Source organism: Dermacentor andersoni, chromosome 1, assembly GCF_023375885.2.
Source record: "Dermacentor andersoni chromosome 1, qqDerAnde1_hic_scaffold, whole genome shotgun sequence".
Taxonomy (NCBI): Eukaryota; Metazoa; Arthropoda; class Arachnida; order Ixodida; family Ixodidae; genus Dermacentor; species Dermacentor andersoni.
Genome location: NC_092814.1, coordinates 28,221,771 through 28,293,859, shown reverse-complemented (window position 1 = coordinate 28,293,859; position 72,089 = coordinate 28,221,771).

The following is a 72,089-nucleotide window of genomic DNA, read 5'->3' as shown; positions in this document are numbered from 1 at the left end:
TGCGTGCATGATGTGCAGCTATAATGTGTAGAACATATACTTCAGCGTGTAACTTACAGATTGGTGGCTTTATGATGAGGCATTCACGAAATACTGCGTTCTGCCGAATATTTCTGCGGTTTGATACCTCGACGTGACGAAACGCAGCGTCCTTGTGCTGGAATGTTGATACACATTAAAGAAATTAACCTCGCGGCCTCTATGGCGCATCTATTGCAGCTCTTGGCGTATAATCTTGCCATCTAATTGCATTTACTCCGTTTCTTGGAACTCTATACGGACTGCAGTGTTGGGGTTTTTCTGTGGAATCCTTACAGGCGCCGTCTCGAAATGAGGTTTTCGCTGCGCTCAATTGCCACTGAAATTCGAGCCCGTTTTTCTGCTGCGCGTTCTCGAGTCGGCGACAGTTACTGGCGTCATCAGTCGGAAAGACATGCGCATATTTACCCAATCTTGGCTCCCGACGCCCTCCATGCTTTGCCTTTCAAAAGCCCTTTGCCGCAAGTCTCTGTGTGTTCTTGAAGCGGGGTTCCGCCGCGGATGAGTGCGCGTGCAGTTTAAGCAGCGCGAGCGTGGAGGCATTGCATGCGCTCGGCCTAATTGTCGAAGCTTGTATTTCCTGGCCCAGCGATGTTTACACGGCGTAGTAACCGCTCGTCGCCGGAGGCGGGTCGGCCGTGAGCAAGCCCGTCTTTCACGCCGCTCGTCGCGCTTCTCATTAGCAGCTCCTCTCTTTCTTTGTTCTGCTGTAATCTCGTTCGTAATAAGTGCACCAGCGCTTTCAAGGAGCCGCCCATCCGCGGCCTTCTTTGGCCTGCGCTTTCCTCACATATTGGCGAAATAAGTGCTGAGTTCGCATTCCAGGCTTGGAGCGACTTTCGTGCTAAGAATTTCCACTCGCCCTCTCAAGTCCGCGGGCATCTAAAGAGGAGCTTTGATAGCGGAAACGGGAAAGCACGAGATATCCGGAGCGTCAGTTCCTTCCGCAAGCGTAGTGCATCGAGTAAAACTAATTGGTACAGAAAGCTTGATGTATTATAAATGGAGCAATGGCCAATATTTTGTTATGTAAAGGGTAGCTCCGGCGTTTTTTTTTTACCATATTCGGATATTGTAATCTTAAAATGGAATTCACACTTTTTTCACCGGTAGGTTGGTTCAGTTTGCTTAGAAATTATCAATAATTTTGAATAACCAATAAGCGAGATACCGAAACCGAAACGGGTAGCTGCTTCGTGTGACATCACGATGAGTCGATGACGTGAGATCATACACTACCATAATGCGATCACGCAGAACGCGTGCTCAACGTGCAGTACACATGGCGCTAACGCTAAAGAAGCGAAGCTGATATCTCCTGACGACACACGGAGCTTTTACAGATCTTCGGAAGTAGACAGCGGCGATTTCAGCGATGGTTTCTGCGACAGTGGAGGTGTAGTCTCTGACATCACGAACACAGAGTGGCCAGTAAAAAGTCATGAGTCGGGAACACGCAACCAATCTTTAAATTTGATTTTCAGGTAAACTAAATGACTTGCAGCCATGTTGTTTGGCACAGACTGTCAGCATGGAAAAGAGAACGTATATTCAAAATTTTATCAAGATCAGTGGACATCGAAAAATCGCCCGAGTTCTCCTTTAGGGTTTGACTTCGCGGAAAGCGGGAAAAGCGGATGGTACACGGACGCATTTATTCTGCGCATAGTGCTGGGCATGGGGTTGCAGTCCAACCAGTGGGCCACACACACCCTTACACTCATCAAAACCAGTGTCAATGAGTCATCACGCATGATCTCCCTCGTAACATCCAAGAACAGATGCATGAAAGAAAGGGACACCCTCTGACTGGTCAGAAGCCTGGTGGTGAACAGAATCACATACAGCCGGCCCTACGACCATCTCACACAGTACAAGACGAAGCAGGCCGACACAATTTTGAGGATGACTCTCAAGACCGCTCTCCGCCTGCCGATGAGTACACCGACTAGAAAATTATTGGCTCTAGGGTTGCACAACGCCCTCAGCGAACTGACAAAAGCCCTTTACGTCTCGCAACGACAAAGACTTGCACGGACTCGCACGGGCTGGCAGGTCCTACAAAGCCTGGGGTTCCCAGCTATAACAACACGAACCCAAGAAACCTGCTTGATACCTCGTCACGTCTAGGACAGGTTTCACGTTGCCCCGAAACCACGCAACACGGACTCTATAACCTACGCTCCGGCAGGAGCAGAGCGAGGGCCCACTACATGGAGAAAGCGTTCAGGTTCAATACCACGGCCCGTTTTACGGACGCCGCGATGTATTGGGCGAACAACAAGGGCGCAGTGGCAGTGGCATGCGACCACCGAGGCCACGTTACCACTGCTGCATCGATCCGCCCCTGCGCGATTACGGAAGCCGAAGAGCTGGCCATCGCGTTAGCCATCCGCGAGGGCTTACACGCAAACCAACCACTGACGATCGTCACGGATTCTCAGCAGGCCTGCCGCAACTTCCTACAGGGAAGAATTGGAAGACCTGCCGCACAAGTACTAGCCCAAATACTCAAGGAAAACCCTGAGGACTTCACCACCCAAACCATCATGTGGATACCGGGCCACACTGGTATCACGGGCCTCCTGCCGGCCGACAGAGCAGCTTGAGGATTCGTACATAACCGAGCACTCATCACGCCGGCTGCAGAAGACCCGGGCCCTGTCGACCTCGAGTATTCAGCCATCGTGAACTACCACAGAGGGCGTTGCTTGCGATATCCACCACCCCATCGATATCTAAAGACAGAGGATGCCGCTGCCTGACGCAGCCTCCAGACAGGCACTTACACGAACCTACACATATTACATCGTATACAACCTACAGCCTACAGGGACGAATGCCCGTGGGGTGGGGCCACACCAACCCTATGCCACATTACGTGGGAGTGCACACTACACAACACAGGACACCCCGACACGAACACCACGAGGGAGCAATGGGAGGCACTGCTGTCCAGCTCGGCCCTCAATGACCAGGTCAAGCTGATACAGAGAGCTGAGAAGATGGCCAGAACCAGCGGAGCCCTGGACTAGGGGCCCCGACCATCAGTGGTTTTTTCTGATTATTCTTTTAATAAAGTTTATCTGTCTATCTATCTGCGCATAATTGGGGCGCCGGAACTATGAGCGCAATATACTAGAGGTTATTCTGGCGCTGCAATCATTGAGCCACCATGGGAATGATGGGAAGTACATGGATTTGTCTGAGCTACGTTCTTGTGGATTCGTTTATTATGCTTTATATGCCTTCATTGTCGTAAATTTCAGAGCAGTCTTTACTTTTCGATGTGCAGAAGACGCTGCGAACGCGCACAATCGCTACTAATTAAACGGTTCAGCTTGTCGAGGTAGCCAAATCGAAAGGCGCGAAGCACCTTATCGCGGCTTGCCCGCGATAAATTCATAAGGGCGTTTCGCATCGCTTGTCGATGCATGCGTCCGTGGCGTAATGGTTTCAACATCAGGCGTGTGTGCTAGAAGTCGTGTGCTCGAATCCTGTCATCGGATAATTTTAAGAATGCTTATGTAATTGTTTATTACGCAGTACGTCGTTGAAAATGACGAGTTTACAAAGTCACGTAGCCGCTTGAAGGAAGAAGTTTTGGCTAAACCGTGTACTTCCCATGCTGGCCCAAGCGCTCTCATTGCAGCTCCCGTGGACACTAGCGCCAGAGTTCTCTCTAGTAATTATTAAGATAGATAAGACTGCACCGCCGCGATCGGCATTTTATTTCGTTTAACTGCAAGGTAAGCGTAGGCCAAATCATCGTAAATAATGCCAGTAAGTAATGTGGCTGCTGCCCAAGCTCGTCGCGGAATTTGGCCTCTTGCGCTAATTAATCCATTCTGTAGCTTGTGATACCCGTCTGCTCGATATTCCTCTTCTCATACCACTTGATCGCCGTGAACTCGGGAACGAGCTCGTCCTGATGCTCCTCAGATCGCGCAAAGTGGCCTTGAAGACCCTACCTATAAGAAAAATAACGTTAAACTGTTTGGCAGGATCCTCGTGTAGCGTACCTACGAGGGTGAATCAGAAAGTATTTGCCACTGTTATTTCTTTAGCCGAATTACGGGTGTAAAATCGAAGTCAGCATATCCATAGCCCCTATATCCATATCCATAGCCCGGCCTTATCTGCCGGCAGTTCTGCGGCAAGGCGCTGCTGTCAGTTGTTGAAGATGGCGGTTGTGCTTCACACGCATGGAGGAAGGAAAAAGATAGGAGGGAGCATAGGAGGGAACGCTCCGTGAAGCCACAATGGTGGCCCAACACGTCACCTCTTGCATTGAGATCACGGAGCAAATTCGAGATTTGCCGAGGCGTTTGGTTACCGGTAGTTTTTATTAGGTGCGCGCTCGGCCGGCAGCTGCTAGGTGCTCAGATAATGGAGGAACGAAAATGCTCAAATGGAGTATCTCTGGTCACATTTTTCTCTGAATGCTTGTTCCGCTTCGGTCGTTTCCTGCAAGGCATGTGTTCTGCACTTTGGGCGAGTTGTGAGAAGTTCACGATCCAACGTCAGCGCATTTAGGCTACAGGTTATATACTTTGGCCGAAGTAAACTGACCGTTGCGAGCGATAATAAGCGATATGTATTCGTTAAATTTTTGACCCATGCCTTGCCCGTGTGTACTTTGCCCTGTTATGCAAGCATTATTGATTTGCATTGTCGCTGGATCAGTGGCATCTTATCTATGAGGGTTTGCATGCATTGCGGGAGCGGAGTCATCCTTGCAGGCCGAACGCGGTGGAGCCAATTGCCTCAGATGACGCTGACTCCCGCAAGAAACGGTGGATTGCATTTGCTACGTGCGTGCTATGCTGGTTTCTCGTGAAACGCGGTGCATTGTCAATTTATATGCTCTCCCAAGAAAAGTAGCAGCAACTGCAAACAGCGCTTGTTCCAGCTTTTGGTGTTTGAGACCGATATGCGGCGGGGTCATGCGGTCTCCGCTATGTTCCCAAGCACTGACCCTGCTTCGAACACTGCGTACTGCGAACACGAACAAGCGGTAGGACATCGGACGCATACGATCTTATTACAAAAAATTATGGGGCTTTACGTGCCAAAACCACGATCTCATTATGAGGCACACCACAGTGGACTCCGGCATAATTTGGGCCACCCGGAGTTTTTAACGTGCACCTAAATCTAAGTACACGGGTGCTTACGCGTTTCGCTCCCGTCGGAATGTGGCCGCCGTGGTCGGGATTTGATCTCGCGATTTCGTGCTTGGCCGCCCAACACCATAGCCACTAAGCAACCACGGCGGATAAAACATAACATGTATCGGCGAACGAAAGAGAAAGGTGCGCTCCAACTCATGAACTAAGCTTTACTTTACCCCTCACACGAGAATCGAACAGTTTACGAAACAGTTTTTAGCCTCCCTTTATAAGTGAAGAATATGCGTGCTTAGCTTCTGAAATGACAACAGACATTACCATGCAATTTACTGTAACACGAATCGCAGCGCACACTTACCGCAATAGCAGTCAGCAGTGTAGCAACGCCGCGCACCTTTCGGAGAGGCCTGCAACATTTGCCTTGAACTTCCGGCACGCAATTGAGAGGCTTTCTCTCGGATGCGGCTCGCCGAACGGACACGCATAGCGCAACACCGCGATTCGATGCCGCAATCCAGAAACTTGAGCGCGTCATTAAGAGGAAGCTTTAGCTTGGGTGCTCTTATCTAAATACACGTAAAAGGAGAGTTCGTTTTTTTTTGGCAACGACTGCACCAAATTTGACGAGGTTTGTTGTATTTAAAAGAAAAACTTAAAATCTAGTGACTGTTGCTTTCACCTTTTCGATTTATAGTGTCAATGTTTTATTAAAAATTGGCAAAATTTGAAAATTGTCAGGAAAGAAAGCTATCAAGTTTACAACTCTAACTCAGCAGTGAAAAATAATAACCCAATTCTGTGAATTGCATCTAATAGTACATCTAAAGCGGACAAAATTGATATGTTACACATGAATGTCAAAAAATTTTGTAATATGGAAATACAGCTTTTGCGGAATGCTTGTACACAACGTAACAAATTCACGTAAGATATAAATTGACATGTCGAATTTGTCCGCTTTGAATGATCTAATGGATGCCGTTTACAAAACCGCGATATCTATTCTTGATGCAGAGCTATGAATTTGTAAACTTCGTGCTTGTATTTATTTCAAGCTATCAAATTTTTGAAAATCTTTTTAATAAAATTCAGGCCCTAAATCGAAATATCGCTATCAACGTTCACTAGAATTCAAGTTTCTCTCTCAAATACAAGAAATTTCATTAAAATTGGTTCAGGGGTTATTTCAGAAAAGTGGTTTTGCGTTTTACATGTATTTGAATAAGCCGCGTCGGAGTTGGGCCCGAGCTAAAGCTTCCTCTTAAGCGAGAGTGCCGCGGTGGTAGCCACGTTTTTGTTTATTTGAAGATCTTCAAATTGTTTCGAATGTGTATTAAAAAAAAAGATCAACCGGGAGTACTAAAACCTACCGCGCGCTCTGAGGTTTTTTTCACGTGTTGGGCCGTCACAACGGATTCAATCGCATTGCGGCATGCTCCCTCCTATTGTTTCCTTCCTCCATGTTCACACGTCCACGGCGTATGAGCAACGAAGTGTGATTCGCCTTCTATGGAGCAAGGAACGAGCACCTATAGAAATCGACAGGGAAATGCAGCCCACATATGGTGAGAGGTGTCTCGCTTCCAGAAGTGTGAGGTGGTGGTGTTGTGAGGTAGCAAAAGGCCGTGAAGACTTGCATGGGAATGGCGGTGGTTCCACGGTCAGCCGGGCGAATTTTACAGCAGGGGTATTTCAAATTTAGTGTTGCGATCGGACAAATGCCTGAACCGGTGTGGGGACTATGTGGAAAAATAGCGTAAGGTACGTAGAATAGTGCATATATGTGTAATTACCGGTATGTACCTTATATTGGCTAATTAATAATAAAGAGTTTCTGATTCGTCCTCATATATTGTTCAAATGGGTTTGGAACGTGTGTCGGCTCCTACGTTTACCTTAATATCACCGCAGTGAAGCAAGAATGTAATTCAAACGCCCACATCATTTGAGGTTTCTTTTGACTCGCCTCTACGTTTTCGCTTAGAATTTTGTTGCGGCTAATACCTTACTGCATCATTGCTGGCGCGGACGTGCGCGGCTTCTAATTCACATTTTCGCTTTACTTCTCCAAATCGTGAAAATAGGAGGACAGTCGCATTAGAAGCGCTAGCGGCGGCTGCAAGATCCGTATTTTCTCACTTCAACATTGTTTATATTTCAACTGTAAACACCATGCACATGCTCAATATACTTAAATATACACATAGGACAAAGTTTATTATATTTTTCAAAGAGAAGGAGGTAGCCAAATAAAAATTATTTCTAAATGTATGTATAGCCTATGCATAGACAACGAATATGTTGCTGTAGGTTCACCTCGTTTCAAACTGGTCTGCGTACTTTTTTTGACCCTGCAAAAAAATAAAGCCTGCAGGCTTCAGTGACGCCTTGAGCTGAGTCTTTTATCAACAGCGTGCGAAATGCACGTGAATGATATGTGTATCATAATTGCTTCTAGTTCCAGTAAGCAATGCTAACGACTCATGAAAAAAAAACGCTTCTAATAATTTACAGCATTAATTAGGGCTGGAAACATGATCAGTTGCGCGCAGCGGTCATAAATATATACAGAGTGTCCCAATTAACTATCATGCACCCAGATTAAAAAAGGAAACGCAATTGCGTTACTCGAAGAAAGCCCAGTGCATATTGTTTCCGGTAAATAGGAGTAGCTGCCAGTAATTTTTTTTATTACTGAGATTTAATAGGGTGATTGTAATAAATTATCCGACTCGAGAAGTACTATCCTAATTATCAAAGTGTAAATGAAGCATTTGGAGGCACAGCCAAGCGACATCTAATTGCGGCATTTTCAGCGACATACTAATTACGTGCAAATTTTTTTCTACCGTTAAGCTCCGCGAAATATGAAAATACCACGTGCCTGCGCTCCCACCCGCATCAGTGCCCTCGAACAGGCTCTGAGTTATCCAGAACGAAATAAAGGAAATAACAAAAAAAAATGTGGTCGAACTAGTGCCTTATCTGCCGCGCCTCGGCCGAATAACACGTCGCATTGGGTGTTAGTTGGAAACAAGCTGCGATAGCTGTTGTCTTAGCGTAGGTAAAGTACACGAATGGTCTTTTACTTTTTATTTTTGCCACGAAGTCTATTACGACAAAAGCTAACTGACAACGCCAATTACGCCCACTGCAGGGCAGAGGCCTCTCCCATACTTCTCCAACTACCCCGGTCATGTACTAATTGTGGCCATGTTGTCCCTGCAAACGTCTTAATGTCATCCGCCCACCTAACCTTCTGCCGCCCCCTACTACGTTTCCCTTCCCTTGGAATCCAGTCCGTAACCCTTAATGACCATCGGTTATCTTCCCTCCTCATTACATGTCCGGCCCATGCCCATTTCTTTTTCTTGATTTCAACTAAGATGTCATTTACCCGCGTTTGTTCCCTCACCCAATCTGCTCTTTTCTTATCCCTTAACGTTACACCTATCATTCTTCTTTCCATGGCTCGTTGCGTCGTCCTCAATTTCAGCAGAACCCTTTTCGTAAGCCTCCAGGTTTCTGCCCCGTAGGTGAGTACTGGTAAGACACAGCTGTTATACACTTTCCTCTTGAGGGATAGTGGCAACCTGCTGTTCATGATTTGAGAATGCCTGCCAAACGCACCCCAGCCCATTCTTATTCTTCTGGTTATTTCAGCCTCATGATCCGGATCCGTGGTCACTACCTACCCTAAGTAGATGTATTCCCTTACCACTTCCAGTGCCTCGCTACCTATCGTAAACTGCTGTTCTCTTCCGAGACTGTTAAACATTACTTTAGTTTTCTGTAGATTAATTTTCAGACCCACCCTTCTGCTTTGCCTCTCCAGGTCAGTGAGCATGCATTGCAATTGGTCTCCTGAGTTACTAAGCAAGGCAATATCATCAGCGAATCGCAAGTTGCTAAGGTATGCTCCAGCAACTTTTATCCCCAATTCTTCCCACTCCAGGTCTCTGAATACCTCCTGTAAACATGCTGTGAATAGCATTGGAGATATCGTATCTCCCTGTCTGACGCCTTTCTTTATTGGGATTTTGTTGCTTTCTTTGTGGAGGATTACGGTGGCTGTGGAACCGCTATAGATAGCTTCCAGTATCTTTACATATGGCTCATCTACACCCTGATTCCGTAGTGCCTCCATGACTGCTGAGGTTTCGACTGAATCAAATGCTTTTTCGTAGTCAATGAAGGCTATATATAAGGGCTGGTTATATTCCGCACATTTCTCTATCACCTGATTGATAGCGTGAATATGGTCTATTGTTGAGTAGCCTTTACGGAATCCTGCCTGGTCCTTTGGTTGACAGAAGTCTAAGGTATTCCTGATTCTATTTGCGATTACCTTAGTAAATACTTTGTAGGCAACGGACAGTAAGCTGATCGGTCTATAATTTTTCAAGTCTTTGGCGTCCCCTTTCTTATGGATTAGGATTATGTTAGCGTTCTTCCAAGATTCCGGTACGTTCGAGGTCATGAGGCATTGTGTATATAGGGTGGCCAACCTTTCTAGGACAGTGTTCCCACCATCCTTCAACAAATCTGCTGTTACCTGATCCTCCCCAGTTGCCTTCCCCCTTTGCATAGCTCAGAAGGCGTTCTTTACCTCTTCCGGTGTTACTTGTGGGATTTCAAGTTCCTCTAGACTATTCTCTCTCACCTTATCGTCGTGGGTGTTACTGGTACTGTATAAATCTCTATAAAACTCTTCAGCCACTTGAACTATCTCATCCATATTAGTAACGATATTGCCGGCTTTGTCTTTTAACGCACACATCTGATTCTTGCCTATTCCTAGTTTCTTCTTTACTGCTTTTAGGCTTCCTCCGTTCCTGAGAGCCTGTTCAATTCTATCCATATTATAGTTCCTTATGTCCGCTATCTTACGCTTGTTGATTAACTTAGAAAGTTCTGCCAGTTCTATTCTAGCTGTAGGGTTAGAGGCTTTCATACATTGGCGTTTCTTGATCAGATCTTTCGTCTCCTGCGATAGCTTACTGGTTTCCTGTTTAACGGCGTTACCACCGACTTCTATTGCGCACTTCTTAATGATGCCCATAAGATTGTCGTTCATTGCTTCAACACTATGGTCCTCTTCCTGGGTTAAAGCCGAATACCTGTTCTGTAGCTTGATCCGGAATTCCTCTAGTTTCCCTCTTACCGCTAACTCATTGATTGGTTTCTTATGTACCAGTTTCTTCCGTTCCCTCCTCAAGTCAAGGCTAATTCGAGTTCTTACCATCCTATGGTCACTGCAGCGCACCTTGCCGAGCACGTCTACATCTTTTATGATGCCAGGGTTCGCGCAGAGCATAAAGTCGATTTCATTTCTAGTCTCACCATTCGGGCTCCTCCACGTCCACTTTCGGCTAACCCGCTTGCGGAAAAAGGTATTCACTATCCGCATATTATTCTGTTCTGCAAACTCTACCAATATCTCTCCTCTGCTATTCCTAGAGCCTATGCCATATTCCCCCACTGAGTTGTCTCCGGCCTGCTTCTTGCCTACCCTGGCATTGAAATCGCCCATCAGTATACTGTATTTTGTTTTGACTTTACCTATCGCCGATTCCACGTCTTCATAGAAGCTTTCGACTTCCTGGTCATCATGACTAGATGTAGGGGCGTAGACCTGTACAACCTTCATTTTGTACCTCTTATTAAGTTTCACAACAAGACATGCCACCCTCTCGTTAATGCTATAGAATTCCTGTATGTTACCAGCTATGTTCTTATTAATCAGGAATCCGACTCCTAGTTCTCGTCTCTCTGCTAAGCCCCGGTAGCACAGGACGTGCCCGCTTTTTAGCACTGAATATGCTTCTTTTGGCCTCCTAACTTCACTGAGCCCTATTATATCCCATTTACTGACCTCTATTTCCTCCAATAGCACTGCTAGACTCGCCTCACTAGATAACGATCTAGCGTTAAACGTTGCCAGGTTCATATTCCAATGGCGGCCTGTCCGGAGCCAACGCCAATGCAAAGGTTTAAAGATGCGTTTTGTTTCGTCCCAGTCGCCATGTCTTTCTCTATTCAGCAGAAGGAAAACATGATCCTTGCCTTGGGAGCTGCAAATGGCAATAATAGGTAGGGCGCAAAGGTATATCAGTCATAGAAGCGGGGCGGTAGCCCAAACGCATTGACTATCACCAGAAATGATGAAAACCTGAAACAAACCGGCAGCTTCCAGAAACAGCGGCGGATGACTCCATCTTTGAGTCCTAGTCTACGCGCGTGTTCGACGTTTATTTCCTCAAACACTCATGCTATAGCTTGCGGGTCGTGGCCGCCTAGGTACCAATTTCCAAGTCATGAGTTTGGAGGGTTCTAAAGGACTCGTCCTTTCACCCGTACCACATTAACCTGCACCAATGCTTGGAAGATATGGACCTGCAGAACTACCTAGATTTCTCTAATTGGGTCCTCACAAATCCTGACGAGTCACCGGACTTTTTGAGCAGCATCATGTGCACAGATGAAGCCAATTTTCGCAGAAACGGCGAGGTAAATTTGCATAATGCACACTATTGGCGTGACTCCAATTTACACTTGATAAAGCGCACTCGGCACCAGTATGAGTGGTCGTTCAATGTGGAGTTCGGAATTTACGCCGGTGCTATAATCGGCCCCATCTTCTTCGATCACACACTGACTGGACAGCGTTACATGGACGAAATCCTTGAAGGAGTGGTGGATGAGTTTCTCAGCGAAGTCCCGCTATCACGTCTTCTGCTTCTGTGGCATCAGTAAAATGGGACCCGCCGTGGTTGCTCAGTGGCTATGGTGTTAGGCTGCTGAGCACGAGGTCGCGGGATCGAATCCCGGCCACGGCGGCCGCATATCGATGGGGGCGAAATGCGAAAACACCCATGTACTTAGATTTAGGTGCACGTTAAAGAACCCCAGGTGGTCGAAATTTCCGGAGTCCTCCACTACGGCGTGCCTCATAATCAGAAAGTGGTTTTGGCACGTAAAACCCTATAATTATTCAGTAAAATGGGGCATCCGCACACAGCAATGTAGCGGACCACGACATTGGCTGGATGCTGCTTTTCATGCTCAATAAATTGCAAGACACTGGTCTGTAAATTGGCCGGCTAGGTCACCTGACCTCTCTCCTCTCGATTCCTTTCTTTAAGGCTATGTGAAAGAACATGTTTACATGATCTAGACGGACGTCAGATCAGTTCAAGGGAAGGATAGCGGATGTCTGCCATGGAAGTTCAGCGTCGGGCATCAAGAAAGCCACAGATGGGATAAAGCGGACTTCGTACCACGTAGCTGCAGGACACCTATTCGAACAAGCCTTCTAGGCAGCAGCTGGTGTTCAATGGCACTTACGAATTCATAGATAATAAGGACACACTGAAACCTGATTGTTTTGAACGCGCAAGAATTTCTATCCTTAGCCAATGGAAGAACCGTCCCTCCGTCCGTACCTTAAGACGATCGCTTTCAATATAGCGCCCGCAGCAGCGAGCGAATTCACCTGCGTGCTGCCTCTCGCTTCAGCGCCAACGAAGCGACGAGAACAAAGGGCTCACGCAGCTCTGAGCACATGCCGCACTCGGCCACTTTTGCAGATCGCTTTCAAGATACGGACCGCGCCGCCGCGCCAGACGTAGCCACCGCCGGAGAACAGTTGATCGCGGTTCATAATGGTTCAGTGAACCTAATAAATATTTCATATATTTCCTTCATTTGCTACATCTCCCTGGCCATTTCATCCTACGTCCACATCCGCTGCGGGCCATCTGTAACACCAGTGAACACTGTTTCTACTCGCCTCTTCTACGTCGTCTCGTGCAGGTCGCACTTAACATTTGGGCGTTGCAACCACGCTTCTCCGTTTCACGGTTCTTTGGCAGTCGTTCTCGCAATTATGCGAAACACACCAGCATATATACTGCCACGGAACACCACGTCAGTGCTACGAAATGCTTATGTATCGTTCAGATAAATCCCAGAGAAGATTCTGCGTGGATTTACTTTTTTTCTCATTTTTTTTGTGCAAACGTCCTGATTGCGAATTCGTCTCATTTAGAAGTGGTACATTTACTTCCTTGAACGCATAGGTTTTGCCTTTCTCTACACGTGAGTCGCTTCCCGGTCTGTTTATTCCGATTTTATTTTTTGCCACGAACCTCTTTTTGCAGCACGTATACACTACAGTGATAAATAAAAACGTCACTTTAATTTGGCGTTGGTCCGAAGCAAGCTTCTGGCGCGAAATATAGCTGCGCACGCACTCTGTCGATGCGGTGGGAGCAAAGCCGAGGTTTAGAAACATTCTATCTCTATTCCATTGCTTTTCGCGTTTCGCAAGTGGTCAGAGCGGCGCTTTGGCCGCGTTATCAAGGGGTTTTTGCTATTAATCTGATCACTTGGTCTTGAGAGATGGATGATAAGTTTGACGTAGAAATGAAAGCAAGGAATAGCTGCGAAGCCGAGAAACCTGCTGTTGGTGCTCATTCCTTATCATTATCAAGGTGATGCGCTGTCTCTTTCTTCGGGGTTGAGACAGGCAAAGCAGTTACTTTCAATCAGCTTATTTGAGGGCGCTGCTTTATGGTGGGGGGGGGGGGATGCGAGTGGGATCGCAGCCACGTGAGATTTTTCATTATTCGTGGGGTTTCTTTACCAGTCGGAAAAAGAAAATGTGCGCAATTAGTACGTCACTGAAAACACCGCAGTGAGATGTCATGTGGGGGTGCCTACAAATGCCTCATTGACACTTCGATAATTACGGTAGTACTCAATTTAGATAATTAATTATAATTACCTAACTAAATCTCAGTGACGGAAAAATTACTGGCGGCTACTCCACTGTAGTGGAAACAATATGCACTAGGTTTTCTTCGAGTAACGCAGTTTCTCTTTTTATAAGTCTTGGTGCATGATAGTTGGGACACCTTGTATAATTCACTAAGTAACCGAAATGAGACCAAGCCGGATTCATTCAAAACCAGTATCAACAGCAGTCATGCGCAACAGCGCTTATACTCGGACTACCCGAAAAAAAAAAAGAGAGATGCTGCAGTTTCTCCGGAAGAAGCAGTATTATTGATTGCAAAGTATGGAACAATTTCACGAAGGAAGATTACACCATCGAGAGACGCCTGATTCTTGGTAGTGCGAGAGGACGTCATGCTGTCAAATTGAACTGTCTCCTACTACGAGGTCTTGTATTCACTCATATATAAGGCCGTCATTTAAGTGAACAATTCTTCGACATCCCACTAAGCGTCTTCAAGTGCAACAGCCACTAAAATTATATATATATATATATATATATATATATATATATATATATATATATAATTCAAGGAAAAGTTCTGTAGGTCTGGTGCATAGGTAGTTGAAGAAATGAAGGAGCACACTTACGTAAATTGCAGTCTTAATTATACTTAACCTCATTAAATTATATATATATATATATATATATATATATATATATATCATAAGAAGCCAACAAACATTGACACCAAGGACAACATAGGGGAAATTACTTGTGTTCAATAAATGAAATAAAGAAACGATAACTTCATGGAAATTAAAGAGGATGAAAAAACAACTTGCCGCAGGTGGGAACCGAACCCACAACCTTCGCATTTCGCGTGCAATGCTCTACCAGTTGAGCTACCGCGGCGCCATTTCCCCATCCACTTTCTTGAGTATTTATGTCTCCTAGTAGAACCCTGGGAGTGTTAGCCAGCGCCACCATTCACAGACCTTGGCGGCGGACGTGGAACGTCCTTTTTGCCGCAGGCGTCACGAGAATGTGATCTTTTTGGGTGGAGGCAACTGGTCAATAAACCCACACATGCTACCTGAAGGCATCAATGTTGCCGGATTCGAGACCCTCGTTATGTAATAAACGAGAAGAAAGGGAGTTAACCGAGGGCCCCGATTTTATTAGTCATATCATAAGAAGCCAACAAACACTGTCACCAAGGACAACATAGGGGAAATTACTTGTGTTCAATAAATGAAATAAAGAAACGATAAGTTAATGGAAATTAAAGTGGATGAGAAAACAACTTGCCGCAGGTAGGAACCGAACCCACAACCACAACCACAACTAGGACACATAAATACTCAAGAAAGTGGATGGGGAAACGGCGCCGCGGTAGCTCAATTGGTAGAGCATCACACGCGAAATGTGAAGGTTGTGGGTTCGGTTCCCACCTGCGGCAAGTTGTTTTTTCATCCACTTTAATTTCCATTAACTTATCGTTTCTTTATTTCATTTATTGAACACAATTAATTTCCCCTATGTTGTCCTTGGTGTCAGTGTTTGTTGGCTTCTTATGATATGACTAATAAAATCGGGCCCCCCGGTAAACCCCCTTTCTTCTCGTTTATATATATATATATATATATATATATATATATATATATATATACTGTGGTTCGCAAAGCTGGTCGGGCCCCAACCCTCCTGGAAAAATTCAAGCTTTGAGCCTGTGGGCATATATATACTAATCCATAAAGGGAGACGTTAAAGAAGTGAAGAAGGCCCTTTGGATTGCTTTCGGTTCCAAAGAAATCAGGGCAACACTTGACCTCAATCAGTCAAGAGAACAGGCTGGCTTAAGGAATGGATATTCTAAAATGGATCACATCCTAGTCATCAATCAGGTAATTGAGAAATCTTGAGAAATTGAGAAACGGCATTTCACTCAGCAGAGATACCACCAGTCACGTAAGCATTGCCTAATCAAGGAGTAAAGGAGGCATACGTGAATATCTTGGAATATATCTACAATGATTCTACAGCTTCCTTGGTTCTCCACAACGATAGTATAAGATTACCTATTAAAAAAGAGGTCAGGTAGGCAGGCACAAATAAAGTTATGGGGTTTAACGTGCCAAAACCACGTTCTGATTATGAGGCACGCCGTAGTGGATGACAACGAAAATTTGGACCACCTGGGGTTCTTTAACGTGCACCTTAATCTAAGTACACGGGTGTTTTCGCATTTCGCCTCTATCGAAATGCGGCCGCCGCGGCTGGGATTCGATCCTGCGATCTCGTGCTCAGCAGTCCAACACAATAGCCACTGAGCAACTACGGCGGGTAAGAAGGCACAATTTCTTCAATGTTATTCACTTCGTGCTTAAAATGAGTATTCAAGTTATTAGACTGGGAAGGCTTAGGAGCGCGGATCCACGGCGACTATCTTAACAATCTTCGTTTTGCAGATGACATTGGTCTGCTCAGCAACGCTGGGGATGAATTGCAAGAAATGATTGAGGACCTTAACCGAGGAAGTGTAAAAGCGCGGTTGATGATCAATATGCAGAAGACAAATGTAATATTCAATAGCCTGGCGAGGGAACAAGAAATCATGATCGCCAGACAGCCTCTAGAGTCTGTGCAGGAGTGTGTTTATCTAGGTCGGTTGCTTACAGGAGACCCTGATCATCAGAAAGAAATCTGCAAAAAATAAAATAAAAATGGGTTAGAGTGCACACGGCAGGCGTTACCAAATCCTGACTGGAAGCTTACCACGTTGAAAGAAAAGTCGTTGAAAAGTGTTCAATCATTGCATTCTACCGGTACTATCATAGAGGGCATAAACTCGGAAGGGAACAAAGAAATTCTAGAACAAGGACCACGCAAAAAGTGATGGAAAGGGACTTGTTAGACGTAACGTTAACAGACACGAAGATTGCGGTGTGGATCAGAGATCAAAGGGCGATAGCCGATATTCTAATTGACATTAAGAGAAAAAGATGGAGCTGGGCCGGCCATGTAATTTCTAGGGCAGATAACCGGTGGACCGTCAGAGTTACAGAATGGGTACCAAGGGAAGGGAAGGGCAGTCGAGGACGGCAGAAAATTAGATGGGATGATGAAATTAGGAAATTTGCAGGCGCATGTTAGAAATGAGCCAGCGTAATAAACCAGTCATTGAAGATCGCTGAGAGAGGCCTTCGTCCTGCAGTGGACACAAAAATAGGTTGCTGCTGCTGATGATGATGTCAGTGGAAGTGTTGCGTATCCATTATAAGAACTGTTTGTCTGTGGAAGCATGGTAGAGCATACTGTTACGTTGTAGTGATGGTGAAGAACCACAGTGGAACAATTGCAAGTCACGAAACTAACTGTTTATTAAGCAAACTGTTTATTGGGCAAAGTTGTGCTCAACTTAAGTTTGTTTTGTTGGGCAGAATTGTGCCCAACAAAACAAATAACGCTCAGAGAACAATGATAGTAGCGAGCACACTCGCCGGCCGTCGGAACCTGATCTACGGCTTAGGAAGGGTATACGATTTTTCGAGAGTCCTTTCATAATCGTTGGTTCTCGCGTACGTTCTACCATGTATGCTCCACCATTCGCGTCGCGCATACAACCAGATTACACAAAACATTCTTTCGCCGTAGAATTGGTGACAACATTCAAGAAGGTTGTGATACATGAACGCGCATCTTGCTTCGAGTGATAGCTTTGTACAACAGTGTTAGTATGACAGCAGATGTTGCTGCCTGCCGTTGCGCCGTTGTGGAGTAGTTATTTTGGCGTCGTGCCAAAATGGGCTCCCGCCCACGGCGGCCGCATTTCGATTGGGGCGAAATGCGTAAATGACCGTGCATTGGTTGCGTTTTAAAGAACCCCAGATGGTCAGAATTAATCAGGAGTCCCTCAATAGGGCGTTCCCCATAATCGTGTCGTGGTTTTAACTGGCACGTAAAACACGAGAACATTTGCTTTTGTAGATGCCGCTTTAGCGGCCGAAGACAAATGAATAACGAGATGTTGTTGCTGCGAATTTCTTTTATTGTAAAATATTCATTTGCAACTTATACTTAAGTTGTTGTTCATGACTGGGGGGAGGATATACAGAGCGTGCCCATATGGCATGTACTCCTCCTGTCGCCGGCGACCCGGGCACTGGAAGAGCGCTGAAGACGCACTGCGAAGCGGCAAACCTTATGCTGCGTGCGCCACAGAGACACGGGCGAACCGCCGACGACAAAGAACGGCCGTTTCGCCATTGAGGACTCTGCGTCGGCCGTTATGATCCCGTTTCGGAAGTTTAAGCGGCTCTTACACGGAAGCAAAGCGCGTCGTCTACCGTAATACCTAGGCAAACGCACATTAGGAGCAAGAGTCGCCAGCAAGAAGTCCTGATGTCTTCCAAAAGTCTCCAGCAAAAGTCCCGAGATGTCTCTCTCGCAAGTCACGCATACGTACAACGCTCGGACAAACACGAGAAAGAAGCTCTGGTAACTCACAGACCTTCCTTCGTTCGGGGCCATCTTGGAAAGTGTGCTCTCGTGGGTACGCGATAACACACGAGAACATCACGCAGAGCCCGTAGCTGCCGCAGCAACCGATGTACGCAACGCGTGGAAAGCTGCGAGTGCGCGCAGGACGCTGGGCGTGCTACTGCGTACTGCGCATGCCCACTGCCGCTTTCGAGGGTCCCCTGCAGGACGGTTGGGTATGCCCAACTATAACGGTTTATTGTTGTCGCAGTAAATGCTCAGTGAACGGTGACGTTCTGGCCCAAAATCTTCATAACTTGGTTTTGGCACGTAAAACCCCAGACTTTTTTTCCCGCAAAATGTGAGTCCAAGCTATGCCCTCGAGCAGATAATCCAGAAAGAAACGGCTGCATGCAGCTTTCTTTACTCGAAGGTCAAACCGCAGTGAGAGCCGACGCATGGTTATCGGGCCATGAAAACCTGTGATACGCAAAATTGCCAAGTGTCCTCGAAGGTTCCACCAATGCAGTTGTGTCCTGGCAGTCACGGAAACACAATGCCATTCTCTTTACCGAGAGCTTTACAGTGGTGCTCTTTCATCTCGCGATAAAAGTGATTCCTGTGATCTCGAATCATGAGCAATTGGTTTAGGATCCTAAGCGAATTGCTCGTGATTACTGTGATGTGACACAAAATAGCTAAGTTTGAAAGGCTGCGTTAGTATCGCAAAATATGACTTATTTGCGATGTCGCACTTGGAAGAGGTATTGTATTATGGCACGCAGGGCAGTAAGCGCTGTCACCTCCCTTCTTAAAGTGAATACTTAAGAAGTCTAAAGTTAGTTTAGATCCTTAAACATAACATTTACTCACTCGCAGGACGCATGGCTCATGCCTGACCCATGTTTAAAATTTGCCTAACATAGTAAAACCAGGAATTTCAACGTTATCTTTCGAGATACCGAGAATGTGAGTCCAAACTGCAGGGCACCATGCGGAATTTTTTTTTTTCATCCTCTGAATTAAGTCTTGAGAAATTTACATCTGATCAGGTCAGACTACATAGCTGAAAGGGCTCTCCTCACCCAAGAACGACCTCGCGGAAGTCGGTGACCCACTTTGCATGTGACCATGTCATCAAGCGCCCAGGATCAGTGCAGTCTGTACCACTGCTGCTGCCGCAAAGGTCGTGCGAGGCGTCCCCCTAAGTTGCGACAGCGTCCCGCGGGCACTTTCACGCTCGGAGTCTCTCTGTGCTGAGCTAGCTTCGCAAACGCCCAGGCCAATTACCGGTAGCCTCTTATCCGGGCACGGGGCGAAAAGAAACTGATGATACGGAGCACGAAAAAGTGTCGCATGGGAGGCGGTGTTACAGGAGACCCGCGACTGGAGCAGACGGTCTAACTAGAAGTGGCCGCATGATGATCGTCTACTCCACTTAAATTGGAGGGTGACGGCATAATAGCGCAAAATATTCTTCACGCACGAAACCTATTGTCACGGCGAGAGTTGTTTTGAATGGGTGCCGCTTCTCCACGGGGACTCAGCGCCGCTGAGAGAAAAGCAGTTTTGCTCTAGCTCCTATCAATATCTAGGAATGAAAGCTCTTTAAGTGTGTCAATAAATTCATGGACACCTCCATGAACACGTATTTACGAAAACTTTAATCGACTGCCCCCCGATTTCAGTACTCTGGAAAACAAGGTACTTCGGTGTTTTTTTAGCATCTGAAGAACCCATTGATCTGAAAGCTTAGTGGACTAGTTTTTGCAAATATCAGCAACGTACAGCTCTCAGGTGATTGAAACGCGATACTCGGAGCACACGACTGCCTGGCTGAATGCAGTGTGGTATATGGTGATAGCGACAACATTTTTGACGCATTCTGACTGCATTTGGCGCCCCACCAATCACCCAGCACTTTTCCGTGGCGCGAAAAGTGCCGACCGCCATGCGGTACGAATATCGCGTTTGAATCGTTGAGCACTGTATCCTGTATACAGTAAGCTTAAGGCGCACGCATTCTGGATGAGGATGAGTGCAGTTCGTAAGCCAAATCGCATCCATGGCTTCGCTAGATTAGCGTCGGAGACGTTGGTTTTAGAAAGGGAAGAACCGTTCACCCCATGCATGAGGGAGAAAAATTACCCCATTTAAGCACGAACATATCCGGGATATTGCCGTTTCTGTTTAAATAGAGCAAGGGTCACTCCTTTTTAGAATGAGTGCAGTGTGGACGTCGTAGAGTGCATAAGTGTAGCTGCATGTCAAGCCTGGCGATCATTTACTGGAACAGCAAGGTGCATTAAAGATTAGCGCGTGTATGCAGGCTTCTAAGCAATTGGTGCATGCCTTGCAGTGAAAAACGCCGTTACGCAACTCAAAAACCCATTGAGTGGTTGTCTTAGTTTGTGAAAATACCTTTTGCTTCCTACGGTGTGAGGGTGTGAGTTATAGGCCCGAGCACTGCAGAAGCCGGATTTTCGGGCAGAGACGCGGAACGAGCCCGAAATTGCCGTATGCTGGCCCACCCGAGCCCGGCCCGGTTGTTTCAAACGCGGCCCATACCCGACCCGGGCCCGAAGGATTTTAGCCCTGCCCGACTCGGCCCGGCCTGACTCAGTCTAATTCGGCCTGGCCCGACTCGGCCCATTAGCCCCTGAGCCAAAATGAAGCATGCTCCAGTTTTTGGCTGTAGTGAAGACATCAACCTGTACAGACATTCCCTGATGGAGACAGATTTGACTGTGTGAGGTGTTACACTAGATTTTTTTTTGCTGATAAATGAACCCGACAAAGAGAAAAAAGAAAAGTACATCCACCGTTCATTGCGCTCGCGCTTTACTGTCTGATATGCATGAACGTCCGCACTACGCTCGTCAAATAGTTGTACGGTGGTATACAGCGATGATATAGGTGGCTATACTTAAGTACACGCCGCTGGGCATTTCATTTCAATCTTCATTATCGAAGAGCCATTGTTGCGTGCAATCTAATACAATGCTAGAATTTGAGCGGATGAAATTGGCAGGAATATGAATTTAAATACGCTGGTCTATTGGATTTCGGAATTGCGTAATGCACTGGTGCTAGGAGGTCTTCTTGCTCAATTGTTTATAAGCAGGTGACACGCAAGGGTAATGCTCATGTGTGACCATGTTGTTAGATGGAACAAAAATGTAGGCTGCTGTATTCAGTCTCCTTTTAATGTAATCAATTTTTCACTCAGCAATTCAGTTATTTGGGTTTTCTAATAGAAGTGAATTTCGGACCTGTTTACTTTTATTTAACATACCCGGGGGTTTATGCACAGTGCCATGCACAGCGTAGACAACAGTTTCTTTTTATGCCTTCATCAAGATAAGATGCCATACTTCTTCGTCCACACTAATTCCCAGCGAAGCCGTGTAGTGCCAGAAAGAACGAATTCAAGACAATGAATACGAGAACTGTGACAGTAAACATGTGAAAAATTCGTCCAAGAGAAAAGAGCAGTGAGAGGTTACCGTTTTCTGCGTTTAGTATTATTTTCCAAATCCCCTTCACCAACGTTTCAACATTTTTGCAGCAACCGCATAAATTTCAAATATTTATCTCAGAACACTTAAAAACTTGAAATCAGTTTTCTTTGACTAATTATGCAACAACTACGACACATTATTCAACTCAACTGAACAAAAGATTAAGAAATAAAATGAAAACCAGTAGCGAGCTTCACTATATATGGCATAGCACGCAACATACTTTGTGAATGCATATTGAAAATATTTATTTACTGCTGCGTTAATCAGTTATTTCATTGCTATAAAAGCGTGTAGAATGTGCTCCATTTTGTGTTTAAGTGATAAGGCCAGGCAATAAAGGGCCGACAGTTATTGATTACTGCCAAAGTCTAAATTTTCTTTTAAAGAGACGCAATCGTACAACAATTCTGCTTTAAGCAGGCCTTATGCTATGAAAGAACGTGACCACCTGCACTGAAATTTCTTTTCAGTGCTTTTGCTTGTGTCTGCTATATGAAGAATACGCTTGGTATCTGAAGACAGTCTAGGGATGCTGTTTCTGCGAGCGTTCCACTATCGCTCAAGCAGCTCCCATCTTTTCAACGCCATCGAAATGCAAATATCTTTCTAACTCGTCGTCATCTTGCTCTGACTATTACCACTGTCCATTCTTAAAATTCGTCCTTCACCGCCACGCTCCAGCCGGGTAATCGGCTCCCCCTTGTTGACCGGATGAGCTTCAAGGTGACAGGATGAAACTCATCGCGCCACCGGCATTTGAACTTCGTGGCATCCATGTCTCGTCTTAGCACGAAGCTCACCTCAAGGACTCCGAGGCCTTTATAAACCTGGGAACTGCTCTGACCAGAGTTGTCGAGTTTACGAAGTGAGGGGGCCGCTGGTGGTCCCGGGTACCGTACTGTCAGAGACCGAGGGGCGCCGCCAACGTGCACTGTAATAGGTGGAGCGAGTGTACCGCTGCTGCCTGCCTGCCCCTGCTTTCCCATAGGCCAACGGGCACAACTCAAACAAAATTCTGTTGACAGCCTTGCGAAGTTGTAAATACCATAACCGCGCTTATTACGCACCCGGTTAAAGCCCGGACTCAACCCGAGGCCCTCTCGTGCCAGCGTCAAAACTTGCTTACCCTACCCGAGTCCGGCCCGCGGGCCGGGCTTTTGGGTAAGCTCGAGTCCGCGCAGCGCTATATTACGAGTAAAATAACCTTAAAGGGCCATCTAAACAATCTCTAACATTCTTTACTGATTTCGGCTTGCAGGAAAGACACATCGTGTCAATTTGCTCGTTGCCAAAGTATGCAGCATTCGAAGCTGTATTAGAGCTGCTCCGAGGTGGTACTCGGAAAATATGTCCATGCTGGCGTGCCGAGTCAGCAACGGACTTCTGCAACAATGAGGACTCGGGGATTTGCTCATTTGTGGTGCTTGTCGATATGCTCATGAACTAGAATTGTGGTATCTGCCACAGGCAACTTCTAAATATTTTTGAAAGTGTTCGCTAAAACACCCTGTATATGCATTCTGCGTCTTGCACGCTATTGCGGTCTTTCGGGGTACTTGTTATATACAGCTTCAAACGAATTTTCAAGATGACACCAGTTCCGAAATATAAATTCCCCAACTTTGAGGAGAAATGCATTGGCGTTCCAGTTAATTTGTTAGCAAAACGTCGTTTCATGCACTGACGCACACAAGCAACTGGAACACTAATGCATTTCTCCGCAAAGTTCGCGAATTTATATCTTTAAACTGGCGTTGTCCTGAGAATTCGTTCCAAGTGGATCCACCTTGCGAAGGTCACTGCTAGAATTTGTAAATTGCAATATGGGTCATAAGATAATTAGCTTTAGAATGCTTTATTCTTTAACAGACCTAATGCAGAGCCTGCTAGAGGGTCAGAGGCTAAAGGCTCAAAATGCCTGACAAAGGCCTCTGACCCTTTACAGTTTGGTAAGCGGTTTTAGGCAAAGATGACAGTCACACTTTCATCACAAACAAATAACACGAAAGAAAAACACATAGAATATAACCATTTTACACTTTTATAAGAACAGTATAAATGTCTATGCAAGTCTATATTACGTACATACTGTATGAAGTACATATTTACATTAACCATACATTTCACGTGCATGTTTTTTTATTATACAACTGTATTCATACAACATACGAAGATATTTGTGTACACACATACACAGTGGGCGTGTTTGTAAATTTACACACACAAAAAAATCAAATAGTAAGTGGACAAAGAACCACAGCTAACATTATTCCTGAGAGTATTTTAATTCACAAAAGATTATTAAATTTTTATGTTATTTTTGAAAATATTTATAGTAGTACTGAAATTCAATTTTTCTTCGACCTCATTTAGTACATCAGCTACCTGATATTCAATTTTCTGTCGTCCGTATTCAGTTCGTATTTTGGGAGTGCGTAGTTTTTGCAATCATAGACAATAGCTAGGAATTATTTCATCTTTTGTGTAGAGCTTGTTTTTGTGCATTGATTGCAATAGCTTGAAATAATATAACTGGTCTGCCCGCAGTATACCATGTTTTGTAAATAAGGGAGCCATTCTTAAATCTTGCACTTTAGAAAAACGATTTTCAAAAGACCGTAAAATCCTTTTTTGAAGTATAACAAGCTTGTTGTAATTTGTTTTTGTAGTGGTACCCCAGACAAGTAAACCATATGTAAGTTTGGAATAGAAAAGATGATAAAGAGTTCGCTTTAGCCAGAGTGGTATAAGGTGGGTTATCTTGTACAAACATCCAACTGTACGTGCTAAATATGAAGTGAGATAATTTATGTGTGTAGTCCAACTTAGTTTATCTTGAAACCATACCCTGAGAAATGTTTGTTTTTCAACATGTTTAATTAGGCTTTCTTCAAATTTTAGCATTACGTTTCTGTACAATTGTTTGTTGGTAGGCTAAAACGTTAATTAGTGAATTCTTGTTAATTAGTCGATTTTGCATTTCAAATTTTTGTGCAAGTAGTGTCCGCCGCTTCGAGTAGACCGGCTCATAAACTAGAATTGAGCTATCTGCCACAGACAACCTTTAAAAAATTTTGAAAATGTTCGCTGAAACACCCTGTATTAGATAGTGGGCCATTTTCTTGTATTTTTGCCGAAACTGAATTATTAGGCATGTGTCTGCGTAACTTAGCGCTGAGGCGTAGCAGTTGAGACATGCTGAGGCGATAGCTATTGGCGGCGCCCGGCCTGCCAAGCAAACCAAAGGTAACTTTAATGCTAACAGCATAACTATTGACCCTCTTGGCGGAGTATTCTTTATTTATTTATTTTTATTCAAATACCCTAAAGGCCCGGCAGGCATTAAATAGGGGGGAGGGGAACAACAGTAAGTACAAAGCAACGCAGTACTATGATGTATACAGAAGTCGCTGACCATTTACAGCATGTTGAAAAGAAAAACAAAATATAAAGACACATAGCAACAATCATCAACAAACATTCAATTGTTACAGAGGGTAGCGTTATATATACACACATGTATGAAATGGGGAGAGGGGAAGGATGAAGGTCACAGCTCAAGGTGACGTTTCAGGCTGGTTACAAACGCTTCGTAATCAATGACAGATGCAATGGTGCCAGGTAGAAGATTCCATTGACGGATGGCTAGGACGAACGGCGAATGAAAGAAGAGGTTAGTGCGAGCAAAGGTGGGTTCGACTTTGAGTTGGTGGTCAATGCGTGGGAAGATGCGATGCGCTGGCGTGAGACGGGACATAGCAAAGGAAGAGTGGCTGCGATATAATTTGTGGAAAAAGGACAGCATGGAAAGCGTTCTACGTCTTTCAAGAAAAGGTAACGTGAGAGCTTTCTTTATTTCAGTCACACTTGCCGTATGTGAGTAGTTCTTCGATATGAATCGAGCGGCTTTATTTTAAAGAGACTCCAATATTGTTATTAAGTATGCTTGGCACGGGTTCCAAGTCAAAGAGGCGTAATCCAACTGCGAGCGCACTAATGTGGTGTATGCTAAAAACTTAATGTCTGCCTTTGCTAAGCGCAGATTGCGTCTGAGAAATCCGAGTGTTTTAGAAGCCTTGTTAATGACCGTATATATGTGAATGTTCCATGTGTTTTGATCTAGAGTCGCACGTATGCCTAAGCGGTGGTGGTGATGATGTTGCAACAGGCGGTGTTAGTCTGGCACAAATAGCCGGCAGTTGTTCCGACTGAGCCTCCTATGAGTTGAGGGGTGTGTCATTAGGTGTCGATGAGCCCCGCGTCTCGCAGAATGGCACGCAGCAGTCGTTGTACTCTCTTCCTGGTTGCCGCGGGCCCTCCGGGGATAACGACATCTTCAAAGGTCCTGTGCGTAAGACCACGCTTTTGCAGGCTATCAGCCATTGCATTTATTTCTGTGCCGAACTGCGGTCATAGCCAAATGAAACGTTCAGTGTCGACGATATCACCACAGAAGGCACACAGCGGTGAAGCGCGAGGTCCAGTCTTGAATAACCAAGCCGGGGTGTACGCGGAGTTGGTTCTGATGCGGTAAAACAGCGTCTCTTCATCCCAAGTAAGTACATGGATCGCGCAGGCTTGATGTGCAGTATCGTGCATCGTCCTAAAGTGATTGCAGGTTTCATCCTTAGAGTTCTGAAAAATGTTTGGCGCTCTCACTTTGGGGCACATGTCAGCGCTAAGCAAGCAAGAGCGTCAGCTTTTTCGTTTCCTTCAATTCCTACGTGGGATGGGATCCATTGGAACTTCCTGTTAAATCGCTTGCTCATTAGATTTTTAATCAGTGCCAGAGATTGCCTTGTAAATTTCTCTCGAGGTAGGCCATGGTGTAATCGTTGTAACGCTGACTTTGAGTCCGTCAGCATCACATCTCATGCAGAATACGCCTGTAGTTTTCGCAAAGCTGCTGTAATTGCAGCGCTTTCTACAGTTCTAGACAAAACTACGCGATCCAGGCGGCCACACCATGTCACGCATCAAGCGAGTGTATGCAGAATTCCGCTGCCAAGCTATTTGTTTGTGTACACACCGACCCGTCTGTGCACACTTATACGTGGCTTTGAAACGCTGCGCTTATGTGGTCGAAAAAAAAAGAAGGAATGGTGCATTTCGCCGGTAGGTGGGGTACATTGAGGTTGCAGGTAATGTCCGAAAAAAGTCCATGACGGGTCGAGACGACTCCATTGAGGCCATTCCAATACTAAAAATCGGAAAGTGTTCAGCGCCGCATAGAAATGGGAGCGAGTTCTTGCTTTTAGCCGCCACAGAAGCGCCGTGCCTGCGGGACACTCACCCAGCCCTAATCGCTGCATCAACAAAGCCTGAAATGCCAAAAGGCGTAGTGTAAGAGACTCTGCTTCATTAGTGACCTTCTTGTTTGAAGCCGCCCGAGTAACTTTGAAGCCGCCATGCGTAGTCCCTTTTTACCTACTGCATCCGAGCGCTCGAATTGACTCGGCAGTGGGGATATCAGCGGCAGCTGATAGAGAATGCATCTTGCTATAAGTGCAGCGTTCAGTTTAAGCATAGACACAGGATTGTTGCCCCAACGTGGATCTGCCGTGCGACGAAGTGTGTTGACTCTTTGCACGGATACAGCCACAACACTTATAACCGCGCTTCGCCACAGTAGCTGGCTGTCAATGGTGACGCCCAGAAAATTAACACTATAGTTGCACGACAAATTGAATGGCCTCCGATATTCAGCGTCAGGCATGTTGATTTTTGCCTCACTTCCGGGAAAAGCATAAAGGTGAGTTTTCCCGCTGATAAAGATAGGCCAAACGTCGCTAAGTGGCGTTCGATGGCGGAGATTGACGCCCTGTGCTATCCGGGCCAAACGTTTGTGTTGGTACCTCGAGATCAAAACGCTGATGCCACCTGCGTAGATAGACATTTTTTTCAACCGTTCAACCAACTTTCAGTGCGTCTGGAAGGCTGGCCATGACAACGTTAAAAACCAAGGATGATAAGACACTTCCCTGTGGGACGCCAAGGGAACTGCGTCGCTTCTGGCTTGTTATATTTCCGAGCTCAACCCGGACACATCGATTTCTGCAAAATTAATATACGAGTCCAAGAGCATTTCCCGAGACATTCATGGCTTAAAAATAAAAAAAAATGAATAAATCATGGGCTCTTACGTGCGAAAACAGTGATTCGATTATGAGGCACGCCGTAGTGAATTTTGACCACCTGGGGTTCTTTAACGTGCACCCAATGCACGGAACGCGGGCGTTTTTGCATTGCACCCCCATTGTAATGCGGTTGCCGCGGCCGGGATTCGATCCCGTGCCTTCGGGCTTAGTGTGTGTGTGTGTGTGCGTGCGTGTGTGTGTGTGTCTCTCCCCCATTTCACACATACACACACACACACGTATCAGTGTGTATCACGTGTGTGTGTTTGTGTGCGTGTGTTCGTGCGTGCGTGTGTGTATGTGAGAAAGAGAGAGAGAGAGAGAAATCTGTTATTGAAATGAGGTCCGGAGGCTCGACTATTTAAGCAAAGGCTCCCACTTGGCACTGTCAGGCCAAGCCCTTCAGCGACATCATGGGCCCTCTGGACGGCCCTTAGTTGGTCTTGAAACAATGGCCTTTGAAGCGTTTTTTCCCACTATGTCCATTCTTCAACAAGGTTAGGGAGAGTAGCGGGACACCCCGCCAGCATATGTTTGATTCCAATGATGCCATTACAAGCGTTGCAGTCCATCTTAATCTCTCTCTTTCGATACATTTTATGAATGTGGTACGGCGTGGGATATGTACCTGCTTGCAATACGCGCAGTGAAACTGCCTGAGCACTGTTAAGTTTTGAATGTGGCAATGGGCATTGCCTGCGTCCTAAATAGCTAATGTTTGATGATGTCATTGTAAGTTATTAAATGATCTCTAGATTATCTGGCTTGATGGTGGTCAGCTGTCGGAATGCGATTGGGTGCTCGCTAATGCAACGTGCTCCATTCATGCTGCAAAATGTGGAGTGGCAGAGTCAAGATGTGTGCAGTAGTTGGGTGCAAAAATAGCGGCTGATAGCGGCTGCGGGCTGTCACGGTTAGCAAGTCTTCGTGCCAAGTCATGAGCAACCTCACTGAGGTTTGCCCGAGTCTCGTCCACTTTCCCCATATGCGCAGGAAGCCATCGGATTTCAGTTCTCATAATCCCAATGTTTTCAAAAAGTTTAGCTGCAACTCCAGCTACGTAGACTTTATCAAAACACTTTATAACGGATTTCGAATCACTGTAAATGCAAGCCTACTTATTACTCCTGATGACTAGAGCAATTGCCGCTTGTTCCGCCACCAAATGTGTGTGTGTGTGTGTGTGCCTTGGCAAAAATAGTGATAGCGTCTTGCACCTTCCGTTGACAATTTGATACATTGGCCGTATATGCTCCTTTACTTTTCACCCAGAGAGTATCAACTATAACTATAACTATAACTGTAATAGAGCTGCCAGTTGGTTCTGCTGCTCTATTTCCTGCAAGAGTGCTTTAGCTCTTGCCTTTCTCCTTTTGATAGTATATTCTGGATGCATGTTTCTGCGGAGAGGGTTGGTTCTGATCTTATTCCTAACTTCAGTCCTTAATCCTACTTCAGCTTCTATTGGGCTCCTTGATCTATTCCGTTCTACACATATTGCCTGTAATATGTTCCTGCCAGCTCGTGTTTCTGTCAATCCTTCATGTTGCGCTAGCTGTTGGGCCTCCGAGATTTCTTCCATTGTGTTGTGCACCCCTAAACTCATGAGTTTGTCGGTTGCAGCTTTACTGGGTATTCCTAGGGCTACATTAAGAAGCTTCCTGCATGAGCATCACATTAAATTTGTTAAGTTCTGCCTGCTTCCATTTGAATAATCCAGCCACATAAGTGAAGTGACAGAGAGCAAAAGCCGTGTGTTAGCCTCAAAGTGCTGTCTTCTCCTAAGCCTCTGTGTCTAAAAACATCATCTGTTTTATTCGAGATATATTGCATTGTTTTATAGTTAGCAGTGTTTCCTTCTAAGTGGTACTCAAGAACCTTGATTTTTTCAACTATCCTGATTGCGGATCCTTCATGAGTGTAAAAGCACATTCTTGGCTCATCTTCCGGAGCATAACCTCTTGGTTTACGAACTTTACTGCGATGATTAATGACCAAGACTTCTGATTTGGCGACCGAGCATTTCAACCCCATGGCTCAGCAGCCCAGCGCCATAGCCACTACGCCACAGCGGCAGGTACGCCAATGGCTTGGGGTCCGCTGATGATGCCTGCACGAAGCACACGGTCGTATGCTTTGTCGACGAGGCCATCGACGCGATGGTGCTCGATGTGGCTTAGTAAGTCCAAGACACTGTCCTGGGCACTCAACCGTGGACAAAATCCGGTCATACGTGATGACGGTCTAATCCCTTGCTCAAGATACCAAGTTAACCTCGAACACATGAGTCTTTCCATCAACTTTGATACATATGATGTTAGCGAGACTGGTTGATATCAGGCAAGGGTGACAGAATCCTTTCCGGACTTGAGCATTGGCAGCACCTGTGCTGTCTTCCACGCTCCTGGGACCGCTTCTGTGCTCCCGACATCAATAAGTATGTCCAGAAGGGCGCGTCTTCGCTCGTATAGCAGATTTGTCAGCATTTGATTGTTGATCAAATTGGGAGCCACATCACAGCGTCTTCCTAATTCGCGTCGCACCAGTCTAACTCACGAAAGGTTAATGGCGCTTCCACGTATGGAATGGTTGAATACGCTTCTGTCCTGCTACTGTGCGATCAGCTGTCGGAATGCGATTGGGTGTTCGCTAATGCAACGTGCTCCATTCATGCTGCAAAATGTGGAGTGGCGGAGTCAAGACACACGTGTGCAGTAGTTGGGTGCAAAATAGCAGCTGATATATTAGGGGACGGAATTAATCAGGGTCCAAGTTCATGGACCAGTGCTACATAAGGACTGCATGTGTCGACGACCCTTCGCGATGCATGGTTTTCTTCGTAGATAAAAAAAGATTTACTCATGTGTTAGCGTTATACCACTAACCTCCAAAGAAAGAACTTCAACAACGTACATCGCAAGAGTGAATACTGCTCCTTGTACAGTAGCAAAGGGAGTACCATCCTTTCATGGAATAGGAAGTTTGTCGCACGTTATCTGCGCACATCCACAACTCACACTCAATCTTGCGCGCACTCTCTCATCCATGTATCAAGAATAACTCTTGAATCAATGCGTCGAAGCATGGCGGACGGCGACTACAGCGACAATTCAGGAGTGTTTGAAGCAGAACGTTATGTGACGGTCCTCAGAGTAAGCGACTGACTAGGGATAGGACGTCTTTTCTACGTGCTATTACAGAGTACAGAGCATCTATGTTCTAACTTTGTGCGCAGCAAGAGCAGCAAGAACAAGTCAAGAGCACACCCGCGAGCGATTAGGCATAAAATAAAGGATCCGGTATATGTGACTGCCACGAGGAACATTACTGAGACAGAATATGACAAGCCGCCGCTTCAAAGTGCTTGTCAAATAAATAGCGAAGAGGAAAACACACTGATCATAGTTAAAAAATGAAGCGGTCGGAGTTTTTGTGGATTTCACACAAGCATTTGACTACATTCACCACGGCATTTTACTTGAAAAATTAAACCATTACGGCATTCGCGGGCTTCCAATCGTGTTACTTAAAAGCTATCTGGCGAATTGATGTCAATTTGTTTCTACAAATGATTTAGTATCGGATAAGATAATTTCACGTGTACCACAGGGGAGCATTCTGGGTCCTTTATTGTTCACCTTATATATTAATGACATAGTCCATATCTCCCCAGAAGTTAATTTTATTATCTATGCAGATGACACGAGTATATTTGTCACCTCAGCATCAGATGTTATTCTTTCTAGTAAAGCTAATGACGTCTTACAGAAGTTAGATAATTGGACAAGTAACGATAAGTTAAAAATAAATGCAATTAAAACAAAAGCCGTAGTTTCGCATACGAAAGGTCAACAAGTGACTTTCCAGAATAACCTTGTATTTAGAGGCTCGGATACAGAAATAGTGAAGTCAGTGAAAGTACTTGGGGTACATTTCTTTAGTTCTTTGCAATGGGATGATCACGTCAACAATATTCAAATAAAATTAAGCCGGATAACTGGAATATTAAGCCGTATCCGATACCATATCCCCAACTAGGCCAGGTTATTGATATACAAATCACTGTTTAGTTCTTATCTTAACTACGGCTATTTTGTTTGCGGAACAACTACAGAAACAAATTTAACGAAATTACTAAGAATACAGAAGAAAATACTGAGGCTGATAGACAACGCTGTAGTTCTAGCACCTAGCGACCCACAATTTAAAAAAAATATAGGATAATCATAGTGAATGACCTATATGAATACAGACTACTACGAGAGTACTGCCTTAGCTGCAAACGCTCAAATTTTTTGTTCATGGAGATGGCGAATCTGTGCTTAAAGGCAAAGGCCTATGAAACAAGAAATACAGAAATGTGGAACGTTTCTTACTTTCGTACTGATTATGGCTTTCAGATGCTTCGATGTACTCTTCCGCGAATTCTAAATCATCACACTAGCAAAGGTATAGATGTGTCTGATTTAAGTGTCGCACAATTAGCGGCTCTTCTTGTTGCATAAAGTATGCAGCAATTTAATTAAGTGCACAAGATTGCAGAAGTTTTCTGTGTTGTATAAGCTATGTATAAACTATGTTTTCAGATTCCCTTTATGGCTTGATCTTTACGTAAAAGAATGTGTCACTTTAAAAAAAGTGCTATGATATTGTGATGTCCTACAGCTGCTGCCATTGTTCACAAAGGAGGCGGAGGATCCCTCAAGCCTTCATTTGAGCGGCTTTTCCTTCCGCCTCCTGTTACACGGTACTGTGAGCAAGCAAATAAATAAATAAATAAATAAATAAATAAATAAATAAATAAATAAATAAATAAATAAATAAATAAATCAAATTCATAAGCGGAAAGTTTGCCTTGAAGTGCGTTCCTATCTCCGCTTTTGGTACAAGCGCCGTATACGTTGCTCGCGCCGTTCGGAGAAGGCCTAATGAGCTCCGAAAGCGCTCACGTGTCCTCTGAAGCTGCGGTCAAAGGTTCGTGCAATGCACCCAGTCACCGTCTATGATATCCGCCGAAACAGAGCTTTGCAGAGTCTCACCGGGCGTCACGCACATTCATTCTAAACATTGAAGCAGAGGAGGCAGCTGAGGGAAGCAATGGACGCGTCACCATGCGACCAAACAAGGCGACGCCCACGGTATCGCCATGAAAAGGGTCTATACCATCACCGCAAGACAACCACACAATATGACTTAGCGCCACATTACCCTCTCTGCATGTCATCCTGTGGGCAACATCATCGTCATATATGTCGATTACAATGACCTGTAGGGCGACTTTATATAATCTCCGCAACAGGGATACCTTTACGAATATCTCGCACCGCAACAACGTCACTGAGCGATTCGTATGGCTGAAAACTTGCGTTGCAAATTATCCGTTTCTCGTGGACCACCTCGCCAGCACCACGAGGCACTGCCGCCTCCGAGCGCTCCTTGCATGTTCTGCGCGTACCGCCTTTAAACGAAGCTGGAAACACGCTGGCGCTCATCAACGCCTGGGCCTGACTGTTCAGTGCTCAGAAATACAGGCTAGAGAAGCCAATGCCGGCTCCTAAAGTACCCTCACTAGGTCCCATTGTAAATTTGGTTATTCACTGGAAGTTAAACGTCGTCTGGGGAGCCTTTTACCGAAATAGTTTTTGAAATCGGTTCGTTATTGTAGGAGACTGAAGAAATTCATTCGCCAGGAGACAAGCGCGGCTGCCAATACTCTCCCGCTTTGCCTCGACTAGCGTCCGCAAGGGGAGTTTCATGCCGAATTTCTCCCATATCGGAACCGAGGGACCGCGTCACGTTCACGTGATGAGTTCCGCCTCCTTTGTTTTTTCTTCTTGCGGCGCACCCGCAATGCTGGCATTTCGCGTTCCGCAGTGGATGGTCTACACCGAAGTCACGTGGGGTGGGGTGTGTTTTGTGTATACAGGCACTTGTGTCAGTGATCCTGGCGGGGAGCGCGAGAGAGGGAGGGCGCGCGGCGTTTGGCTTAATATTTCAGATGCTTTCACGAGGCACAGCAAGGTAATACTTTTCAGACGCGATCGTCAACGCCTGATGTGCACGCTATGATTGTTTAAAATGGCCAAACCTCGTGAGGCGTCTTTTAAGGAATACAACCATTTAAGGCGCAGAGGTTTGCTTCATCGTGAATATATATTTATCCATGGTGGTCTAGCTGTCATTGTTTAAGCTGTATTACGTCAGGGAGCTAGAAGGAAGAATAGTGTTGAAGCTCTCGTAGGTGTACCTGGAACATTATAGAGTGTATCTAAGTGCTATAAGTTCGATGGTGGGGTCGTTCATTACTTTCACTGTGGTGGGGTTCACGGGTGGGCCACGATTCCCACTGCGTGGCTGCGCAGGGCTTTACTGCAGTGCGCGAGCGACATCTTTGCTAGGAATCAACAGAGATGGAAAATTCGTGTTACTTCTGAAGTGACGCATTTGTGGCACTGGCTCTCCACACCTTCAAGAAGTTCCGAGGAACACAACTCCCTGGTGACTCACCGGCGGTTCAGGACGCACCAGAGAAATTTGACAAAGGGACCCACAAGTGGGTCATTACGCATAGGAATGGAAACCTCAAAAAGTGCCGTGGCAGTGAAAGTGTTAGACAAAGTATTGATTTCGACGCAGATTTCCATAGCAGTAAACACCCTCAAGTCACGGGAATCCTTTATTTTTTAAGCTACATTCTCGTTCTGGTAAATATGTGGTATGAGTTTCGCTTTTCCTTAGCCGTTAAAGTTATCAGGCTTTATCCGTTAGAGGACCCCTCACCAAATCGGGCCATTTTGAGCTGACAAGCGCAGAGCGTACAATGCACGCTAACGATCGTGTTTGCAAAGAATTACATCGCTACGCGCCGCGGAAAGGTCTGAAATTTCAATCCGAACGCCGTTTTCGCTTTCCATCGAGGTTACCGCGCTCCGAGCCCAACGTTGACGTACTCGTGTCCCTGCGCCTACGTATTCGTGTCCGCAGTGTGACGTCGCTCGTGGTGACACGTGAGTTCGAGAATTATTCAAGGCAACATCTGTTATTTGTGTGATCTGTTGCTCGAATCGACGAATTGAAGTTTAGAGAAATAAAACGTACAAACGGAATGTCTGTGTTTTTGTTTTACTTCGCACTGAAGCAAGAGAGATGTACTTCCGCTGCGTCTGCTTGTTCCCACGGTCGTGCAGTCACGTACGCACGTACCGAAACTATGCCATTTTCTACAGTGTTCCAGTGCGTGATCATGCTCTGCGATCCCCTTGTTCTGCCTCAGCATTCGTGTAGCACTGAATTATAACGCTAATAGAGAGTTTTAGAATAGGGGCCCCAAACGTTTTGGGGCCCCAAAGAAATAGCGTCGAAGCCACTGCGCATGCGCAAGACGCAAACTGCCTTTGGGTTTTGCGTTGGGAACGCTATTTCACCGATTTAGCGGGAGCCCAAATAGCGGCCCCAAAAGGTTGCGTCGGCAAACATGGCGGCACCCATCGAAGCGACGGCTCTAACCTAGCACCAAACTGGGTTCGATTCGCGGTAACGCGTGAAGTTCGCAAGCTAGGAGAAGTGACTATGGTTATCGCTTTCTCTCAGCTAGCGTGTGTTATGAAGATTGACTCATTAGACGCCGCTGATTTTGAATTCGATTGTGGATTTTATGGCTCGTAGGCCTAACACGGCTAAGCTTGGCTGGTGAAGGCTAGTAAAGTTGCTTTGCTCAAAACTAAGTCCAACTAATTGTTTGTTGCTTACAGGATAACCTCTAAATTGTAATTAAATGCGAATACACGAAAGTCAAAATTATTATTCCTATCATAAAATGGTATATTTTATTTAATTACTTCTAATAGCTTTTCTTGGACGCCGTAGTAGCGCTGTCAGCGCAAGACGCTATCCGCAAACATAAAACCCTATTCTAAAGCTCTTCTCTCCTACGTACCCCAACGCTAACACCCGCAAAGCTCTTTGCGGCCCCAAACTATTGGGGCCCCTATTCTAAAACTCTCTAATCATGTGTCCTTGTGCACAGCGCGCACAATCGTGCACTGCGCTCACAACAGCTCGCGCGCGCCGCCATCAGCGTAAATGCGCAGCGCCGCAAAAAAAAGGAATAAATAAAAAAAAAGAACGGAAAAGAAAAGCGAGGAGAAAAAATGAGGGCGGGGCCCGTGATGCATGCGTCACGCGATCCTCGAGGTCCGGTATGAGAGAACGCAGGGGAGGCATTTCTCTTCCGGAGGCTAGACGGGGCGAGTGGAGAGAATGTCATGCTTGGCAGTGGAGCTCGCCTGCTGAAATCATGGGTTCAGGGCGCTGAAATATTTCTATCTCGGCTTTTTATGAGTCGATTTGAAAAATTTTTGCGGCAGAACGCTCCCTAAAGACACGTAACAACTTCCAGTGTATAACTAAAATTTGCTATGGGGCCTGGGGAGGGGCCCTTTAAAGCCATTATTATTGTCGGGGTTGTGACTTCTGCAACTAAGAGAAACAAAATTATATTCTACATAACAAGGATATTTGCGCTATTTTTTAGCGCCATATAATTTTTCTTCGGCTTCGTTATTTGATGAACTTACAACAACGAAGGGTCCCTATGCGTATAAAAATGAGCCGGGAAGGAGGGCAAACCACATTAGCTATTTGACTCATCAGAATCAACACGAAACTCGATCTTTACGATAAATGTCTCATTCAAAAAACTAACTACAGAACGCAGAGGTTGAGCTATAGGTTGCCAAGGTTATCAAATTACATAATTTTTAAGGAAATTATTATTTTGTCTTGTTCTCCTGATGTTTTTGCTCTCTTGTATAGAAATTGTATGTTATTACCTGAGATTGTGGTGGTCGATAGAAAAGATGTCTATTTTTTGTTATTTTTATGTATCTTGTTTTGCGTTGGTTTTCTGCCTTTTACGTATACGGGGCGTTTAAGCGCTTGGATCGTAAGTTGTTAGAAAAAACTGCGCATCCGTCTGCGGCTCCTTTTGTTTAACATATTTCGGGGCTATTGAAGCTGCCATGAGCAGGCTTTTATCACACTTACCCCCTGCCCCTATAGCACTGTATCTTGTTCTGCGGAAATAAACAGTACCATACGTATTTCGAGCGTCACAACAAAGTGTATTGGGAGTACCCGTGGCGCTGTTTCTCAATGCTAAAGCCATCCGTGACTGTTCACCAAGCCATATCTGACTCCTGATGCCCTTGTTCTTTATTGGGTGGAACGGTATTTGACACGTAGCTACTTAAGAGCCGGCAAGCAGAATATCATAGAGGATAAAAATGTACATTAAAAAAATAAGGACCACAGAGACAATGAATAGCCAGAACTCCTAACACCAGCCGTTTAACAAAAAGGAGAAATAACATGGCTGCATACATGCCTAATGCGTGAACCAAACCTGTGAACGAAGAAATAAGAAAAGAGGCGTCGTAGATGTACACATACCAGTAGCCACACTTGATGCCGAGAGCATCGCGCACATAGTTTTGGAGCACCAAGTAAGGTAATTACCGATGATGTCACAGCACCTGGCAGCCGTTGGGACACTGCACCATGTGTAGGTTAAAAAGGCTATGTGGGTAACTAAAGAAGAAAAACTGAATTCCGGGGTTTCACGTATCGAAACTATGATATTATTATGAGGCACGCTGTAGTGAAGGGCTCCGGAATAATTTTACGACCTGAAACTATTTACCGCGTACTCGATGCATGGTACACGAACGTTCTTGCATTATGTCCGCATCGGAAGCCGCGACCGGAATCGAACCTTCAACTGCGAGCTCGTCAGTGCAAAGCCATAGTCAGTGCGGTACCGTGGTGGGCTATGGGGAACTTCGCATATGCTGGATACTAATTGCTGTCCTGCGTTGCGTAGGCTTGACTGTAAACTCTGAAGGGATTTTCTTAGAGTCAAGAAACAAGACCCACTTTCAAGGTTGTTTCTGTAGGATGCAATTAACAGCAGCACAGAGAGCGGCAAGTATCGTTACCCTAATCTTTGTCATACATCGGACACATGTAAAGCTTGTGCATGAGTTCAATCAATCGGTGTAAATACGCGTGTTTTGAATGCCTTGTTCCATAATAACAATGGGCTGCCAGATGAGCTGGCAAAGGGGGGGGGGGGGGGCGACAGTTCCCGTATCCTTGTCGAGAACGGATGCTGATGGGGGCCTTCGTTTGCTTGCTTACACCACGATACAAGCTGCGTGGAACACTTTCAGTGTATCGTGTCCAACTACGAGAATCTGCAAATGCCACCTCATCTTTCCCACTGCGATGCACATTTACAGTGCCGCCTCTGGATAATACGTCTTCGATGCAGACACTGACTATCGGCTACCGAGGTTACGCTCCACGAGCGCACCAACAGAAATTCTGTCGTTGCTTGTTCGATTTTGACGTGGTTTGCCAGCGCCCTAGTTTCGTTAACCGTTTAGTTTAATAAATTAGTTTTATTGACGATTACTTATGTTGCGAGGAGTACTTCTAGATATCGAACCGACGATCGAGCTTGCGCCACAGTGCAGAATCTCCGAGTCCTCCGAGAGCGGCAAGTAGAATAGTTTGTTGCTGGACGCCTAGAGAACTTTTAAGTTGGGCCCGTATAACGTAAAACTATTCCAATATGGTTTTATTCCAATCTACTGACGTCAAATTTGCGTAACCGCTGACGCAAGCATCGGGCGGTCACCCGCAGGGTTGTCTGAACAAACCAATCAAATGCTCCCCTCGTTCATAGGAGGGGAGCAATCTCTGAGATTCCCAATCTAGGCCTCGAGATCGTTTATATGCTCGGTGGCGGTTGTCTCCCGAATCTGGCGGAAGCGGTCCCATTCCGTGAGCGAGACTCGTTTGCCATTCTTGCGGGGTGGACCCGCCTGAATGTGGATTTCTATGATATAATGATCGCTACCGAGGCTTTCCCCGGTACTAGTCCAATCATAATTGCCTATGTTTTTGATGAAAGTTAGATCGGGAGTGGTGTCAATACTGACACTATTCCCGATACGGGTGGGTGTCTGGGGGTCTGTGATGAGAGTCAGTCCCTGTTGTTGGGCTTCTAGCCAAAGATTACGACCTTTGACTACCTCTGTGTGGTATCCCCATGCAGTGTGGGGAGTGTTAAAGTCACCTAACAATAATATGGCCTTTTTTTCGGAGATTCTGAGAGCCTTCCTGAATAGAGTTCCGAACTTGTGGCGTCGGCACTTTGGGCTACTATAGACATTAAGGATGAATATGCTTCCATCCTCCTTACGTTTAGGGATGAGTTCAATAAAGACGTGGTCTATGTCGACTTCTTCAATATCATGTTTAATGGCTGTTAGATTTCTGTGAACTAGAATAGCGGTGGTGGAATCCGACTCAGAAGCATTATAAGATTTGTACCCTGCCATTTTTGCGTGGCCTCCCGTCTCCTGAAGGGCAATGATATCCGGGGCCTCCTTGCCCACAACGAACTGCTGAAGGTTTCCTCGTTTGCGGAGAAACCCACGGCAGTTCCACTGCCAGATCTTGTAGTTAGGAGTGTGAGCCATTTTGAGGTGGCGGGGGTTCAGTGATCGGTTTGGAGATTTCGGATAGGGATGGGCGGTCATAGGGTTTGGATGCCACGCCCTTAAGGGAGCCAGAGGCCGTGGTTGTGAATCTCGACTCCCAACGAAGGACTTGGGCTTCGGTCGCGGCTACCCGAGACTCTAGGTTGGTGCTTCTGGTTTCCAGAGCGGGTTGAATATCCTCAACAACCGCGTCGCTTGGAAAGAGAAAATTCTTGGACGCTATATTCACGACCGGCGCCAGCTCGCGTGGCCCTGGATACTGCTGTGCTTTTTGAAACCGCCAGGATTGCGCGCCTCATCACGGCTATCAGGACACAGCTCAGCTTTTGTGCTCATACTTGAGCCTTCTCCCTACCCCTCCCCCCGTTGTGTTTTTCATCCTTCCTTCAACCCCGCTCTTTTTATGTGTTCCAGACCGGTGGCCGCATTTCGACCGGCGTAGAACGTAAAGCTGCTCGTGTACCGGGATTAAGGTGCACTTCAAAGAACTACAGGTGGCCGAAATTAACCTTTTATGCCTTTGCTAAAGTGCATGTACAACCAAGGTATGCTGCCCAAATTCTTGCTTTCTTCTTTTAATTCTCTCTGTCTGCGACTCGCAGAACCCAATTATGTAGTGGACTGGAGAACAGCACAAAAAGAAGAAGGACAACAAGGGGTACACACAGCAGTGCTATCGCAACAATTCGTGTAAGCGCAATGTTGCGATAAAATTTCAATGTAACATTGTGATGCATTTGGGGAACATTAGCCGCACATAGAATTCTATAAAGAAATGCTCACGCACAGTTACAAATTTGTCTTGTGTCTTTACGGTGGGTGTAGGTTGGCGAACCAAGCAAAATATTTATGCCCGTCTAAAACCACCGATCACAGACGTGCGCGCGGATACGAGTTCTTACTTTAATTTCACGCGGACACTAATTTCTGGGACCAATTATGCATTTTTATACAAATATCAAATTACAAAGAACGGGTGCATAAAATCTGGATTAACTTTTTAAATTATAAAGGCAACGCAGTCCCTGAAGAGCTTGACACTGCAAGAAGAGAGCTGCCGATAAGGACTCCTCCCGAACGAGAAGCCCTTAAATATTTTCAGGCTCGAAAAGTACAGTTCACCCGACGACTCTTTCTGGTCGAACTAAATCCCGAAATGATTGGATGTTGGAGCACGTCACATACCTCCAGGTATTTTGAAGAACAGTCGTTTTCTTTTTGCCCGACGTGACACTACTGGCAAGTGCTTTAAAGGCAGGCGTCATGGAGGCACTGAACATATCTCGATTTTTTTTATGGATCGAGTGAACTGCAGTTCAGAAGAAACGACTTTATGTTATTACACCGCACGCCCTCGTTTTCTTGATTGTTTTCATTTGCTTCTACCGAAAGATATTGATTTGGCGCTGGAACATGGGAAACCGCAGTGCTTGCTTCTAACGTTATAATGGCTAACGACGCACTCGGGCATGCTTGTTCAAAACAAAGCAACCCCCCTCCCCCCAACCCCTTCTGTCGACAGGACGAGCTCCGTCTCAAGTGGTGACGTTCCCATTGCCATGGAGCGTCCTTGCAATTGGAAAGCGCGAGATTATTTTTCTCGAATAAGCACAACAGCACAACGGAGCCGACGAGAAGTGAGGATACGAATGGTTAGTTTGTGACATTCAGAGGCTGAATGTAAGTGCTGACAGTAAAACATACACAGACGGTGTACAAAAATAAGGCGTCGTAACGTGTCGCAAAGAAAACGGGACATGAGTAAGGCAGAACGAATTCCTGTATTTAGAGACGAATTGCGTAGGGTCAGCAGTTAATATATGTATTAAAGCGAGAATGTTAACATACAGGTTTTTATAGTGGCTTCTGTGTAGAATAGCGCGTACGTGTTGAAGACTGACAGTGCAAAGGTACGTACGGAACCGAGCTGATTACAGACGGTATACGTCGAGACCGTGAGTTGGCGGGCCTCACTGGCGCACGCGCAGGGGCAAATACGTAGTAACGGCGCGGCTGCTTTCTGTGCATAGATCGACCTGCTAGGCCATTTGAAACGGCTCCTGTTTCGAACCAAAGTATTTCTGGAATGCAGCGCACGCTCGACTCGCTGTCTGGGCACTCAGTGGTTGTGGATGGAGCTAGCTGGCGCTCTCTCCCCCAACAAAGAGGCCCCCTCTTTTCCTTCCTCGTCAGTGCAGCTTCGTGGGCAAGCCGACTGGCTGGCCGGCAGCAGCTCGGCCTACCCGGGCGGTGAACTCTCGGGGCCAACATTAGCACCAGGGCCTCGTCTGCAGCTGGCGAAACGAGCAGCACTGTACTCCGACGACTCGCATTCGAAGCGTGAGTGCGGCGGAATTCTTGGTCAGAAAAAGTGGGGCCTCTCACTGAAATCACCGTTATCGAAATTACTACAGGGAAACCGGGTGCTAGTCCTCCAACCCACGTTGTCATTGAAGTATGGTAATGCAAGGGTTTTTCTGCGATTTGGCGTGGCTTTATTGAGAAAGCATACTGTGGCTTTTTAACTTTATTTTCTGGTTGTTCAGCTTTGCCGCGTGCTAGCCGTAGAACGTTTCGTAACAGGAAGCGTTTGGAGCTCGCAACTAATTCATCCCATCGCTCAATTTCAAGCGCAGAAGTCTTGACACTTATAAGTATGTGTGTCGCAAAACCTAGATGAAATTTTGGAGCAAAACTCACCATGGCTCAGTAATTTTGATATGGTAGGTTAGATTCAACGGGGTAATCGTATAGATTAAAGAAGGTTGGCTGAAGCCAAAATGATAACGTTTACACAGATATGAGCTTGTTCAGATATGAACATTGGCGCCTTTGCTAAATCAGACACTAACGCCTGATTTTCTAAAAGCTCCAGTAAGAAATGTACTACGCGTTTGTACCATTAACCTTATACTACATATTTTGGTCTGTTATGGCTGTGCTTTACCTTGCGTCACTTGAAGTGGCTGTAGTCCTCAAATGTCTCAAATGTAGTGTCATACCAGCAATTCTGGCCTTTGAAAGTGAGATCAGTTGCATGCACCCCCCCCCCCCCCCTACGAAAAAAAAACAAAACAAGAATTGACGGATGCACCAAGTTAAACAATGTGCGGAATCTGCCTGTCCTTCTCCTATGTTTACAATATACCTTGTTAAGCGTTATGCCCTTTAACTGGTCGAGTGATGACGGAACTTTGACGGTCACGTGAGTGAATGCGTTATACCGAGAAAGACAGGATTTTCTGCAGGGTCCCTGCAGCCATTTCCTGCTGCCGCCACAGCGCATGTGCATGAAATTTCACTGGAGGCAAAAATAAAGCCGTCGGAGGACTATCAGTGATGTCAGAAAAAAAAACCCATCTCGGTAGGCCAAACGAAATGAGTTTGTATAAAATTGAGCCACTCCAGCGATTTACGTTCACGTGTTGAGTACGCGAAAGGAAAAATAACGAGTGAGGCTCCAGGTCCCAAAGAAAAACATATCGACATAAGCCATTTCAAGGATGGCTTTCAACATTAATGCACTTAGGATTGAAACAATGTAGCGACGCGCTGTATTGCTACCGCCGATACGCGTCATGTACGTACGAGGTGCGTATTGCAGCTGGGTTCTTTTCTCGCGCTTCCCTCTGGACAAGCTCGGCCATCTAGTGACGCCGCCGCAAGGTTCGCTCGTGGCGTGTGTCTGAATATACATCCAGACAAGATTGTCTCAGTAAATATAACACGGGTTTGATTCCGACCAGCACCGGATAACACTTAGATTATTTTTTTTCTGTCGTTGAACAGAAGTACACAACCAGTGACCCAAGTTGGTATGAGGAAACTCGTCGAAGAGCGGCAATTACCTAGCGCATTGGTGGAGTAGCTTGCTTAAGCGTCTGGCTGCTGTGCTTGACGAACCCGAGTGACGCAGCTTCGATAAGCCCAGCACCGAAGAAACATAAAAGGATTTTCTTTTTCGTTGCAGAGTGTTACATACCCAGTGAAGTGAGGTGGCGCGAAAGAGGTTGGCCAAGTTTCCAAAGAATGCTAATCGCATTAAAAGCTTGGTTATCAGAAACCTTCGCACGGGAGACTGCCCCAGACTAATTTTCACCACTTCAGGTCCTTCAACTTGTGCCGAAAGCACACTGCACGGGTGGTTTTTCATTCCGTGCCTATTCGAATGTGGTCATTGTGGCGAGAATCTAATCCACAACCTCATGCCACTGTTGCCAACCGTAGGGTTATTACTACGACTACAAAAATTACTAGGACCACTAAAATAGGGTATTTTCGGCAGCAGCATTTTAAGGCACTTTCGCAGCTTGGTATAATTTTTCGTTGAAATGTAGGTTATTTAGTCATGCTTAGGCTTTTTTAGTGACGTTGGAAATAAACCCTTGCAAACTCAGTTCTGAGAAAATCTGGCGAATCGTGCCCGCTGAAACTATCAATACGACTTTCAACCAATATTTACGTACGGTACATGGTACCAACTTGGGAATTTCCATGATAATAGGGAAAGATGATCCTCGCATATACCTTTGTCCAACCATGAGTGACTATTATCCTACAGACATTCAAGTTTTGAGACTATTGGAAGACGTTTACCGTTCGACGAGTACGGCAAGTTCTGCACAAGCATGCGCGTTAGGAGGAAGCTTCAGCTCGAGGCCAACTCCGACTTCTCTATTCAAATACATGTAAACGCAGAAATTCTCTCATTGATGAACTGCTCGATCAGTTCCAATGAACTTGGTTGCATTTAGAAAACCAAAATGAATTCTGGCGTGTTACGTGCCAAAACTACGGTCTGATTATGAGGCAGTGGAGGACTGTGGAATAATTTAGCCACCAGGGGTTTCTTTAAATGCACCCACATCACGGTACACCGGCGTTCTTGCATCTCGCCCCCCAACGAAATGTGGCTGCCGCAGCCGGCGTATGTTCCCGCGACCTCATGCTTAGCAGCACGACGCCAAAGCCACTGAGCAACCACGGCGGGTCTTTATAGAGCAATGGAAATTCTACTACCCACAGGAAGCAGAACCTTGGTTTATATCCTGAGAGTTTTTTTGCATAAACTGCCAAAAATCGGTAATTTCAGATTCTAGTTTCGTTGCTGGTTAAAGCAAAACCAAACGCATGTTTTGAAACGCGTAAATTTTACCCATAAAACTCTGCTTGCTAAATACACATGCATGTGATGCAAATTGCAAGAAGTTTCATTCATGAGAAAACGCTGCTTTTTATAATTGTTCAATGGTGGCAGTGATTTGTTTCGACAGTCTGAATTATGCAGTTCAGCATTTTAAAGAGAATTTGGTGCATAGGGTCAAATATGGGGTGACGACGAAGGCCGCGTAGGATAATCTAGGGTTTTCTTTTCAGCCGTTGCGTAGGGTTTTTGAAGAATTGGTTGGCAACATTGCCTCTTGCTCAGCGCTAGAACGCCATAACCACTGAGGCATCGGGGTTTGTTAGTACACAAAGATTAACAGCAGAATTTCATAACAGCGCATAAACATAAACGCGTAATCTGACCTATTCGCAACCTAAGGCGCAGCCCTGAATAGTCGAGCCTTGTCACATATGGCCGTCGTCGGGCGAGCTGCAACTTTGCACGGTGCCATTAGCGAAGCGAAGCGCATCCTGAAGCGCATCCTGAAGTGAGTAGAAGAGTTCTAACATGTTCGAGTAGAGATTTTCAGGTCCCATATTCACAAAAAGCTATTGCGCTAGAATTCTTTGTAAAGTAAAATTCCAGCTAGCACTGAAGGTGGACATGTTAGTCAAGGAGGCCGGCGAACGGCAAGGACTTACGGGCGACAACCTTTGTGCGTACGGGGCGCAAGTGTTTAGGTCCATAAGAGAAAGCTTTATTTTTCAAGCTGAGTTGATTCGACTTCATGGCTGCACGCACAGACAGCTTCAGCCATGAACAAAAAAAGGTGGTCGTCAAGATTGGCAAGAGACGAAGCTTCTTGTTCTTATAGGTATCAATCAACTAGAGATTGAAATTGTGGGCATACTGCTAGAAGCCATTGCTGTTACTCAGTAAGACACCCTTTCATTGAACACAGTGAATATTATATAAGCATAAGTAATTGCAGTCACACAGTAGAAGAAATAGGGGCACTGGAACGTCACTGGATAGAGTTTTGCATATCATGCCGTACCATGATATTCGCTTGTTTCGTTGTCGAAGAACCAGTTGTTCGCTGCTATAAACGTCAGCGATATGCGCACATTGGAAAATGGTATCTTGCAAAGGAAATATCAGAAGTCAGCACTACACTTCAAATCCATTTCAAATCGCAACAATGCACATTTAAGGTCCAGTTGGCTTATATGAATGTGTGCAGGAAAGCAAAAAACATCGCGACAGCGATGACGATGAAAATGCACCAACTTGCAACTGAGAAAATGCTGTTCTGGCTTCTCAAGAAGCAGAAGCACCAAAAGCAAGTATGCACGGACGCACTTGCATTGCATACAGACAGACACATCGCTTCTCGGCCTTTTGGTTAAGATCAAAGTGTAGACAGACAGACAGACAGACAGACAGACAGACAGACAGACAGACAGACAGACAGACAGACAGACAGACAGACAGACAGACAGACAGACAGACAGACAGACAGACAGACAGACAGACAGACAGACAGACAGACAGACAGACAGACAGACAGACAGACAGACAGACAGACAGACAGACAGACAGACAGACAGACAGACAGACAGACAGACAGACAGACAGACAGACAGACAGACAGACAGACAGACAGACAGACAGACAGACAGACAGACAGACAGACAGACAGACAGACAGACAGACAGACAGACAGACAGACAGACAGACAGACAGACAGACAGACAGACAGACAGACAGACAGACAGACAGACAGACAGACAGACAGACAGACAGACAGACAGACAGACAGACAGACAGACAGACAGACAGACAGACAGACAGACAGACAGACAGACAGACAGACAGACAGACAGACAGACAGACAGACAGACAGACAGACAGACAGACAGACAGACAGACAGACAGACAGACAGACAGACAGACAGACAGACAGACAGACAGACAGACAGACAGACAGACAGACAGACAGACAGACAGACAGACAGACAGACAGACAGACAGACAGACAGACAGACAGACAGACAGACAGACAGACAGACAGACAGACAGACAGACAGACAGACAGACAGACAGACAGACAGACAGACAGACAGACAGACAGACAGACAGACAGACAGACAGACAGACAGACAGACAGACAGACAGACAGACAGACAGACAGACAGACAGACAGACAGACAGACAGACAGACAGACAGACAGACAGACAGACAGACAGACAGACAGACAGACAGACAGACAGACAGACAGACAGACAGACAGACAGACAGACAGACAGACAGACAGACAGACAGACAGACAGACAGACAGACAGACAGACAGACAGACAGACAGACAGACAGACAGACAGACAGACAGACAGACAGACAGACAGACAGACAGACAGACAGACAGACAGACAGACAGACAGACAGACAGACAGACAGACAGACAGACAGACAGACAGACAGACAGACAGACAGACAGACAGACAGACAGACAGACAGACAGACAGACAGACAGACAGACAGACAGACAGACAGACAGACAGACAGACAGACAGACAGACAGACAGACAGACAGACAGACAGACAGACAGACAGACAGACAGACAGACAGACAGACAGACAGACAGACAGACAGACAGACAGACAGACAGACAGACAGACAGACAGACAGACAGACAGACAGACAGACAGACAGACAGACAGACAGACAGACAGACAGACAGACAGACAGACAGACAGACAGACAGACAGACAGACAGACAGACAGACAGACAGACAGACAGACAGACAGACAGACAGACAGACAGACAGACAGACAGACAGACAGACAGACAGACAGACAGACAGACAGACAGACAGACAGACAGACAGACAGACAGACAGACAGACAGACAGACAGACAGACGCGTTTTAACATGATACAGTTTATTGTCTCTCATATTTTATGTTTACGAATAAGACTAATATTTCAGGTATTAAAAAGTGCTACTTACACGTCACTGCGCGACATTTTCACATGCAGAGTGCGTGTGATGTATTCTTAGAACTGGCATGGCACTGTTCCTTTAGCTGGTTTCATCACGCTTTATCAGGTGTAAATAACTATCAAGAAAAAATACAAGCACACGCAGCCAAGCACAAAATTAGGACGTTCAGTACTTGCTGCTATTGTACACAATGTACACGAGTCGCGGAAGGGATCACCAAGCAATGTTATGCCGATTCTTAACCTGAAATACAATGCCGAAAGCGAGTCCACAAGGAAGTTGAACGTTAAATAAAATAATATAAAGATTAGAAACCGCGGAGAATCGCAAATACACGTGGGGGCACATTGCAGAAGTGGTTCTTCTAAAACAAAATTTGAAAAGTGCGCCGTTCTTTACAAATGTGATGACCAGCGGACGAAAGAACTAATCGAAGCTCCAGGAATGGCAGGGGAGGACCGTCCATGCTTGAGTCTGCCTTCTATTGCTGTTTTTAAGCGAGGAATTAGGCTATTTAAATGTCACTTGTGTAGGTGAAGAGCAAAACGAGAACGAGGTGAAAGCAGGAGCCAACGTTTCGACAAGTGGGTTTGTCTTTTTCACGGCAGTCAAGGCCATGAAAAAGGAAAGGCCACTTTTCGAAACGTTGGCTCCTGCTTTCATCTTGTTCTAGTTTTGCCCATCGTCTTGAATTTCCATCTCCCGCCTTCCCCATGTTTTCCCTTGTGTAGGTGAAGGCTGATGAAGAGATCCTGGCACGTTAGTATGTTCCCCCTTCATTACAACATGCGGTTATTTATTTATTTTTTTTAGACGACACCTTACAGGCCCTGTCGGGCATTGAGTAAGGGGGGCAATGTAACAAAGAACTGTTAAGTACAATGGAAACAACTCCAAAATAAAACTAAGACAACTGTACAGTGGCTGAACTAAAAAAAAAAACAAAACAAAGCACAGCATGATCAAACACAGCAGATATATCAAAGGAAGGAGATCATGTAAAAAGCACGCACAGGCGTTCACGAAATATTTTAAGATCAGTTATCGTGACGATATCATCGAGAAGACCATTCCAGTGGGATATGGCACGAGGTACAGCAGATAAATTGAAAGCAGTGGTTTTACGGAAAATGCGCTTGAAGCTAAAATGATTATGTAATCTTGAGGACGTACGTACGGGGGTTTCGAGGGGTAATATGCATGGCTTATCGGAATGAACATATTTGTGAAATAGACAGAGCAAAGTAATCGTGCGGCGGATGTCTAGGGGCTGTAAAGAAATATCGAGCTTGATCTGCGTTATAGTTGACTTTCGATCAAAATTTCGAGTTTTTATCTGGCAGCTCTGTTCTGGATGCGTTCCAGCATGGTTATTAAATATTCTTGGTGTGGTGACCATACAGCGGATAGAAATTCTAATTGCGGACGTACGAATGTCAGGTATGCTAATTTACGCACGTCAGCAGATGAATTTCGCAAGTTGCGCCTGAGAAAGCCAAGGGTTTTAGACGCAGTTGCGCAGATTGTAGTGATATGCCGAGACCAAGAGAGGTTACTAGTGAGGTTTACACCAAGGTATTTGTAAGTAGTGGTACGTGACACATTCGTGTTATTTATGGTGTATGAATACGGAGCTAGTGCGCTTGCGTGAGAGCGATATATTAGTACACTTGGAAGGGTTAAGAGACATTTTTCATATATTACACCAGTCGGTAATAATGTGAAGGTCATGCTGCAAGGCGGTATGATCGTTAATGGAGTTAATTGGTCGGTAAACAACGCAATCGTCGGCGAACAGTCGTATGCAGGAGGAAATGTTTGAAGGTAGGTCGTTAATAAATATTAGGAAAAGCAGAGGCCCCAACACACTCCCCTGTGCTACACCAGACGTGATCTCAGTGATAGAAGGACAATCGTTAACAACGGTAAATTGGCGACAAAGCGATAAAAAGTTTCTAAGCCAAGAAAGGGTTAGTGAGTCGATACCTAGATGAGATATTTTAGAAATGAGCCGGCAATGGGCAACACGATCAAATGCTTTTGAAAAGTCCAGGAAAATGGCGTCTATTTGTTGACTGTTGTTCATACTGCTCTGTAGATCGGCGGTAAACTCTAGTAACTGTGTTTCACAGGATAGACCTTTCCTGAAGCCATGCTGTTTCTGAAAGAAAAGGTTATTTTTTTCTAGGTGCGTGTAAATGTGCGAGGCGATTATGTGTTCTAATAGTGTGCATGACACAGATGTTAGCAACATTGGGCGATAGTTTTCAGGCCTATGTCTATCTCCAGTTTTAAAAATGGGGGCAACCTTCGCAATCTTCGAGTCGACGGGCAATACATCAGACGACAAGGACTGCTTGAAGATATGATACAGAATGACAGTTGAAGTAGATACTGTGGTTTTTAATAGCTTAGCGTTAATATTGTCAATACCACAGGCAGATGTGGTTTTAAGTCCGTTAATGAGGCTAACAATGCCTTCAGTTGAGATATTTATGGGTGACATAAATGGGTAATCGTAATCCGGGACCACTGGAATATCGGAATGGTCTTCCCTTGTAAAAACAGAAGAAAAATATGCATTAAATAGCGATGAACATTCTCCGTCTGAAAGAGGTTGTTTGTCGTCCAGCAGGGAAATGTCGGAAGTGTGACCGGGTGTTAACGTTTGCCAAAATTTTCGTGGATGAGAAGGTAAGTCGTGAGCGAAGTACTTGTCTGTAGAAGTGCGTAAGGCTAAAGTGTACTCACTAAGGAAACTTTTGTACTTGCTCCATTAGGAGTCGCTTGCACGATTTATAGCATTGCGGTACAGACGCTTTTTTTATTACGTAGTGTTCGAAGTTTTTTTATTGAACCATGGTTTAGACTTGTCGTTCGCTGCCGAAACGTACGGAATATATTTGTCTGCAAGAGCGAGTAATTTGTCTTTGTAAAGTATCCAGTTTTCGTTAACAGAACGTTGGGAAAAAGATGGCAAGAATGAGTCACTGAGAAATAACTGAAGTTCCGTGTTGTTGGAGACGTAGTTAGCTTTGTTGTAATCCCGAATTTTTTCATATTGAAACCCAGTAAATAACATGGGTATTCGGAGCGTCTGCTGAAGCAGCTTATGGTCACTAAAACCGTCAGAAATTAACACAGGACACACGGTTTCAGGTGCGGTAGTTAGTGCCAAATCTAAAAGGTTATTGTCACGGGTGGCTTGATTGATTACCTGAGAAAGATTTAAGTCCAAGGTTAATTCAATGAAATTGGTTGCGTGCTTGCACGACGATTACAAGCATGGCCAATTGATTTGGGGAAAATTGATATCGCCAAGCAGATAAACAGAACTAGGTGAACATTTCTGCATGGCAGTAACAATGCTTTCGCGTAGTTTATCAACAAATGGAAGGGACAATTCAGGGGGGCGATAACAGACACCAACTAATATGTTTCCACAAATGGTTTGACAGGCAGCCCAGACAATCTCAAGTGATGATGAGGTGTCAACTTCATAAGAAGAAATCCTTTATTTATTGCAAGCAAGACACCACCGCCCTTTTTATCATTGCGGTCATGCCGATAAATGCTGAATATGTCACATTCTACAAAAATTTCACTATCTGAAACATCGTGGTGCAGCCATGTTTTTGTTAGAGCTAGAATGTCGGGATTGCTATCTTCTATAAAGGAACAAAATATATCGCGCTTATTTAGTTTGCTGCGTATGTTAGTGTACGACATTTTGAGCAAGCGAGATGAGTCAGTATAAGGGGGCAGTTTAGGGACCTGTGCACCCGTAGATTTCTTTAGCTATCTGCTACATAATACGACGATGTCTCCATCAAGATCGTACATGTATTCCTTGTTGTTAATGCGCATCTTGTCAAGTGAAAGTTCGCACGGTTTGTCCTGTGCTCTTGCATATTCTAGCAGTTTTTTTCTTGCTAAGCGAGTGCTTGGCGCGAAATCCTCGCGGACAGATAAGCGGGAGCCTTTTAGCTTCCTTGCAGAAGCCAAAATGTTCTGTTTGTCTTTAAATGTGACAAGCTTAGCGATTATTGGCCTGCATTTGTCATGAGCGAATCGACCAATTCTGTGCACTCGTTCAAACTGGTCGCTTGATAAAGTAAGCTCCAACCTTTCAGCGCAGAGTTTGACGACTTTTTGCTCTGAAGTCCAATCTTCACCGGACTCATCGCTGATGCCAAAAAAAAGTAAATTTGATCTACGTATTCTGTTTCCGGCGTCCTCGCACATTGAAGTTATGGTTTTTAACTGGCGTGAAAATGACTGGATGCTGTCAGGTGTGTCTGTACCAAAGGTTTCACGTAGGCTATGGGTGGACTCGAGAGTGGCGACTCTGTCCTTAAGTCATTTCACGTCAATGTCTGTGGCGTCCTGTTTCTCTTTTATCCCCTTAAGTTCCACCAAAATTGCAGTTTGGCCTGCTTCTATCCTGCGTACAATGTCTAACACAGAATCTTCAGGTCCAGGATTAAGTTCGACATCCCCAGACAGCATCAATCGCAACGAGACACACAAAGAAGCATGAAGTCGCACAAAGCATCACAGTGCGCGTTTGACACTGTCATATAGCTCAATTGGGCGCGACACCGCTATTAGACAGCAATTATTTCACTCAAAGCCGCTGGTATTGTCCACGTAACTAACCTGTAACAACAGAAGCGGTGAGAGTCCCATTGTCGTAGCGGCGTCGTGCCCAGCAGACAGCAGTTGTGGCGGGCTTTTACATCCCGCGCCGGATCCGATGTTCGTGCCGGTGCATTGCCCGCGTTGCCAGGTGCTGATTCCGTCATCCGGCAAAGTTGGTGCCACATGCCACGTAGGCGCTCCCTCGTTCTGCGGTAGATTGACGATACCATTGTTGACAGGGCTCGGCCAAGGAGACCACGCATGCGCGTCCAAGATACGTGTCACACCCACGGAGCCAAGTTCCAGAATGACGGGAGGCCGGCAGGTCAGCCCGAGCAGGAGGAACAGTAACAACAGAAGCGGTGAGCGTCCCATTGTCGTAGCGGCGTCGTGCCCAGCAGACAGCAGTTGTGGCGGGCTTTTACATCCCGCGCCGGATCCGATGTTCGTGCCGGTGCATTGCCCGCGTTGCCAGGTGCTGATTCCGTCATCCGCCAAAGTTGGTGCCACATGCCACGTAGGCACTCCCTCGTTCTGCGGTAGATCGACGATACCATTGTTGACAGGGCTCGGCCAAGGAGACCACGCATGCGCGTCCAAGATACGTGTCACACCCACGGAGCCAAGTTCCAGAATGACGGGAGGCCGGCAGGTCAGCCCGAGCAGGAGGAACAGTAACAACAGAAGCGGTGAGCGTCCCATTGTCGTAGCGGCGTCGTGCCCAGCAGACAGCAGTTGTGGCGGGCTTTTACATCCCGCGCCGGATCCGATGTTCGTGCCGGTGCATTGCCCGCGTTGCCAGGTGCTGATTCCGTCATCCGCCAAAGTTGGTGCCACATGCCACGTAGGCGCTCCCTCGTTCTGCGGTAGATCGACGATACCATTGTTGACAGGGCTCGGCCAAGGAGACCACGCATGCGCGTCCAAGATACGTGTCACACCCACGGAGCCAAGTTCCAGAATGACGGGAGGCCGGCAGGTCAGCCCGAGCAGGAGGAACAGTAACAACAGAAGCGGTGAGCGTCCCATTGTCGTAGCGGCGTCGTGCCCAGCAGACAGCAGTTGTGGCGGGCTTTTACATCCCGCGCCGGATCCGATGTTCGTGCCGGTGCATTGCCCGCGTTGCCAGGTGCTGATTCCGTCATCCGCCAAAGTTGGTGCCACATGCCACGTAGGCGCTCCCTCGTTCTGCGGTAGATCGACGATACCATTGTTGACAGGGCTCGGCCAAGGAGACCACGCATGCGCGTCCAAGATACGTGTCACACCCACGGAGCCAAGTTCCAGAATGACGGGAGGCCGGCAGGTCAGCCCGAGCAGGAGGAACTGTAACAACAGAAGCGGTGAGCGTCCCATTGTCGTAGCGGCGTCGTGCCCAGCAGACAGCAGTTGTGGCGGGCTTTTATAGCTCGCGCCGGATCCGATGCAAGGTAAATATACCTGGTAGCGAAGCTTCCATAGGAGCCCATACGTTCAAAACATGGCGGTCCGTCGGCGGTCCATGGGGCTTAGCGCCATCTGTATGTGGTGGGAACACTTTCGGCGGAAGAAAAAATAATGTGACGCCATGTCCGTTAAAAGCAGAAGTGACGTCATTTTGTTTTCGAAGGCGCGAAATTTGTTTTGTTGTTCTTCCTTTGGAGCTATATATTCAAATGCCCCGCCATTCGACTTGATGGGCGTTTCGAGTTTTCAGCGTGGAAAGCGATGCAGGAAAAGGCCAGCCGTACGGTTGTCGAAATCGCATCCCTGCACAGAACATACTTTCTTTGGAGGCCGACGAAAGCTTTAGGTGTAGAGTGCTGATCCTATTGTTGGATGCCAAGCCCGTCGGCCAGCGCAGTCGCACGAAAACTACACAATTATCTGGCGGTCGTAACTCACTACTTTTTACTGAACAGATTAAGAAGCAATGAAGCTACCCGCGTCACCAAATTCAGACAAACTTTGACAAGCAAGAAACCACAAACTGTGAGGGGGGCGTATTTCAACAGGTGATACGAGTGCGCCTTTCTGCCCATTTCAAGACGTGCATTGCGAGTGATAGTGGCGTCAACGCCCCCTGTATCGATGGGCGCTGAAAAGAAATGCATTTATTAATAATAATAAAATTAAACTTGTATTTTCTTAACTCGTCACGAATGTATAATATTGTCTAGGAATTTTATTTTCGTTGACTGAATCTAACTGTGTCTCGTTTGAATTAAAAAACTCGTTTTTCTTTCCCAATGTTTGTTCCCTCCAAACATAGTCGCGCTTCAATCGCTGATCCCATAACCCCCCATGCTGATGTCGGTGACAATCTGTACTGAACCGCTTTTCGCCCGAAGCTTCGCGACCTATTTGAGTCGACCTCAGCGTTGCCATCTGGTGAAATTGGCCACCAGATTTCGGCAATCTGGTGAAAATGTAGAGCTCCTGGTGGCCAGGCCAACAAACTACTACACCAGACAAAATCTGGGGATATCTGGGGAAAACCACTCTACCGAAATTACCGTCTACCCGCGCTGCTCATCCAAACATTTAACACTAGGTAGCGCCTGCGGCCGCCGCGATTCTAAGGCCTATATTTGTATTTGTTTATTCCTCATGAAATCCCTGTGTTGCTGTGCTACCGCTAGAGTACAGTGAACCATAAAGCTTACTGTAGCTAAGGTTTGGGCTAGCGTGTGATGCTAGCGCTAGGTTTCAACGCACGTATATTTATAAGTCGTTTCAATAGACGGCACCGGCTGTTCTAGTGGAGGAATGAATTTACCGTGGGAAGCGCGGGAAGAGCAACGCCGGGCCATCGGCAATGCGTCAAGTGGCCAGCCAATACACGTGCTGACGCTCCGCTCTTTCGCTGTCACAAAAACCTGTTGCGCAGGCCGTCTTCGACGGGAAATTTCCTGAGGATTCTGCAACATTCTGGGCTAGAATTTTGAAGTTTAAAAATGCCATGTGGGAAAAGCCCTACCAGGACCTTGCATTGTATGCACTGGCATGTCTTTGTTGCCCAGTGTCGAATGCACTGGTGGAGCGTGTCTTCAGTCAGGTCACGTGTGTTAAGACGAAGTACAGGAACAAAATGTCGCTGAAAACTTTAATTCGCACAACGTTGGCCTCCAGAGAGGGGTGTTGCGTGAAGTTCACAATCACAGACGATATGCTACGCAGGTTTCCATCAGGCACAGTGGCGTAGCAACAGGGGGGGCCGGGGGGCCGTGGGCCCCGGGTTCAAGAGACCAGTGGGGGGGGGGGGGGGTGTCATATACGTCTGAAGACACCCCTCTTTCCGCAGGCCACACCGGGAGGTGGGGGGGTGACAGAAGACCTATGGGCCCCGGGTGCCAGACGACCTAGCTACGCCACTTTTCAGGCATCTACGATGCTCCAAGCGATGATTACAGGCTCCTCATCATCACAGACGATATGCTACGCTGGTTTCATTCAGACATTTACGATGCTTCAAAGGTTGATTAAAGGCTTCTCATCGTGATTTTATATACATAATGAAATGGGTGCTTGACGAATGGTAATTCTTGGCCATTTTTTTGCATCTTAAGGCAATTTTATTTTCTGGTGAAATCTGGGGAAACTTTAGCGAGTTTCTGGCGTCGTGCCGACTTTCCAATCTGGCAACGCTGCTCGACCTTGTCCGATGTTCGTGCCGGTGCATTGCCCGCGTTGCCAGGTGCTGATTCCGTCATCCGCCAAAGTTGGTGCCACATGCCATGTAGGCGCTCCCTCGTTCTGCGGTAGATCGACGATACCATTGTTGACAGGGCAAGGCCGAGCTGCTGCCAAGAAAGATTGCGGGAAATCTCTACGCCTAAGTATTTATTGCAGACTACAAGATCAATGTATTTATCTCCGATCTAGTATCTGTGACTGACTGGTGGAGAGCGGGATCGATATTCTCATGAATCTACATTTGAATGTATTAAGGACATGTGCATTGAAAACACCAGGTAGTTATGTTGTTGATGTCAGGTTGAAGGTATGTAATATCGGCATCGTTAGTTGTGTTCCTGTAAACGACGCAATCATCTGCAAAGAAGCAAACTGATCTGGTAACGCGATGCGACAAGTCGTTAATGTAAATAAAAAATTGAAGTGGAGCTAAAACGGCTCCTAAAGGTACACCAGAACCTACTTAGATTTCAGGAAAGTAAACGTCGTTGTCAATCACGTGTCGCTGGTGGTTTCAAAGGAATTTCAAAGGGTTAATGTTCAGGCAATTAAGGTTTAAGTAAGCGTATCTGGTGATTAACTTTATCAAATACTTTGGCCAAATCTAGAAAGATACAGTCTGTTACAAAGCCGGCGTACCTAAATAAGTCATTGGAAAAACAATTAATTGGGTTTCCCACGAGAACGATTTCTGAAAGCCGTGTTGGGAGAAATGGAAGAAATGGTTAGATTAGAATGTTGAAAAGGTGATTGAAGGTGATATGCCCGAATAATTTGCAGGATGCCGAGGTAAGAGAAATGGGTCTTTAATTTGATGGATTATGCGAATCACCGGACTTATAAAGCGGGACCACTTTACCCGCCTTCCAGTCAGCAGGTAGCAACCCACCATTAAGAGATTGTGGAAAAATGTGATAAAGTATAATTGAGCTGTATTCACCAGTGTTCTGGAGTTACTTTGGGTTATGCCATGAACACGACAGGAAGAAGGACGTTTGAGGTTACAAATGATTTTTTAGAATGCCAGCCGGGCCAAGGATAACAGGGTGCATAGGTAGAAAAGATAGTCACGAAAGGTTGGGTAGGAAGGATATTCACGAATCCTAACACTGCGAATGAAAGGCTAAACATGTTGTTGAGTGCAGTCGCGCATACGTGATTAGCGACTAGATCACCTGATACGTGAACTAAAGTCAAAATCGTCTCAGTGTCGCTTTCCATCACGATCAAGAAACGCGTAGGGTTAATGTTTAGTAAGGCTGGGAGGCAGGGGCTGATTATTCAGGGTTGAAAGGTTTGAAATGAACCGGGCCCTCCGGGCTTAGGGGGTCCCCTGAGGGCTGGACTGTCGACGTGAACATGATGCTTCTCCGAGCCGACAGGATGCGCGCAGTCTTTCCGAGAGCACCTAACACCTCTGCCGCGTTCAGCAATCCTGTCCATTCAGCAATTCATCGAGCCTGCCCGTACCGCCGCTGCTTCAACTACTCGTGACGCTGCGATTTTACGGCGCAGGAACGTTTCAAGTCATCGCCGCTCAAATGCGCCATATATGAACAGTAAAAAAAAGCACCTTAGCGACACTTTAGAAAAAAGCTATTTTCTAGCGACAAGAGCCCGGCCAGTAATCCGTCTACCAGTAAGGCCAATGAATGACCAAGCAGACTGTGCGCTCAGCGAAACTGTTTGTGCTGAAACAGACGCAAGCGAGGCACTCTCGGCAATGCCGTTAAAGTCAACAGCCTCAACGAACACGTTCGAAGAACCAACTTCATCGCACACTACAATGAAGCCTGTTTCTTCAGGGACGAGCAGCCCGACCGAGACCGACCAGCCATTGCTTGGTGAGGGTCCATCCAGGTCTATGGATCCCGCTGACTGTTTCCCCTGCACGCAGCCGCTGTAAACATTTTGGTGGCAGAAACCCAGAATGTGTGTGAAAATGCTAGAAACATGCAATGTGATTACTCTCGCGCGAAGAGGTACTTTCCGCTAACTGACGCGGCACCGAAGGGCTTCCACCGCCACTTCAAGCAAGGCATGTTTTATGCTCATCGCACCAACAACGAAGTCGTCTTGCGCGAATGGCTGCTGTGCAGTCCCTCCAAAGGTTCCGTATTTTGCTTTCCTTGTACTATAATGTCGGCAAGAAAGGGCCGATTTTCGGAGCCAGATGGGATCAGTTCTTGGAACGAGGCATATGGGAAGTTAAAGATACACAAGGAAAGTGAGTGTCATAGACAATGCTTGCATGACCTGCGCAAGCGACATTCTCTCAGAACCTCAGTCATTCGATCCCTTGAAGAGTACTACTCGGAACGGGCAACTTACTGGAGAAATGTCCTTCAGCGTGTAGCTGCTGTTATAAAGTTTCTGGCAGAATGAGGGCACTGTCTCAGGGGATCCAACGATTTAGTCGGGTACCCCCAACATGGCAATTTCCTTGGGTGTCTAGAACTGATCGGCAAGTTTGATTCTTTCCTTGCACCACATATAAAGAACTTTGGGAACGCTGGACGTGGCACGACATCCTACCTCTCCCCAATCATTGTGGAAGAGAGGTTGTAGAAGCTCCTGGAAATGAAGTCCAAAAAGAAATCACTTACGAGATTGTAAATGCTAAGTACTTCGCTCTTTCGGTTCATTCTACACATTGTTCGAGTCATAGAGATCAACAGAGGTGATTCGCTACTCGCCAGCAATGAGCCGGAAGAGCATTTTCTCGGGTTTTTACCCATAACCAGTCACAAAGAGGAAGATATCGCGACGTCAACGCTCGATTGGAGTTATTGAAAAATTTTGGAGTTAACTTTGAAGACTGTCGTGGCCAGTCATACGACAATCCAAGCAATATGGCTGGCAAATACTCTGGCATGCCGCAGGCTCATTTGAAAAAATCAATCCGGAAGCAAATTTTATCCCTTGCGCTGCTCGCTCTCTTAACCTGGTCGGGGCGCATGCTGTAGATTCTTGTGGGCAAGCCGTTAGTTTTTTGGGGCTTGTAAAGCTTATATGCATTTGCTTTGCTGCGTCTACTCATCGTTTGGCTGCACTCCAGGCTCACTTGAAACAAAACGCGCCAACGGTAATCCCAAAACAAGTCTGAGACACGCGGTGGTCAATGCGAGCGGATGCAACGAGGGCTCTCGTGGCAGGTTCTAAAGAAATCAATGCCGCCTGGTGGAACTATCCGAAGATCATGATGAACGAGCAGAAACGAAGCACGAGGCAAATTCTTTGCTGAAGGCAATGACAACGTTGGAAACAAACCACGCTGATGGCCGAGTTTTGGGATAAAGTTTTGCAGCGCTTCAACACCACCAGCAAGGCACTCCAGAGCCCAACACTGTTATTGAATGCTGCCGTAATCGTGATGAAATCGCTGTGTTATAATGTATCCAGCTTAAGAGAGGGGTTCGATGAAATTAGAAAGCTTGTGAAGAAGCGTCGGACAATATTTTGTTTAAAGCAAGCACCCAGAGAAAGCGAAAACAATCGACACAATACGACAGCCCTGAAGGCACGAGCACGCGAGAACCACAACATTCTTCAGATAAGTTCCGCTGTGAAACCTTTGTCATAATTGACAATCTCCTTCACGCTGTCACAGCTCACTTGAGCGCTTACACCGAACTCTGCTCGCTGTTTGCTGTTAGTACAGATTGGAACTACTTTTCCCCAGCGCAGAGGTGCCTGTAGGCAGTGGACCTCGTGAAAAAGTATCATTCTGACTTGGCTGGCACATTTCACGGCGAGCTTGAAGAGTTTACTTCGTTTGCGTGCAATGAAGGCTGCTCTTCTGTGGCAGACATGCTGAAACTTCTAATTCGTGAAAAACTTGAAGGTTCATTTCAAGATGTTCATGTTGCTGTTAGAATTCTTTTGTGCTTGATGGTCACCAATTGCACTGGCGAATGATCATTCAGCAAGCTCAAATTGATCAAGAAAAGCCTTCGAGCAACGATGACTGACAGCCGCCTCACCCATTTGTCGCTGCTGAGCGTGGAGACGGAGATTCTTAGGAGGGTCAATGTTGAAGATCGCATCAACAAACTGTCCAAGCAAAAGGCCCGAAAACGCTTGTAGAAACGTACATAGCGTTCTTTCTTAAAAGATGAATAAAAAGATAAAACATGTTCATGCGTATACACGCGCCATTTCAAGGTTGAATTTCTACGAAGCGCATAACCTATTTCCTACACATTGTTGAAGTAGGAAAGGCGTATGCAATATGATTGTGTTTCCTTCTTTTAGTAAAGTGGATATCGCCTGCAAAAATGTGAGTGTATTACCCGTTTAAAAGTGAACAATCTGTGCATAAATGAAAATATGTATGATTGTTTATTCGAGATGATGATGATGATGATAAGTTGCTTTATTTATCCTTCTTTTATTCGAGTGTTATTAAAACATTTACCCTTCTTTGAGTAGGAACCAACTATCCAGACAAATCTTAATGCTGTCTATGTCTCTTCGTATCGTGGCATAGTTCAATTTCGATGACAATCTCTCCACGTACTCTGCAAGAAAGTAGACGCCCAGGCGATGTTCATAAACACTCCGGAGATTCTTCGAGTAAATACGGCATGTGATCTTTGTAGCAAATTCTAAAAAGCGTAAAGTCTCAAGAATGACGAGAGGGTAAGGCAGGAGGGGGGAGTGGTCCCCCTTGTTTTCTTCTAATCGGCCCCTCAGCACTGTTAATCCGGCCCTACTGGCAAGGTTGAGTTGTCAAAAGTAAATTTAATTGCTTGTGTAGCACTGACATACTCTTTTGCCGCCAGATGCGTAAATAAATTATTTCTCAGTACTTAGCAATTTTAAAGCTGAGCGAAAACGCCTGAATGTCTTACTAGAAAGGCATTTTTAAATATGTGTTATACCAGGGGATGTTCCAGGACTGACGAATGGTCCTAAGCGGGATATATTTTCCTACTAAATGCTTGACGTTAGGTTTTTCTGAATCCCACATTTCGTTAGCCGTTAGCTGAGCGTAGCTGTCAAGCAGACTGTCCAGAAGGTTTTATAGCTCAGCATTGATAGCATGATAATTAACTTTCTCGTTGCCCCTCAGAGATTAGACGTGCCGTTTAGATTTTGCAGATGGGATAGGAAATTCAAGTAGGAGAACGTCATGGTCGCTTACGCCCGTGAGTTACTGGCGATGCCATATTAGAATGCGTCAATAAAGTTAGGTCCAGAAAAGAGCACGTAGGAATTCTGGTTCTTGTGGTATGATTAACGAACTGGGTGAAAATGCATTCGGAGCTGACGTGAGAACTGTTAGCTTCGGCTAAAGCCGGGAAAGAAACAAATGGCAGAAGGGCGACCATTGGATGGTTGGAATATTGAATTCGCCAAAAACGAAAACTGTTGCACACAAAAGCGAAATGACATTTCGAACAAATAGTTATACATTTTAAGGGAAAAATCGCACTTACTAACTAGGAGATGATAACACACTCCTATAATTATTTTTGTAAAGAAGTGGTCATGCATGAAAAGTCGCACTTACTAAGAGACGATAACACACTCCTTTAATTATTTTTGTAAAGAAGTGGTCATGCAGAACCAAACTCCTAGATTGGAGATAATGTTCACAAGAAAAAAATCAAAGCTTTTATTGATAGCAACACAGCACCACCCACTCTATCAACGCGGTCGTGACGATAGACATCGAAGCTTTTATTGCATTGAAATAGTTCACTGTTTGTTATTCAGCCATGTTTTGGTCAACGCAACGAGGCTTCAGTGTCGTTAATTACGGTACTTACTTGACTCACGTCAATTTTGCTCGCATCAACTCCTTACAGATTAATTATCGGTCCTGGCGGACGTCATCTGCAAGAAAAATCGAAGCAATTCGTTTACTTCATAGTTACAAACATTACGGCGCATATTAATATCGGGAACTTGAAGGCAGTCATCCTAAAAGTATAGTTTCGTGTTTCTACATTTAAAAAAGGACCATGTAGGCTAAAATAAGTGCGTCATTTTTTCGCGGCTTTTCGTTGAACGCCTCTATGACGTAAAAGTGCGGCGTAAAAGGAAGCTGCCGTCGCACTTCCCTCCTCCCGCGAGCCGATTCCAGTTGGCGGTTTGCGACACTCGCAATTCGACGGACGGTCAATGCAGGAGAAGGAACGAGACAGACCGCTTTGCCGCGCGGCGAAGCTTCATTTCGCACAGCGTGTATGCTACATCGCACAGTGGGTTTCTCCGCAAGCCGCGCTTCACGGTGCCGTGTGCGTAATCAGGTAAATTGAGCGAATAATCAGATGGCAGTCGTTTCAGTCTACATGTCCATTTTGAAATGTGGAAACACGGAACTAGACTGTTGTGAGGATTTTCTTCAACTATTGTATATAAACGTGTCTCGTGAAGTTTGGCACTAACAAGTTAATATATGTAATTATTTTTAGCCAGTGAATAAGTTGCTTTTGTTTTTCTTTTATTGGAAAGTATGTTTTTTCTGGCACACAATTCATATGTGGTGCCATAATTCGAGTAAATTGTGTAGACTTTTTTTTAGAATATGGGTTCGAAGTAAAAAAAAAAATTAGTTGGAAGGTGATGCAACCTCTAGTTGAAGTCGTTCAAAGGCAATGCCTTTCTGGGTCAAAATGGGGCGCACTCGCTTCGCACGGCACCTTGTCGCACCTCTCGCGTGAGGCCGGTAGGAGGAGCGCCGGACGACTTAAATTTTCAGACTTCCCTATCTTCGGGATTAGCCCACATATTAGACTTTGCGATCGTCCCAGGAAAAAGGCTACAAACCCAGATACCCGATACGCAAAAGCGGGGGTAACTCGCTAAGGAAGACATTGCCTTCAAAAACCCTTTCCCCGCAGGGGCGTCTGCATCAGCAGGCGTTTGGTGTGTTGCGACACCACGGACCCGAGCACACGAGGGTTGGACCCTCCCGCGTGTAGCCGTGCGCGGCTTAGCCGTGTCTGGGGAAAGGGGGATCCTGGAGGTTGAGCCGATGCTGGGTGTTTGGACCTTTAAGGCCCCCCGGCGGAGGCAACACCCCTCTTCGGCCTCGGCTTCACATAGACGGCACCCCCGGACTGACCCACCCGGGGGAAATCGGTAGTCGCCTCTTCCTGTCCTCCTCTCCAATCTTCGACTTTCTCTTCCACTTTTACATCTTTCCTGTCTTCTCTTCACTTCTTATTACTTCCTTTCTCCATGGCGGCAAGGGTTAACCTTGTGTATCTGCCCTCCCTTGGGTATAATATATTGGGTTATAGTAGCAATGTACGGCTGGCGCCTGCAGCCTTACGCGTTAAGGCCTGCAGCGTCCCCATGTTGGGCTCCGTGGTGGGTGGCCGCCATTGCTGCCGAACACAAACCAAAATACCATGGGAACACCCGCATTTCCCCGCCTACTTGATCGTCACCCTCAGAAGAGGGGACGCACCGAAGACTTCAGCACATGTTTGACCCGCACTAAAGAGAACTACCCGAAATACCATGTTGTACATAGTGAGAATGCTGCAAAACAGGCCAGACTCATTTCACCATTCATAGTCTCAAAATCTTTGACCGAAGCCTTAGGGTCAGGTTACAAGGTGACGAAAATGGCAAGTGGAGATCTTCTTCTTGAGATCCCACAGAAAAATCAATACGAAAAGCTAGACAGTCTGGTGACCTTTGGCAACATTCCAGTTTCTGTTACGCCACACCGATCAATGAACAGCTCACGCGGAGTCGTCTCAGAGGCAGACCTTCAGGATTTGACAGAAGCTGAACTGCTGGAAGGATGGAAAGATCAAAATGTGACCGATGTAAAGCGTATTATAATTAGACGGGACAATAAGGAAATCCCCACAAAGCATCTTATCCTAACATTTGCATCCAGCGTACTGCCAGAAACGATTGAAACAGGATACATCAGATTAAACGTTCGACCATATATCCCCAACCCTAGAAGGTGTTTCAAATGTCAGAGGTTCGGCCATGGCTCGCAGAGCTGCCGTGGTCAGACAACCTGTGCAAAGTGTGGAGTGCAGGGCCACCCCTCCGAGAACTGCAGTGGCACACCTCACTGTGTGAACTGCAGTGGTGACCATCCAGCTTACTCACGCTCCTGTCCGAACTGGAAGAAAGAAAAAGATATAATCACCCTTAAAGTCAAAGAAAATATTTCGTTTAAGGAAGCCCGTAAACGGTGCTCACCTTTCCACAGCACACCTTATGCTGATGCGGCGCGTCGGGGGGCAGCGTCGCAGCGGCAATCGCCGAGTGCCCTGCCCGCGTGCAGCGAGCAGGCACCTTTGGCTCCTGCCCCCAGGGTGGAAGTAGGTAAGCCTACTCCATCCAACCAGCAACCAGGCCCGGCTACCCTTGGGTTGCCGGTCCCACAAGAGTTATCTGCGGAAACCTGCGCTGCACGCAGCGATCCCGCAGGACCGATAGCGGCCACGAAGGTAGGCGCGGCTGAGGCTGCCTCGACCTCCCCGGCCCTTCCCAGCGCTGGCAACAGCCGGCGCAGCCAAATCCCACAGGGAGCCCCATCGACCTCAGGGCTGGTGGGCGCAGGGGTCTTGCCTTCCGAGGTGAGACTCTCACGAAAAACTTCTCGCTCGCAAGAGCGCGTGTCCGGAGCCTCACAAGAGGCAATGGACACAACACCTATACCTACGGCGCAGCAAGCGCCTAAGGAGCGGCGAGGTTCCCTCGAGCGCTCCAGAAAAAACAAAACCCCGGTTACAGGGCCTCGAAAGAGCTCTGTAACCTAAGGCATCACCTCCCTTTCCGTAGACACAGTACTTATTTAAAATAAATATGGATACACAAATTCTTCAATGGAACGTCAGAGGTCTTCTTAGAAACCTGGATGACGTACAAGAACTCATACACAAACACAATCCAAAAGTGCTGTGTTTACAGGAAACACACCTAAAATCAAAACACACAAACTTTCTCCAACAGTATATAACTTTTCGCAAAGATCGCGATGATGCTATCGCATCATCGGGAGGTGTAGCTATAGTTATCCACAAAAGCATTGCGTGTCAACATTTACAGCTCCAAACGCCTCTTGAAGCAGTGGCAGTTCGAGCTGTCCTCCTAAACAAACTCATCACCATTAGCTCGCTTTACGTACCCCCCCCACTACAAATTAAACAAACATGAATTCCAGTCATTTATAGACGAATTGCCAGAACCTTATGTTGTTCTTGGCGATCTCAATGCGCACAGCTCCCTGTGGGGTGACTGTCGTATAGATGCGCGAGGTCGTCTTGTTGAACAGTTCCTTTTTTCTTCTGGTGCGTGCCTTTTGAATAAGAAGAAACCCACTTATTACTGTCTCGCAAATAATACCTTTTCTTCAATTGATCTCAGCATAGTTTCCCCGTCTATACTGCCTGAACTGGAGTGGGAAGTTGCGAACAATCCTTACGGAAGCGACCACTTCCCCATACTATTAAGAACACTTAAAGAAAACGAATATCTACCACAGGCTCCTAGGTGGCAGGTTGACACAGCCGACTGGGAGAAATTCCGAACCATAACTAGCATATCATGGGATGACATGTCCTCGTTACAAATTGATGCTGCTGTGGATTACCTTACAGCTTTTATTATAGATGCCGCATCTAAATGCATACGTGAAGTAAGTGGCTCGACATGCAAACGGCATGTCCCGTGGTGGAACGATGAATGTAGAGTCGCACGTAGGAATCAAAACAAAGCGTGGGGGTTGCTACGCGCTTCGCCCACTGCAGAGAATCTCGTTAACTTTAAGAAAGTTAAGTCTCAAGGCAGGAGAACCCGCCGACAGGCCAGAAGAGAGAGCTGGCAAAAGTTTTTATCGAACATCAACTCGTTTACAGATGAGGCGAAAGTCTGGAACCGCGTAAATAGAATTAGAGGGAGACAAACATATTCACTCCCTCTGGTAAACACACAGGGTGATACGCTGCAACATCAGGCAGACTCACTTGGGGAGCACTTTGAGAGTGTGTCAAGTTCAAAACATTATTCGAAATCCTTCCTGAAATATAAGCAAATAGAAGAACGTAAGCCACTCAAAAGAAAATGTCCACAGAGTGAATCCTACAACTGCCCATTCAGTATTGCTGAGTTGAAAGCTGCCTTGAGCTCATGCAAGAGCTCTGCACCCGGATCTGACAGAATCATGTATGAAATGCTCAAAAACTTACACGATGACACGCAAGTTACACTACTCACACTTTTCAACACCATCTGGGATGGAGGGTACCTTCCAACCGCATGGAAGGAAGCTATTGTGGTCCCTGTTTTGAAACAAGGCAAAGACCCTTCCTCAGTGGCAAGTTACCGCCCGATAGCCCTCACAAGTTGCCTTTGTAAGGTATTTGAAAAAATGATTAATCGGCGACTGATCCATTTCCTTGAAATGAGCAAAATGCTTGATCCTTATCAATGCGGCTTTCGAGAAGGGCGGTCCACAACCGATCATCTCGTACGTGTTGAAGCAAATATTCGGGAGGCATTCATACATAAACAGTTCTTCCTATCGATATTTCTCGATATGGAAAAGGCCTATGACACAACGTGGCGTTACGGAATCTTAAGAGACCTGTCAGAAATGGGCATCCACGGTAATATGCTTAACATAATGGAAAGCTATCTGTCAAACCGTACGTTCCGGGTAAAAGTAGGCAATGCACTCTCACGTCCTTTTACGCAAGAAACGGGTGTACCCCAAGGAAGCGTGCTCAGCTGCACACTCTTCATCGTGAAGATGAACACGCTTCGCGCTTCATTACCTCAGGCCATCTTTTACTCTGTCTACGTGGACGACATTCAGATAGCTTTCAAATCCTGTAACCTCGCAGTGTGTGAGAGACAGGTACAGCATGGCCTGAACAAAGTCTCAATGTGGGCAGACAGGAATGGATTTAAGATCAATCCTAACAAAAGCACTTGCGTTCTTTTTACAAGAAAGAGAGGAATGATCCCAGACCCTTGCTTAGAACTGGGTGGACAACAAATACCTGTAAACAAAGAACACAAATTCCTAGGTGTCATACTTGACTACAGACTCACTTTCGTCCCCCACATTAAACATCTTAAAGAAAAATGTCTAAAAACGATGAACATAATGAAACTCCTATCCCAGAGTACATGGGGTAGTGACAGGATGTCTTTATTGAAACTCTATAAAAGCCTCATTCGTTCACGCCTAGACTATGGTGCCGTGATTTATCACTCTGCCGCCCCGAGTGCGCTAAAAATGCTAGATCCTATTCACCATCTAGGTATCCGTTTAGCCACCGGCGCTTTCAGGACAAGTCCTGTTGAAAGTTTATACGCCGAATCGAACGAGTGGTCACTTCATCTTCAGAGAACATACATCAGCCAAACATATTTTCTGAAAGTCCACTCTAATCCTCAGCATCCGTGTTATACTACCGTTAATGATTTGACATATGCTACACTCTTTCATAATCGTCCCTCCGTAAGACAGCCTTTCTCGCTGCGTGTGAGGGACCTTAGTCATGAAATGCATGTCCCACTCCTCGACCTTTGCCTAATGCATCCAGCCAAGCTGCTACCTCCTTGGGAGTGGCAGCTGATACAATGCGATATATCTTTCATGAAAGTCACAAAACACGCTCCAGAGGTTGAAATTCAAATGCATTTCCGGGAACTCCAGCACAAATACTCCTGCACGGAGTTCTACACAGACGCATCGAAGTCACACGACGGGGTGTCCTATGCAGCCGTCGGTCCATCCTTCTCGGAATCCGACGTACTGCATCCGGAAACTAGTATCTTTACGGCTGAGGCCTACGCACTGCTGTCGGCCGTAAAGCATATAAATAAATCAAAACTCCAGAAATCAGTTATATATACAGACTCCCTCAGTGTTGTGAAGGCCTTGATGTCTTTCTGTAATCACAAAAATCCAGTATTTAATGAACTCTATTCCGCACTGTGTAAAGCATATATATCTAACCAACATTTGATTATATGCTGGGTGCCTGGACACAGGGGCATCGAGGGAAACATTCTAGCCGACCAGATGGCCACATCAACTTCATCTCATGCAGTTAATTCTACTGCTTCGGTCCCTGTCACAGACCTGAAGCCTTTCTTAAGAAGGAAACTACGAAAGCATTGGCAACGCATGTGGGACGAAGAAATAAATAATAAACTGCATGTTTTAAAGCCACAATTAGGTTTTTGGCCTCCCGTAACAAAATCCCGCCGTACAGATGTCCTATTCTGCCGTCTAAGAATAGGGCACACTTTTGGCACACATAACTTTCTACTCACGGGAAACGAGCCTCCAACCTGTGGTAGATGCGGGGAGAGGCTGACCGTCCTCCACGTCCTACTGGAGTGTCGGGAAGCCGAATCCGAAAGAAAAAAACATTTTCTCTTAGCATACCGGCACCACATCCCCCTTCATCCTGTTATGCTACTTGGTCCAGAACCACTCTTTGATAGCAACGCCGTCCTAGGTTTTTTGAAAGATGTTGTGTTGCATGTTATTAGCCCCACACGTTCGTAGCGCTTCCTCTCTCCAGACGATGCCGCTGCGATAATTATTTTGAATAGCACATGCCTCTAGGCCCTTGTTGTTCAAGGGCTCTGGCGAGGCAGTAGTGCTCTAAGCAATTTAACATCTCGCATATTTTAAACAATGCATCATTCTTTTACGATGGATTTTAATGTTCATAGTATTCGTCATTAGTCATCGCCATAATTTTATAGTACATAGATTTTACGCATTTACAGCGACTATTTTTAGGCCACTTTACAGCCAAGTCACATCTTCCATAATACATCGTTAACACTACCACCTGTCATGGCGCTCTTTGGCCAAACCTGGCCCTTGCGCCACAAAACACCACACATCATCATCATCATCATCAAAAACCCTTTTTACAGCCGGCTGCCGTATCCATGTTGACGGTAGAATATCTCATACTCGTGTAGGGTGTTTCCGCTATCTCTTAGCCAAGATATTGGAGGACGGGACTAAAAGCGTGTTCTTACCACTCAATATACGAAGCAACTAAAACAATATTTGCTGTTTGCATAGTTGAATAATTAGTCAAGAATTATTTTTCAACTTCGTAGCTCATAATTAAAATAAAATCTCTCTAAGGTGAATTGGTAGACCGTCCAAGGAATGGGAGAGTGAATTATTTAAGTGCCTTCATATTGCGCGATTGTCTTTTGAGCATTTGTTTAGACACGCCACAAATTATATTTTAGGAAAACTGCTTGACTCCACGCATCCTTCGCCGCGATCGCAGTGCTCTCAATCGTGCCGCGTATAAACGAACAGCGTTTTTTAGCTGGCGCCGGTTGTATCAAGGGACTGCTTTGCTAAATGTTGTAGTAAACTTGCCTAGCGCTGTCACAGACAGCCACGTGTTGATGTACGTAGTGCAAGCTAGACCAATAGCTAGTGTGAATTTCGGAGCACACGGCTGCGTCTCTGCCCTGTCACTTTCTCAGCGGCAGCTCACTAGGTTGAAATGCGTCTGCTCAGGCGGGGGCCCATTATTGTTAGCGCATTTGCGATCCCCAGGCGCACAATGGCACAATCGTTGAGGCACATGTCTTTTCTTTAAAGTTATTTTTGTTTCGCGGGCTTTGTATATGACGCCGAAGAAATGTTTGGCAACCGGTGGGAAATAAAATGCTTCTGAATTGCGCGTTTTCTCACGTTTTCTAGAAGGGGATTTATGTACGAATTCCTCATTAGAAAATGTTCACTTTTGCGAAGTTGAATAATTATTTTTGGCTAAATTTTCAACTCAAAAGAATGAAAAAAAAAGTTCGATTTGCTCTACAGAGAGGCCAGCAACACAATTTTAATCGCGACCTCCTGTAGCGTGCCAGAATATTAAACGTTGGCAAACGTTAGCTGAGATCACCTGTACATCCGGGAAGTTCAAGAATGTAATTAGCATTCGTCACATGAATACATAATGGCAGTAACTGAAAGTGAATAAATGTTAGTACTTCATGACTGAAGGTGTATATGCTAAGACACTGCGGTAGTTCAGGACTCATTACGATGCGACGCATGATATAACTACATTCTCAGACTTTCTGGGATTACATAATGCCAAGTATGCGCAGCCCTTCGACCTCGCATTTATTTACTGAAGCCGTCCCGTAGTTTGACATCAGTGCCAGAAGGTGCTAATAAATCCTCAAGGTTCAGCTATGCCACTCTGATGTCAGCGGCGCAGCATGACTGCCAAGGTCAGTTATTAGCGTACGCGTTCGGCGCGTGTGCTTAGTTATACCATTCAGAGCCTTTAAGGGACTATATAAGGCGGTATCTTACGGCTTTCCATCCCAAAGGGTGTTCAAAAGCTGACCAACGTGCGACCGCGCTGCTTTTAGGCACGGTCTCGGGTAAGAGGTTGTTGATACGCATGAACGCTACCCATAGAGTCTGGCCCACCGGGCCGAGCCGAAAGGTGTTGCCAGATGATACGCCCTTCTTTGAAAGAGCAGTGTAATGGACTGGTCTGTCGGCCTTATTGGTGGAGCGTGCAAAAGGAAGCAGCTCGCTTCGGGAGGAGGCCCGGCCACAAAAGAGCTGCTTCATGAAGGGATCCAGGTGCGGCCAGTCGCAAGAACAAAGCAGGTAAATGTAGAGATACAAGAGCGCTCGCTGTGCGCTATGCGTGCTGTCCCGCACAGCCCATAAAGTGTCGTCACGTTCCTTATAGCCGCAAAGGACGCTAAGAGCAGAGACGAGCTGACTTGTTTGGACAGCATGTCCCAGAGGGACTAACGCTTACGATACATTAGGGTGGCAGAAGTCCGGCTTTCTTTATATCTCCTTCGGAGCACGTGAATATAAATACTGAGGCCGCCCTGTTCACGCGAGAAAGACCCGAGAAAAACGGCAATGCGCCGTACATCATCCAGTGCTTTGTGTTTGTCATCTTGATGCTGTGATGACTGTCCTCCAGCATTCTCATGCTACGGCAGCTTGGGTGACAGTATCCGAAGGCAACAGGCGTGTGTAGCGTGATGTCCATCTAGCAAAGACGAGTGATGCAACAACATGCCACTTGTATGTTTAGTAGTGACAGAAGTTGAGCCAGGGACAATTGGCACGAATCTCTGCTTGGTGTAGCCATCTTGGCGTGTCGTAACCTCGCGTGCATTGCCTCGACGCTGGCAGGCTAACGGCTGCACTGATCAGATGGCAATTGCCACGTTTGATCCTCTGCTTTTATGGCGATTCACTGTCGGGAAAGTTTATTGTAACTTGGACGCCAATTCAGAACATGAAGTCCCATAAATGACATCACGGTTGGTTTGTTGACGAGAACTATAATAATGGTGGGACGGTCATATTCATTGGTAGGAAAGCGTGAATTGTGGAACGTGGACTGAGCGTGTTCTATTCACTAGAAAACGATATCATCTATCCCACTAGTAAGTCATATTAAACCAGGGCCCTACACAGTGACCGTCTTTAAACGTAACCTAGTAACCGTCTTTAAAGGTTCCGTAGGACGCGTTACACCAACTTCAACAGCAAGGAGCAAGTCTCTGGAGATCTAGCCACCCGCGCATGCACCGTTGATAGCTTGACAGCATGGCGCCGGCTACGCAAACGCACTTAAAGCGTCTATATGACTGCTATCGGAATAAAAAAATACCAAAAACTAGGGTTACTAAGACGTTTGGGAAATTATATACATACAGATTGTGAAGCTTATAACTACGTATAAGAAGTTGGAGAGACGAGCTATTTGTGGCTCTCTAGAAGTACGTGTCAAATTAATTCGATAAGTTAACCTTGCATGTTTCTGACGCTCCACTGTGACATGCTCCATTGTCCGTAACAAGAGAGCCGTGAATCAATTTGCAATTTGTTCGTTATTGATAAAATATACTACACTCTTTGTTTTGTATGTACCCAACTGCTCGAGGCATAGTTTGTGAAAGCGTTTCGCATTGTCGTCAGTGAACTTTGTTAAGAATGTTAAGCTTAACTCTGACGGGCCTGTACTTAAATCACAGTAGAGGCGTCGCAATAGTAATTTTTAGAACG